Here is a 71,766-nt window from a genome sequence, read left to right on the forward strand (position 1 = left end):
CTCAACTGAGATTTAGGTTATTGTTTAAAACCATCTGTGGGAAAATTTTTACTCTGTTTCCCACATTTACTCTTTCATTGAGCAAACAAGATGTTTAGTTTGCCATAATGTAATTACATTGCATACCAGTTATTGTCATCTCTTAGTCTTAGTTTTAGATGACCAAAACCTTTGCACTTTTAATCAACCAGAAATATAATTGTTTTGTTTAATACATTACTTTTGTTGTTCTCACTCCAGACTTTATTATTTAAACAATTAAGTTGGATATAAAGTTTTCAACAGTTTTCTCACAACAGTGCTGTGACCACAGCACTTCTTTGATAAGCTGAATAAAAAACTAAAAAGATAAACTAAAGTGTTTTGTGATTAGTATATATTTTTTTACAGATTTTGTTAAGTACATTTGCTGTTCTCACTTTAGACTGTTACAATAAAATGGTAATTAAAGTGTTTTCAACTAGTTTCTCAAACAGTGCTGTTATGACCACAGCTCATCTTAGAGTAGCTTATTTCATGTAAAAAGAAATACCACTTTATAGACTCATGGCATGCAGCATGTCAATCAAATCAATTATAGGCTGAGCTCCATACTTGTGAACTGCATTCTGTTTTGAGCTAGTGACTCAAGGATACCTTTTTTAAATTGAATCCAACTTCAATCCATTTCATGTATTTATTGCAACAAATACCAAACAATTAAATACAAAAACCAACAACAATTTGGGGTAACAACAGGACTATGGAAATTGTATAAATGTGACCATGGCAGAGTAAGAACAGCTCAGTAAATTCAACTTGGGAATCCATTAAACGTGCTAAGGTAACCACACTGTTGATGTGTTCCACAATGGCAAGAGTAGACAAGCCTATAAGTAGAACTCTGTTAGAACCACAATATGAAGGTACAGATCACAAAGGCAACCTTTCTGCACATTTGGTCATCAACACTGATGTGTAGAGAAGGGATGCCTGCGAAACATTAGGCTAAAACAATTACAAACAGTCAAGCAGTTTCCTACTTTGCTCAGTCAGTGCAAACAAAGAAAGACCAAACAGGAAAGCCCAGCATGGCCACCAGGCTTTATAGGGGAGGGGCTAATCAGTGACTACTTAGACCTGGGTAATTGGGGGCATGGAGACAGAACTCTGCACCATGCATCTCACATGCCTTTGTGGCATAAACATAAAGACAAGGATTTATAAACCGAAAGTTGTAGGTTAAAAAATGTGTCACATGACAACTCAAACCCGGGCTTCCCCAGAGTTGGTGTCGAAGTGTCCTTGAGCAAGACACTGAGGTTTAAATCCAACATGAGCATTTTTCTTTGCATCTTCATCCAATCTATCACTGCAGAGCATGCAATAGCATCAATTCCACATGAGCTATGATGGTGCAATGGTTACAATTCAGGCCTTGCAAACAGAAGGTTCTGGGTTCAAGTCCAGCATGGGCATTTTCCTCTTTGCCTCTTTATCCAATCTTTCACTGTAGACTGTGCAATAGCATCAGTTCGGCATGATTTATGGTGGTGAACTGGTTAGGACACTGGCCCTGCAACCAGAAGGTTCCTGGTTCAAATACAGTGATGACCTTTTTCCAATTTTGTACTCTTGTAGAAGAACATTTTCAGTCGATCTAATTTCTGAAAGGTGGGTTAAGTAAGACGTTCGCCGATAGATCTGACATGTCAGTGTGGCGCAGAAGATAAACCTGGAACTTAGAAACCAGAGGGACAGGGTTCAAACCTAACATTTTCACTGTCCATCAAAATTCTCGAAAGTGGGTTAAGTATTACATTCCCGATTATAGCTTACAGCCCATCGTGGCTCAAAAGATACATCCAAGGTTTACAATCCAAAGGTTACTGGTTCAAAACTCAAACAAAACTAATAATCAACCAAAAACTCAAACAAATCTAAAAGAATCTCAAACAAAACTAAAAATCAACAAAAAACTCAAACAAAACTAAAAGAAACTCAAACAAAACTAATAATCAACAAAAAACTCAAAAATGAGTCAATATAAAAACTGAAACAACAAAACATGTCAAATAACAAAACAAAAGCAATAAACAAAAATCATCAACCACAACAATACAAATGCCTAACCTAAATGCGTTTCAAAGCAAACTTGTCATACAATCTCTAATCATTAGGGTTCATTATGACAACAAATGAGATTTAGGTTGGAACTACTTTATTCTGCACTCGCATTTAATATTTCAATGAGCAGTGTTTAGTATAAATATAAGTTCCCGATTGTACCTTACATGCCAGTGTGGCGCAGGTGATAAACCGGGGGTTTGTAAACAGGACATTTAGGGTTCAAGTCCCCTGAAGAACATTTTCAATGATCTAAATTCTAAAAGGATGGTTAAATATGAGTTCCCGATTGTACCTTACATGCCAGTGTGGCGCAGGTGATAAACCGTGGGTTTATAAACAGGACATTCAGTGTTCAAGTCTCCTGAAGAACATTTTCAATGTCCATCTAAATTCTAAAAGGCTGGTTAAATATGAGTTCCCGATTATATCTTACATGCCAGTGTGGCTCAATAGATAAAAACTAGGCTTCATAAACCAAACGTCATAGGTTCAAACCTCAAACAAAACTAATACTCAACCAAAAAGTCAAACAAAAACAAAAATCAACTGAAACCAAAAAGCTCAAATAAAGTGTCATAAAAAAACTCAAATAAAAACAAAACTCAAATATCTCAATAAAAACAAATAATAAAATGTTTCAATCAAATTAATCTGAAGAAGACAATACAATTAGTTAAATAAAATCACTTTGCTTAATATGTAAATTTCTTAAGCTCCACCCCCAGGAGGCAGGCTCATAAAAAAATCCCGCCCCAGAGGCGGGTTCCAAAAAAAGATCCTCCCCCTCCGACCGGAGCCAAAAGAGAGCGGGAGGAGGGAGGCCGGATTTCGGCACTCTTTGCCTTAAAAAGCCCAAAAATGAAGGTTTACCCTGAGCAAGATTCAAACCCACCACCTTCAGCTTGTGAGACCTATGCTTTCCTCTTGCACCACTAGGCAATTCACACTAATAAGAATTTGGAGGTTGTATTTAAGGTTGAAGGCAGAGGTGACAGGTCAAGGGATGAAAATCCACTTCTGACACCTCTACCCCTGCCAGAATGATTATTCTAAAGGTATATGAGATCAGGGTTCATGACGACTCAACTGAGATTTAGGTTATTGTTTAAAACCATCTGTGGGAAAATTTTTACTCTGTTTCCCACATTTACTCTTTCATTGAGCAAACAAGATGTTTAGTTTGCCATAATGTAATTACATTGCATACCAGTTATTGTCATCTCTTAGTCTTAGTTTTAGATGACCAAAACCTTTGCACTTTTAATCAACCAGAAATATAATTGTTTTGTTTAATACATTACTTTTGTTGTTCTCACTCCAGACTTTATTATTTAAACAATTAAGTTGGATATAAAGTTTTCAACAGTTTTCTCACAACAGTGCTGTGACCACAGCACTTCTTTGATAAGCTGAATAAAAAACTAAAAAGATAAACTAAAGTGTTTTGTGATTAGTATATATTTTTTTACAGATTTTGTTAAGTACATTTGCTGTTCTCACTTTAGACTGTTACAATAAAATGGTAATTAAAGTGTTTTCAACTAGTTTCTCAAACAGTGCTGTTATGACCACAGCTCATCTTAGAGTAGCTTATTTCATGTAAAAAGAAATACCACTTTATAGACTCATGGCATGCAGCATGTCAATCAAATCAATTATAGGCTGAGCTCCATACTTGTGAACTGCATTCTGTTTTGAGCTAGTGACTCAAGGATACCTTTTTTAAATTGAATCCAACTTCAATCCATTTCATGTATTTATTGCAACAAATACCAAACAATTAAATACAAAAACCAACAACAATTTGGGGTAACAACAGGACTATGGAAATTGTATAAATGTGACCATGGCAGAGTAAGAACAGCTCAGTAAATTCAACTTGGGAATCCATTAAACGTGCTAAGGTAACCACACTGTTGATGTGTTCCACAATGGCAAGAGTAGACAAGCCTATAAGTAGAACTCTGTTAGAACCACAATATGAAGGTACAGATCACAAAGGCAACCTTTCTGCACATTTGGTCATCAACACTGATGTGTAGAGAAGGGATGCCTGCGAAACATTAGGCTAAAACAATTACAAACAGTCAAGCAGTTTCCTACTTTGCTCAGTCAGTGCAAACAAAGAAAGACCAAACAGGAAAGCCCAGCATGGCCACCAGGCTTTATAGGGGAGGGGCTAATCAGTGACTACTTAGACCTGGGTAATTGGGGGCATGGAGACAGAACTCTGCACCATGCATCTCACATGCCTTTGTGGCATAAACATAAAGACAAGGATTTATAAACCGAAAGTTGTAGGTTAAAAAATGTGTCACATGACAACTCAAACCCGGGCTTCCCCAGAGTTGGTGTCGAAGTGTCCTTGAGCAAGACACTGAGGTTTAAATCCAACATGAGCATTTTTCTTTGCATCTTCATCCAATCTATCACTGCAGAGCATGCAATAGCATCAATTCCACATGAGCTATGATGGTGCAATGGTTACAATTCAGGCCTTGCAAACAGAAGGTTCTGGGTTCAAGTCCAGCATGGGCATTTTCCTCTTTGCCTCTTTATCCAATCTTTCACTGTAGACTGTGCAATAGCATCAGTTCGGCATGATTTATGGTGGTGAACTGGTTAGGACACTGGCCCTGCAACCAGAAGGTTCCTGGTTCAAATACAGTGATGACCTTTTTCCAATTTTGTACTCTTGTAGAAGAACATTTTCAGTCGATCTAATTTCTGAAAGGTGGGTTAAGTAAGACGTTCGCCGATAGATCTGACATGTCAGTGTGGCGCAGAAGATAAACCTGGAACTTAGAAACCAGAGGGACAGGGTTCAAACCTAACATTTTCACTGTCCATCAAAATTCTCGAAAGTGGGTTAAGTATTACATTCCCGATTATAGCTTACAGCCCATCGTGGCTCAAAAGATACATCCAAGGTTTACAATCCAAAGGTTACTGGTTCAAAACTCAAACAAAACTAATAATCAACCAAAAACTCAAACAAATCTAAAAGAATCTCAAACAAAACTAAAAATCAACAAAAAACTCAAACAAAACTAAAAGAAACTCAAACAAAACTAATAATCAACAAAAAACTCAAAAATGAGTCAATATAAAAACTGAAACAACAAAACATGTCAAATAACAAAACAAAAGCAATAAACAAAAATCATCAACCACAACAATACAAATGCCTAACCTAAATGCGTTTCAAAGCAAACTTGTCATACAATCTCTAATCATTAGGGTTCATTATGACAACAAATGAGATTTAGGTTGGAACTACTTTATTCTGCACTCGCATTTAATTTCAATGAGCAGTGTTTAGTATAAATATAAGTTCCCGATTGTACCTTACATGCCAGTGTGGCGCAGGTGATAAACCGGGGGTTTGTAAACAGGACATTTAGGGTTCAAGTCCCCTGAAGAACATTTTCAATGATCTAAATTCTAAAAGGATGGTTAAATATGAGTTCCCGATTGTACCTTACATGCCAGTGTGGCGCAGGTGATAAACCGTGGGTTTATAAACAGGACATTCAGTGTTCAAGTCTCCTGAAGAACATTTTCAATGTCCATCTAAATTCTAAAAGGCTGGTTAAATATGAGTTCCCGATTATATCTTACATGCCAGTGTGGCTCAATAGATAAAAACTAGGCTTCATAAACCAAACGTCATAGGTTCAAACCTCAAACAAAACTAATACTCAACCAAAAAGTCAAACAAAAACAAAAATCAACTGAAACCAAAAAGCTCAAATAAAGTGTCATAAAAAAACTCAAATAAAAACAAAACTCAAATATCTCAATAAAAACAAATAATAAAATGTTTCAATCAAATTAATCTGAAGAAGACAATACAATTAGTTAAATAAAATCACTTTGCTTAATATGTAAATTTCTTAAGCTCCACCCCCAGGAGGCAGGCTCATAAAAAAATCCCGCCCCAGAGGCGGGTTCCAAAAAAAGATCCTCCCCCTCCCACCGGAGCCAAAAGAGAGCGGGAGGAGGGAGGCCGGATTTCGGCACTCTTTGCCTTAAAAAGCCCAAAAATGAAGGTTTACCCTGAGCAAGATTCAAACCCACCACCTTCAGCTTGTGAGACCTATGCTTTCCTCTTGCACCACTAGGCAATTCACACTAATAAGAATTTGGAGGTTGTATTTAAGGTTGAAGGCAGAGGTGACAGGTCAAGGGATGAAAATCCACTTCTGACACCTCTACCCCTGCCAGAATGATTATTCTAAAGGTATATGAGATCAGGGTTCATGACGACTCAACTGAGATTTAGGTTATTGTTTAAAACCATCTGTGGGAACATTTTTACTCTGTTTCCCACATTTACTCTTTCATTGAGCAAACAAGATGTTTAGTTTGCCATAATGTAATTACATTGCATACCAGTTATTGTCATCTCTTAGTCTTAGTTTTAGATGACCAAAACCTTTGCACTTTTAATCAACCAGAAATATAATTGTTTTGTTTAATACTTACTTTTGCTGTTCTCACTCCAGACTTTATTATTTAAACAATTAAGTTGGATATAAAGTTTTCAACAGTTTTCTCACAACAGTGCTGTGACCACAGCACTTCTTTGATAAGCTGAATAAAAAACTAAAAAGATAAACTAAAGTGTTTTGTGATTAGTATATATTTTTTTACAGATTTTGTTAAGTACATTTGCTGTTCTCACTTTAGACTGTTACAATAAAATGGTAATTAAAGTGTTTTCAACTAGTTTCTCAAACAGTGCTGTTATGACCACAGCTCATCTTAGAGTAGCTTATTTCATGTAAAAAGAAATACCACTTTATAGACTCATGGCATGCAGCATGTCAATCAAATCAATTATAGGCTGAGCTCCATACTTGTGAACTGCATTCTGTTTTGAGCTAGTGACTCAAGGATACCTTTTTTAAATTGAATCCAACTTCAATCCATTTCATGTATTTATTGCAACAAATACCAAACAATTAAATACAAAAACCAACAACAATTTGGGGTAACAACAGGACTATGGAAATTGTATACATGTGACCATGGCAGAGTAAGAACAGCTCAGTAAATTCAACTTGGGAATCCATTAAAAGTGCTAAGGTAACCACACTGTTGATGTGTTCCACAATGGCAAGAGTAGACAAGCCTATAAGTAGAACTCTGTTAGAACCACAATATGAAGGTACAGATCACAAAGGCAACATTTCTGCACATTTGGTCATCTACACTGATGTGTAGAGAAGGGATACATACATTAGGACCACCAAGTCCAAAAAAATCAATGGCCTAAACTCAAAAAGTGCTAAAGCAATTACAAGCAGTTTCCTACTTTGCTCAGTCAGTGCAAACAAAGACCAAACAGGAAAGCTACCATGGCCACCAGGCTTTATAGGGGAGGGGCTAATCAGTGACTACTTACACCTGGGTAATTGGGGGCATGGAGACAGAACTCTGCACCATGCATCTCACATGCCTTTGTGGCATAAACATAAAGACAAGAATTTATAAACCGAATGTTGAAAATGAGTCAATATAAAAACTGAAACAACAAATCTCTCAGGTCTGCCTCCTCCCTCACCCTGAAAGGCGCAGTGAAATGAAAAATACGTTTTCACACTTTTAGACCATATCCGTGGTCATCATATGGGCATACCTAACAATGGATGCCAAAAAAATGGGAAAATTCTCATTTGTGTGTTTTTATATCAAAGGTCCATAAAAACGATTGTATTATTTATTTATTAAAACGAAAACGTGCTGCGTGATGACGTGTAGAGATACACATCGATAAAAGCCAATAAAAATGAAGCTCACCTGTTTAATTCCCCATATCTGCATCCATGCAACACAGCTGCTTCTGATTACAGATTACTCCGTTTTTATTTCCATTCAAGATAACATTCAGACAGTGTATTACTCGGTTTCAACGTAATCATCACGCTAAAATATGTTTCTGAAAACATTATAGGGTAGAAATAAGCCACGTAACAGTAAACTGGTTGTGCTGGCCGACCGTCTGATTTGTAAACAAACACACACCACGCTGTAGCGCATAGCAGAGCTACCGTCCCTAGCTACCGTCCCATCGCCTGAAGGGATGCGACACTCTGATTGGTTCAGAAACTTCAGACCGGTGTTTCATGTGGAAACACCATTTTCATGTTGTTCACCATTTCCGTTTCACTGCGCCTTGAAAGTCCTCCCAGCCCGTCTGTCCACCATGGGGTCAAGAGCCTTCAGCCGCTCTGCCCCTCACCTCTGTAACTCCCTCCCCCCTGACATCAGAAACATGGACTATCAGCATTTTCCAAACTCACCTCAAAACCCACCTGTTTAGGCAGGCCTATGACTCTGCATGACCTGTGTCTTCTGCTGCAAGCTGTGTTTTGTTCTGCTTTTAACTGTGTTTTTGTACTGTTTTTAACCTGTACAGCGACCTTGAGTGCCCTGAAAGGCGCCTTATAAATAAAATGTATTATTAGTATTATTAAATCAAACTAAACATGTTGAATAACAAAACAAAAGACCAACCAAAACAATCCAAATGCCTAACCAAAAAACCTAAATGCTTTTCAAAGCAAACTTATATCATATAACCTCTAATCATTAGGGTTCATTATGACAACAAATGAGATTTAGCTTGGAACTACTTTATTCTGTACTCACATTTAATATTTCAATGAGCAGTGTTTAGTGACCTTCATAATGTCACAAAAATGCATCTGTGCTTGAAACAAACATTTCTGAGCCTGCATGTTCTCAGCAGCACAAAACAATAGTTCCATCATGTGACAGAGGGGTCAAAGTTGAATGAAAGTTGCGCTATAAGGTAGAAATAGGTCAACAATACAAATTACGCTAGTTTAGTAGATTAATTTATTTTTAATGAGTGGCCCCAGTGATCCCATCAAAGAACTCAGGCAATCAATTAATACTTTTGCAACCACTATATTAAATGGCAAGTATTTCCTACAGCTTTAAGTCCAAAAACCTGAATTAAACTTTTATTATAATATAAGATACTTATTAACACACAATACATTGTGGAATTCCTGTATCAGCTACTGTGACTAAAAATGCCATTTTCAATTCAATAACCTTTCCATGCTCCCACACATTCAAGTAAAGTTGATTCATCAACACTTCAGAAGTTACTAGATGTTTAAAATTCAGCTAGAATTTATCCTTGGTCACGAGTGTCCCGTGAAGAAATTAGCTGATCTAAAAGCTTATACAACGCACCATGATGCGATGCATTGTAAGCTATAGATCTGCAATTTTCAACAGAGTAAAGATTATTCACAAGGGTCGTGTTGGATTTTGACAACATGTTTTAGAAAGGAGGGGGGTCTGAACAACATGGACAGCTGAGCTGCATGTTCGGTCACATTACTCGGTGGTGTCATGTATCCAAGAAACCTTCTTTTTTTATTTTCAGGCCAAAAATATGGTTCACAAAATGCAGCTTTAGGGAGATGTTCTTGTATCAAGTAACTATGTCATTTAATCCTGCAAGTGAACCGGTTCCACTGATGTTTTTTTTTTACATAGCTGTACATTGACACAGTCATATGCAATGCAAAGAAAATATAATGGGTGGTGTTATTTTATAACACTAAGGCCCTGTCATACAGTATGTCCCCTCCCTGTTGGCTGGTTATGTATTTATTACATTCGTCTGGTTAATGCATTTATTACAGAAGTCAACTGTTCTATGTTTTAAGCATTTCCATGTGTAGGCACTAGGCAGTAAGAACTGATGCCGTATACAGCATACTGTAAAATTGTGACAAAGATAACATTTGATTCTTAATGGAGCATACATTGACCATACAGTATTCATGTGGAAGCCCTTTTGTTCCTACATGAAGTATAAGGTAGGAGCTAAATGAAACAACGTGAGCTAACATCCAGTGTATAGGCAGTGTCTGTGTTGATTAAGGGGGGGAACCCCTTCTGGTGTTTTACCCCCCTCAGGCCTCATTTATCCATTTGTATCTACATGACTAGGCAGAGTTTTCGGACCTTCACAGCATTAACCGTTATTCTCCCCTTTCCAAAATCTTTGTTAAATTCCATTCAACGTTTGGCAACATTTGTACACTCTCAAGAGCCAAGTGAACACTGAAGATTTAATGGTGTATGCAGGATCTTTGACAATGGCCAAATGTTACTGACTCCAAGCTAATGTAAAGGCAACACAAAGATATTTCCTATGTAAAGTCAGATGCTGATCGAATAAGACAACACTGTGCACACAATCTACAAGTCCTAAGGGATGTTGTACACTCACTGTACAATGTACAGTATATATTTAAACAAAGTCTACTGTATGGTGTATTCACTGTCCCATACACAGCCTAGAACAGGGGTTCTCAACGTTTTTGACCCCCGGAAATGCTTTGGCCATGTCTCGCGACCCCCACCCCGCCTCCCCACCCCCAATACAAACTGACTCCAAATAACCCATTTAGGCCCGACGTCGAAATAAATTTAAAAGTCTTCTGAAAGAATATATATTCAAAGATTTGTGCCGCATTTTCAAAAATCTTCAAAAATAGAAGATCTACAAGCTACAAGATCTAGCGCGACACTGGCGCGCTATGAGCTTGTAGATCTGCTATTTTTCAATAGCTAAAGTATTACATAATGCTTAGTTAAAACAGCCCAGAATGGGTTAATAATAGAGAAAATATATCAAATGAATACTGAAACCAGATATAATCATTAACCCATTCTGGGTGGGAACGCCTTTTGGTGATCTAAACCCTTCTGGACGGGAACCCCTCTTGGGGTTTTGTACTGTACAGTATTAAAAAATAAAAAAACTTTGATGCCGCTATACATATTTGAAGTTTTTAGAAAGCTTAGGTCAGGATTCAGAGGGCTTTTTAGAATCGGCCTCAGTCCAAAATGGGATAAGGAAAGTTTATGCATGTACTATGTGTACTATGTAAACTTCCATTTTCCAGCCATTCAGTTGCAAAAACAAATTATAATAATAATTTGGGGACCACCCAAAATAAATTGGCGACCCCCCCCCCCCCCCCCCCGAGGTTGAGAACCCCTGGCAAGTTCATGATCATTGTGATTTGTCCACGCGATTTTGCACACAGCTCGTTTCAGGTCGGTAACACTGCTGGTAACATATTGCGTTCTGACCCACTTTCAAAGGGTGACTGAGTTGTCATTAGCTTGCGAAGTTGCGACACACCAGTGAACAAAAGCAGTGTGTGTGTGTGTGTGTGTGTGTGTGTGTGTGTGTGTGTGTGTGTGTGTTGGGTGGGTGGGGGAGTGTAACGCACCATACTTAAACCAATACCATGAACCTCTAAAAAGAAAACAGAATGGCCACTGGAAGAATGCATTTCCCACGGCCACAACCATTTCATAATGGTTCCTCTCTTCAATAAGAGATGACCGTTTGTTGCAAAAAATAAAAAAGTACAGTCTCTTACAAAAATGCCCAATACCGCCTAGAAAATTATGGTTCCACCTATAACACTTTTACACATTGATTAGCTCATTAGTCCTGCAGGGGAAATTTCAGTTTTCAGCAGTTTCAACTGATAGCTGATCAGATAGTTATGATGAGCAACGCCCATGTTTTAGCAGCTTTGTGGATTTGAACCTGATAACCTGAAGATCAAATAGATGGAAACGTTGTCAGATTTCTCAATAAAGAAAGTATTTTTGTACCTGTGGTGTGCGTGCCCCGTCCATCATCTACAGCTTTGTGGATTTAACATGTCATATTATGTAGATATTGTCGCACAGTTCAGACAAGAAATGCAATTTCTTCAAAAGGAGAAATTATTGGCAAGACTTGTAAACGTTGTAGTATAAATAACACCCTTAGGTCTTACTTTATGCCCGGTTTATGCACGGTTTAACTAGCAGACGTGGAATTGGACATGCCAAGCTTGCGCTTGCGCCATGTCACTTAGATCATGTGCAATAGATTGTTTAAAATAGGGCCCGGGTTGAGTTTTCAGTGACTTTCGACTGATTCCAGTAGGGAAAGTTTTAGAGAAACTGCAACCTCTTCTACAATCCAATGTGAACACAATTTGGACTGAAAGTTCTTTGCATTAGAAAAGTACTTGGCAAAGTACTTGGCAAAGTACTTGGCAAACTAAAGTACAAATATATATATAAAAAAACTAAACAAAAAAACATTGGTCCGAATTCAGTTGTGCAGGAAGAGGACACTTTAAAAATAGGTACCATATAAGGCACTCAAGTACTGTACAAGTATGTACTTGATTTAGGCTCTGTTAACAGATAAAAACACTCCATCTAAGGGTTGCATGTTCCCTTCTTGTTGACAGAAATCAAGGCATTTTAAGGTACAGTACTAGTTAGGGTCAATCCTTGCCTCTTTGTCCGTTTGAAAGCGGTTCTGCCTCAGAATTGATTGGCACAGGACTAAGCTCTGTGGGTGTGGCCTGGTCACCTCCTTCGGGTTGGTTTCTATAGTGCCGGACAATCACCACAGCAGCACAAACCAGGTATACGACGGTGAGCAGGGCAAAATAAACAAAGTAGACCAGGAACTGGAAAAGAAAAAGAATATACAAATTATAATGGTGTTAGTGAAGCATAAGGAATAATAATATTGCATTCTAATAATGTGTACAGTAGCATCTGGCTTAACTTCTATCATTTGATCTAAAATGATATTGCTTTCTTTCTTTGTTTATTTATTACATAATTGGATGATTAAATAAAATGTGTAATAACCTTGATTATCGCCAAATTTGCATTAACTGTAGTGTAAACTATTCATCTTCTAGCCTAAACACCTACAGACCTACAGACCAATTTATATTGAAATTACTTATTTATTTGTATGTTTGTGAAAATAACTTTAAAACAAATGGCCAGATTCTGATCTTTCCCATGAAGTTTTTAAAAATAATCTCTTCTGAACCTTGATTATGATCATGAACGGCTTAATCATGTTTATTTTAAATATAGTGAAATATAATCCCTTTAAATTAGTAGCATTGTTACCTGGGTGTGGACATCCAGGGCCAGGCCCCGCTTGTCAACAATGATGAGGGTGATGATGGTCTTCAGGATGGTTCCCAAAAAGGTGTTGATCCCAAACACCAAGGCACACAGCTCCTTGGTGAGAGACGAAGCTATCTGGAAGCTACAAAGTACAAATTGTACAAGATTTTCATGTTATGCACACTGTATATTTCAGTATTGTACTCATTGTCTCACTGGCGACACATGAAGACTCACGCTCCAAAATTAAACTTTAACCCTGAGTATAAGTAGACAGATACACATGGAATCCCACCCACCTAGTATAAAGAATGCTGGCTCTAATGATATGTCAAGTTTGTCAACTCGTAGGCAGATCTAGAGATAAAGGGCCCCTGGGCCACCAAAGGCTTGTTTTTGTATCATATGACCGGGGTTTTCAACAGGTCGTCCGTGGAGGTATTGCATGTGGTCCCTGACCATGCATTTAGTAATGTAGGATTTGTAGATTTTCTTTTACATTTTCTTTCCTACTAGTTGAGAAACTCGTATGCCGTACGATATGGGCTATAGCCCACGGTCCAAAATGATGTGAAACGAGGCTAACTTTTTTTTTCAAAATTTCAAAAAACATGGGCTATAACCCATCGTTTTTGTCATTTCGTCATTTTTTTCAAATCCTCAAAAATGATGAAAAACGGCGCGCTATAGTATGCCGTACGATATGGGCTATAGCCCATTGTCCAAAATGATGAGAAACGAGGCTAACTTTTTTTTTCAAAATTTCAAAAAACATGGGCTATAACCCGTTGTTTTTGTCATTTCGTCATTTTTTTCAAATCTTCAAAAATGATGAAAAACTGCGCGCTATAGTATGCCGTACGATATGGGCTATAGCCCACGGTCCAAAATGATGTGAAACGAGGCTAACTTTTTTTTTCAAAATTTAAAAAAACATGGGCTATAACCCATCGTTTTTGTCATTTCGTCATTTTTTTCAAATCTTCAAAAATGATGAAAAACTGCGCGCTATAGTATGCCGTACGATATGGGCTATAGCCCACGGTCCAAAATGATGAGAAACGAGGCTAACTTTTTTTTCCAAAATTTCAAAAAACATGGGCTATAACCCATCGTTTTTGTCATTTCGTCATTTTTTTCAAATCCTCAAAAATGATGAAAAACGGCGCGCTATAGTATGCCGTACGATATGGGCTATAGCCCATGGTCCAAAATGATGAGAAACGAGGCTAACTTTTTTTTTCAAAATTTCAAAAAACATGGGCTATAACCCGTCGTTTTTGTCATTTCGTCATTTTTTTCAAATCTTCAAAAATGATGAAAAACTGCGCGCTATAGTATGCCGTACGATATGGGCTATAGCCCACGGTCCAAAATGATGTGAAACGAGGCTAACTTTTTTTTTCAAAATTAAAAAAAACATGGGCTATAACCCATCGTTTTTGTCATTTCGTCATTTTTTTCAAATCTTCAAAAATGATGAAAAACTGCGCGCTATAGTATGCCGTACGATATGGGCTATAGCCCATGGTCCAAAATGATGAGAAACGAGGCTAACTTTTTTTTCCAAAATTTCAAAAAACATGGGCTATAACCCATCGTTTTTGTCATTTCGTCATTTTTTTCAAATCCTCAAAAATGATGAAAAACGGCGCGCTATAGTATGCCATACGATATGGGCTATAGCCCACGGTCCAAAATGATGTGAAACGAGGCTAACTTTTTTTTTCAAAATTTCAAAAAACATGGGCTATAACCCATCGTTTTTGTCATTTCGTCATTTTTTTCAAATCTTCAAAAATGATGAAAAACTGCGCGCTATAGTATGCCGTACGATATGGGCTATAGCCCACGGTCCAAAATGATGAGAAACGAGGCTAACTTTTTTTTTCAAAATTTCAAAAAACATGGGCTATAACCCATCGTTTTTGTCATTTCGTCATTTTTTTCAAATCCTCAAAAATGATGAAAAACGGCGCGCTATAGTATGCCGTACGATATGGGCTATAGCCCACGGTCCAAAATGATGAGAAACGAGGCTAACTTTTTTTTTCAAAATTTCAAAAAACATGGGCTATAACCCATCGTTTTTGTCATTTCGTCATTTTTTTTCAAATCTTCAAAAATGATGAAAAACTGCGCGCTATGGTATGCCGTACGATATGGGCTATAGCCCACGGTCCAAAATGATGAGAAACGAGGCTAACTTTTTTTTCCAAAATTTCAAAAAACATGGGCTATAACCCATCGTTTTTGTCATTTCGTCATTTTTTTAAAATCCTCAAAAATGATGAAAAACGGCGCGCTATAGTATGCCGTACGATATGGGCTATAGCCCACGGTTCAAAATGATGTGAATGACCTGGTGACATTGATGACCGTCCATGCAGTCATTTATTGACAAGTGGGAGGTCAAGAAAATCAACAGAAAAAGGGAGTTAAAATCTCAAGAGGGGGAAGTTCACCGGAATGTCTGATGAGTCATTATTAGGAAATTATTAGTCAATGGACCATTGGTTGAGAGTTGAGACACAGTGGGATGTTGTATACACATGGGATGCATAGCAAGTGACTAGCACTAATCTTAGCTCTTATCCCCAACCAACACAACAGTGGTCCCCAGCGGTCCCTCATTCACAATCAGTTGAAAACCACTGGTTTAGGACATTTGGGGCTTATGTTATTGCCCATTACTGGCAAAAAGTTCAAAGTTAATAACGGTTATTAACTTTTCACTTTTTGGGGGCTCCCAAACTTGAGCCTCCATTGTGATAGCAACGCGGCCACACGGAGGCCGAAGCTCAGGGGCTCCCCTAGCTCAGGGGCCCCCTTAGCTCAGAGGCTCCTGGGCCCAACAGGCCCATTGTATAATCCTCCCCTGCCTATCATTAATAAGAGAACAAATGTTGTTCTCAGATTGAATGTCACTCCACAATGTATCTAATTTGGGGCAATCCCAAAATACGTGGGTATGATCACCAATCTTCCTGCATTCTCTCCAGCAACAATTCGAGGCGTTGCTTTACTTTGCTAACATTTTAGTTTTCCATTTGAACTCTCTCCATTGTAAATGGTGCATTTATATAGCATACATTGTGCATTGCATTCACCCATTCATACACCGATGGCAGAGGAAACCATGCAATGCACCACCCTGCACATCAGGAGCAATTAGGGGTTCAGCGTCACGACGAGACATGGCCAAAGCATTCCCGGGGGTCCCCAGCCAGAAACTTTGAGACCCCCTGATCTAGGTGACCATTAAAATGTCATGATTGGCGACAGCCCTATGCACTTACATTGCAATAGGCACCAGGAACTGGTAAAAGCCCCGGAACAGCGCGTAGGACACATAGCAGACCCAGATGTCGTCTGTGGAGCCCATGAGGAGCAGCAGGCCGGCCTGCAGGGCCGTGATGACGCAGATGACCAGCTCCGACCAGATGTTCCACCGGATCTTCACGTAGCCCGCAGAGAACGACGAAATCGCACCTGTTGAGAGAGAACAACACACTGGTGGTCAGGGAATGGGAGAACACCGCCACAATGTGGAATTGACCTAGATATTCAAGTGTCTATGAATTGATTGCATAATAGGGCCTAAATGGAAACAAGACCGCAAGGACTTTTTGGAGTGTTTACTGTATTCTGTTGACGTTTATACATTCTGTCTAATAAACTAATCAATCAATCAATCAATCGATGGCCTGTGGGCTTTCTTGTGGCCCCTGGAGCACATTCCATACGTAGGTACTAGGTAGGTACCCATGATAAAAGATATATTTTTTTTTAAATCACTGTTGGATGGTTGGTTGTTTTGGTTTGTTTTGTACCCTTGTATCAACAAGGGTGATATGCAGGGCCTGTCACACTCATTTGTGGCTTTGCATCTGCCTCCATCACTTTAGTTTGGATGAAAAGTGCATTTGCACACAAAAATAAGAAAATAGCAGATCTACAAGCTCATAGCGTGGCTACCGTGTGGGGGTCCCTCTACCCTACTGTACTGTACTGGCACACCCAAAATCATCATATATACAGTTAATATGTGCGTGTGTGTGTGTGTGTGTGTGTGTGTGTGTGTGTGTGTTAGGTTGCGCACAGGTGGTGAAAAACAACCATGCTGTTTTCGTGCTCATACTCACCCAGGCACCCACCCAGCTACCCACCCATCCACACACAGCGCTCCGTATGGGAGTGGTTGCACCACAAAAAGAAATAAAAATAATAATACACATTTAACCGTTCTAACATGTATTAACAAATAGAAAATGGGGCTTCAATCATATAATTGAAATGATCAGCTGGCTGGCATGGCCAGGCTAATATCACTTAGTAGAGGGCTTTCCTTTTTTTCAGTCGTCTAGTTTCCAGGCTATTCATGACCTACCGTGTTCCTTGCCAGAACAAAACCGATTACTGCACGGGTCAAAGCAAAGCATGGGAGTTGCGGTATATCGGGTGCGATACCTCTCTGAAGTTGCACTTTTGATACCAGGACCACTTTGAGAGACTCTTAGGAGTGATGTGCGTATGAGTCCACCTGTGTTCATGGCAATGCCTCCTTATTTCTTATGTGTGGTCAATGCTGAAAGAGTCTAGATCTGTTTTTCAAAGGGGGAATGTCTTATTCTGGAAACCTTATTCTGCAAACCTTTGCCAATATGAAGAACTTACAAATTATGAGTTAAACTCTTCTTGAAACATCCCTCCTGATAGCGAGTTAAGAATTGCCTGTTTTTTTATGAAGTCACATTCTGCAGTGTTTGCAAGCAAGCATCTGTTTTAGATGGGCTGGCCAACATAGTCTTTATATAATAGCCATACAGTCTGTATGGCTATTATATAAAGTACAGTTCACCTGCCATCTGAAGACCTGACCTAATCACTCCAGATGAATGAGACTGACAGTGCTGTGTACCGTCAGACAGTGCACATGGCTATCTGTCAGCCTACATTAATTGGCAAATGGCAACTAACACGGATTTCAAATTAATTACCAAAGAGAATGTTACAAACCAATATGCAACTAACTAGTCTGCAGCTTGAAAGTTTCAATCTACTGTAACGTTATACCAAACAGCTGGCATCACATTCAGCAATAATCAAAGAGGCACTTCAATAGAAAAAATAAATCTTATTTTGGTTTTAAATGCTTAATCTTCTGAGTCATAAAAATGGTAAGAGCCGAGAGAAATTGATTATTTGTCTTCATTTTTTAAGCTAAAACATCTCATCTAATTCCCTGGACCGGGAAACAAAGGCCCTCTCAGCTCCAGGACATCTCACCGAGCAGCGTGGAGGCGGCCTCCACCCCTCCGTTGTAGACGTGCTTGTTCTCCGTGGCCGGGTAGACCTTGTTCCACAGGATGTGGACATAGAACAGCACCAGGTAGTAGCCCGTCGAGTTAAAGATCCACCACAGGCACCAGAGCCTCAGCCGCGGACTCCTCACCACGTTCTTCACCTCCACCAGCATCTGAACCAGGACAGAGTCTCTCCCCCAGGAGGAGGCGCCGGAACACAGGGAGGTGGGCGAGGACATCACAGGCGACGGCACGTCCTCGCCGCCGCCGGGCTTCATTTTGGTCAGTTCTGCCTGGCTGGCTGCCGCCAACGCGGCCTCCTGCCGGTGCTTCCGGTTGAAGAACAGGGAGCGTTTTGGCCACGGCAGGCAGAGGGAGAGGAACAGGCCGAAGCAGACGAAGCCCAGCGACACGGCGCTCAGCGTGGTGTGGCGCACGTTGCCCAGCGACATGCACAGCTGGCCGAGCACCGAGCTGCTGAACACCCCGATGAGGAGGGCGGAGCGGGAGTAGCCGGCCGCGCGCTGGTACAGCTCCGGCTTGACCAGGGAGAAGATGTAAGAGGAGTAGGCCACGCGGCACGCCATGGTGACGCCGTAGAAGAACTCCATGAACTGCATCTCCAGCAGGCTGGAGCCCAGGAACAGCAAGAGCCACACGGCCACCTGGCTGAGGCTCTGGAGGATCAGGATCGGCTTGTAGCGCAGGTAGTCCGTCAGCAAGAAGATGGGAACCTGCACGGCCATGTAGGAGTAGGACAGCACCGGGCTGATCTCGTTGGTTACCTGATAAAAAAAAACACGAGAGCATTGCAAGGGAATTAGAAAAAGATAACGCTTACACACCAGTTGTTTTAAGTAAGTATTCACCACTCATTATTCACTGACAAGTTGAAAGCATCCTGAACTGATAGTCTTTCTACAAAAGGATGAGTATTATACAGTGCTGCTGTTCAGGAGCCAGGAAACAGCATTGGATTGTGGCGATTTACAGATCCTTCTAAAAAAAGTAATTCAAAACGTGAAACTTTCATATATTCTCAATTCATTGCACATAAAGTGAAATATATAAAACCTTCTTGCATACAGCTCATGAAAATCGAAAAATCCTATCTAAAAATATTCAAATATTTTACAACCACACATTTTTTTAAATTCAGAAATGTCGACCGTCTGAAAAGTATGTAGACAGTCGATACTTGGTCTGGGCTACTTTTGAACAAATTATTTCATCAATGGTGCGTGGCAAGGAGGTGATCAGCCTGTGGCACTGTTCAGGTGTTTTGGAAGGCCAGGTTTGCTTTGATAACAGCCCTAAGTTATTTGTATTGTTGAGTCATATGACTCGCATGTCTTGGCACCACAGGGGGTTATTATAAAGATGTCTGGAGACGTCCTGGGCATATAACATACTGAAGCACAAAGTGATTCAGTAGCAGCGTCAAATAATTTTGTGGCCTTGGTAAATGGTTGAGACGAAGCAGTGAAAGGTCCTGAAAGATACATAACGTCAGTCTTACCCATACTAAGCATTTAAAGTATGAGGTATAAAGTACAGCAGCCTTGTGTTCATAAAACAGAAAGATTGGGTATTGGGTAAGACTGACGTTATGCATCTTTCACTGCTTCGTCTCAACCATTACTCAATGGCTCTGGTCTCAGCCACCGCTGTGGATATTTTGACATTCCGTTTATTTTTTTATGTTGCCACTAATGTTGGAGCAGCCATAAACTACACAGGTTCATCTCGATGTTCTGGGCATCTTTGTAATGTTAGTGTTAGTAAAATGCAGGTAAAAGAGTAAAGTTTGAGGCAGACTAACATCACTCACTCTACCGTTCACTGTAGTGGAAGAGATACGCCTGGTGAGGGTTTAAACCCCGCAGCTACGTCGAGTCCACCTACAGGAAATACGTAAGCTGCGACCATGAGACCCGTTCCTGGATTCGTCTATACATAGTGTGTATAGAGCGTCGCAGTCCCGCCCCCTCGAGAGACCCGGAAAAGAAATCCCCGGCCATTTTCCTCATAGACTTTTCAGAAAAGTATTTATTTAAAGACGTTTACGGCCCGGACAAAGCCAACTCTTGTCGTGACAAATCATGACAACAAACACAATTTTGGGCCTTCTATTCGTAGGATGTGAGCGTGATCATATTATGTCTGCGAAGTTGCCGTTTGGAAATAAATAATACTCAACAGCCCCAAAAACTCAGTTCTGTGTCGTTACTCATTTTAAAGTATGTCTTAATGTAGTTATTTATTGGACGTAAATAGAACCAACCTTCCAGTCAAAAAATATTACAGCCTATTTGTTCTTCATGTTCTCACTCAACGTAAGAACGTAACACTGACAAATCTTTTAATACCTTCACTTGAGCACTTTGTAGGAATGTGAACTCTGACCACACATAGCTCTGCAGTCTGCATGCTCATTCATTAAGTCTTCGTGGTAATGAGTGTGCAGTGCGCACACGCGCACGCACAATATGGCCAACCTCCTATTATGTATGGTAAAACAAAAGATTCAAATCCCTGCCAAACGTAGCCAAGAATAGAATCAATATCATATGTATGTCAATGTAGAGTCTACACATTGACATACATCTGGAATCTTCAAAGATTGTGCAGCATTTGTGCAGCACAGGAAATCAGGTACAAATATGGGGTCGAAAAGGGTTACAGTGTAGCTTTAATGCACTTTTGTTGTGCAACACTACCACACCGGTGCCTAATTATGTTTAATAAATGCATCAGCACTGGCTCTTTGGTACATCAGAGAAAGGCAAAGTTTACATTCATTATTTTTGCAACAAAAAGTAAAGAGTATCTAAGCCTTGACGAAGCCTTGTCATGGTTTGACACAAAGTCGAGTCGTAAAGAAAGAAATCACACCTGTGTGAAACGAGTGGTGGGTGGGTGGGTGGGTGTCTGTCTGTCCAGGAGGTGGAGAGAGGGAGTGAGGCAGAAAGGAGCAGGTGGGGTGGGGTGGTCTCTCTCTCTCGCAAAATTCATTAAAAAAATCATCAATCCAACCACGGCCCAATCAGCCACGGGGGGCACGCGTTAAAACTGATCTAGACGGGATTATCAAGACATTATTGCAATTTGCTTCAAGGAAATCTACTGCTTTTGAGTAACATCCGAGTGCTTTATAAATGTGTCAATTCTCTCTTCTCTGAAGTGGGAAAGGCCTCTCTCTCTCTGGCTCTCTCTCTCTCTCTCTCTCAAAGTATCGGGCCGGTTCCGAGTACCGAGTACGAGTACTTGAGGGTGGTATCGGCCCGTGTAACAAATACCAGTATTGGTATCGGAACAACTCTAATTAAATTAAATGTATGCATTTATTGTGCATTATTGAACATAGCCACAGAATGTCACTGCACTGAGAGACACACAGTTGCTGTATACTCTCCAACAGCTGCCGTTTAACCAGATTTGTGTATGTTAAATAACACCATAAAACCATCATAAAACCGTGTGAAATACCAATAGTATAATTTATAAAAAGGTTTTCATATAGCCTGCTCTTAGGCTACACTTCGGGGTGTTAATTTCAATTAGTTATACCTGCAAATTGAAAGCCAAAATAAACATGAATTAATTAGGCACAGGGCCTCGCATTTTTTCCCAGACGCCTCTGAGCACACCCCCCTGGACATGACACTAGTATGTCGCAAGGTCTTACCCCCAACCCAACCCTGGATGCGGAGTGCCAAGCAGGGAGGCACTGGGTCCCATTTCTTTCTTTGGTATGACTCGGCCGGAGATCGAACCCCGACCCTCCAGTCCCAGGGTGGAAAATGACTGTAGAGGGGTTCCCAAACTGTGGTGCATGCACCCCTTGTAGCTCTAGTAGGTACAACAGTGACATGAAAAGGGTAATAAGTTAATAACTGTTTTATGGTGTTATTTAACAACAAAATGTGGTAAAAACAATCTTTAAAAAAAAAACACACCCTTCAGCCGGGGATGGGGGGGGGGGGGGGGGTTCCAGACCCACAGGAACGCGCCCAGGGTGCTGGCCCGGTTCCAGCGAGCCGCCCCACGTCCGAAACGGTTGAGAAATGACAGAGTTACCGTGCGGCGGTCCCTCTAATGTACTGTACAGTACTGTCACTGTACTGTACTGGCACACCCGAAAGCATACAGTTAATATGTGCGTTTGTGTGTGCATTAGGTGGTGAAAAACAACCATGTTGTTTTCGTGCTCATACCCAGACACCCACCCAGCCAGCTACCCAGCCACACACACACACACACACACACATCTCCCTAAGAGAGTGGTTGCACCACTCAAAAAAAGAGCAGCTGTGGAGAGTATACAGCAGCTGCGTGTCTCTCAGTGCAGTGACATTCCGTGGCCATGTTCAATAATACAGAAACTATAGTAAAATACGCACATCACTTCGTGGAGGTGCTGGGTTCAAAAAGTGACATAGGAAAAGAGAAGGTAACCCGCACACTCATATGCTCAAAAAGATACATTTATTGACAACGTTTCGAGCCAAGGCTCTTCATCTGGTCAAACTCAAGATGTCAGTGATCCACCCACTTAAATACACCCACGGGTCACGTTACTAGTCAGACTCAGTGGGTGGAACAAACACAACATGGTCATTGGATCAATTAATGAAATATCATTAAATACAGTGTTACACATTTCTCAAATCCACAACAGTGGAATAAGCAAAAGGACATCATGATTATTATAGAATCTAAGACAGTGATTCACATAAGCAGGTATTATTACTTAGGCAACAATTAAAATATATTCCAATAAAGAAATGATAAAAATAAATCGCTGATGGGAACCGGCCCGATACTTTGAGAGAGAGAGAGAGAGAGAGAGAGAGAGAGAGAGAGAGAGAGAGAGAGAGAGAGAGAGAGATTAACATGACTGACATCTTGAGTTTGACCAGATGAAGAGCCTTGGCTCGAAACGTTGTCAATAAATGTATCTTTATGAGCATATGAGTGTGCGGGTTCCCTTCTCTTTTCCTATGCCACTTTTTGAACCCAGCACCTCCACGAAGTGATGTGCGTATTTTACTATAGTTTCTGTATGATTTTTGCACAATACGGCACTCCTACCAAGACTCCACTGAACCCATAAAAATGGCAACATCAGCAAAGACACAAGAATAAATCGAGCCTGTACGCTCGCAGCTGAAAGATCTATTCACCGACAAGGAAATGCTGGCAAAAGTGGAAAACGAATTGTCACAGTACAAGCTGGAGGCAGAGAAAAAAGCGAAGACCGAAAAACGAAAGAAGTTTGACCGCGACAACAAACACTACAAGAACGGCACGGTATACAAGTGGAGAGGTGTCCCCCAGCAGGACGCGCCTCCCGTGGCACAGCAGAGGAATGCCGATGACGTCAGAGCGGCGGCCGCACCAAGATACAGCGCTCACTTCTCTCCCAGCCTATATAAGAGACTCCATGGACATGGACACCCTAAAGAATGTGGGGGAAATTGAGGAAGTTATCATGGCCACTTTGGATGTTGAGAGCTTATACACCTGTATACCACACACAGGGGGATTGCAAACCCTCTCACCTAGTACAAACTGCATGAGAGAGCTGGCCGAATAGTTTTAACAAGGAATTTTTGTATGTTTGAGAATGACTATTGTCTCCAAACACGTGGCACCGCAATGGGAAGCCGTATGGCCGCTAATTACGGAGGCCTCTATATGGGCCTTTTTGAACAAGATTCAGTCTTTGGGCCCAATAATCCCTTCCTAACCCACATAAAACTTTGGCGACGCTTTGTGGATGGCATTTTTCTATTATGGAACGGCAGTGAACATGATCTAAAATGTTTTTTGACTATATCAACTCCTGTAATGAATCACTTAAATTCACTATCACCTTTGACAAAAGGGAAATCAGTTTTCTGGACATGCGCAACGGCAAAGTGAAGACGCGGACTACAAAACACAGGCAGATCTCCTAGATGCGTGCTTCAGAAGCAGAGGCTATCCCGATGAATGGCTAAAAAAGGCACGCGTAAGATTCAGCGACTGTACACAGGAGGAAGTTCTTCAAACGGGACGCCCCCTCAAGTAACGGTCCTCTATGCATTGTGCAATATTCAGCCCTGGGAAAATAATTTGAATGTGCTATAATAAAAAAAAACATTAGTACATCCTCAGCAGCGACCCCAAACTGGCCAATACTTTTAAAGAAATACCTAGGGTTGTTTATAAACGTCCTCCTAATATTCGACAAACTGTTGTCAAATCAGATCTCACTCCTATCTCGCCAGAATCTTCCTTTTTGACTCAAATCCCTGATCCCTGCAATTATAATTGCGGCCGTTGCGCACAATGCAACTTCACCACTAAGAGCCACACTTTTACGCACCCACTCACAGGTAAATACTTTGACATCAAGGGCACTATAACATGCACAACCAAAAATGTGATATACTTGCTCAAATGCCCATGTGGTCTAGGATATGTTGGCAAGACCAACAGGGCTTTAAAGACATGCATGTCCATAGAAGCAGCATCCGCAACCAAGATCCTAAAAGCCCGGTTGCAATGCACTTTCTGTCCGCTAAACACACTGTGGCCACTCTTAGATATCAGGGGATTGAACATGTAAAATGCCCAAGGCGAGGAGGGGATCTGAATAGATTGTTGCTACAACGTGAATCATACAGCATGAGCATACAGTATGAGTGTGCGGGTTCCCTTCTCTTTTCCTATGTTCAATAATGCACAATAAATGCATACATGTTTTAATTACAGTCGTTCCGATACCAATACTGGTATTGGTTACTCGGGCCAATACCACCCTCAAGTACTCGTACTCAATACTCGGAACTGGCCCGATACTTTGACCCGAGTACCAAAACATCCAATTGACACTAGGCTGAAGGATCAATGCAACGGCAGAAAGTCTGACCCAACACTGCAGAAATTCCTCCAAAACAGCCGATCTACAAGCATAAATGACAATTGACAAGTGTAGATCGGACATCAGAGATCCATCTGCATCTATGAGAAAAAGGGGGTAAAATAAGTGGTTCACTGGTTACTCAACTAAAATAAAGTACTCGTACCGGTACTCGGTATCGGCGAGTACTGAAAATGAAGTACTTCAGGACAACTCTATAGTTTTAATTGAATTAACTGATCTCAATATGGACCCATTATAGTGAATATATAGTGAACCGCTAACACTGCAACAAACCACCATTAAAAAGCCAAGACCTCACATTTCATAAATCTGGATTATATTTGGATAGAAAAAAGAAAAACTGGAATAAAATATATTGGCTTGGTTTTCAAAATCAGCATGGATGAGGCTAATCTAAAAGTGTAGTCAAAAACAAGGCAACACAAAATGTGCACAAAACATTGACAAACCCCATGTTGAGAATGACATACACTCTCTCCCATTGGGTTATATCACCGACCTCCTCTCTGGTGAAGTTCTTCTCTGGACTGAGCAGGTTTGGCGTTATGAAGGGCTCCCCGGGCTTGATGGACGCCATGAACCCATAGAAGCACAGGAACAGCACCGTCCAGTGTGACGTCCAGGGAGACGTGGACTTCTCCCCCGGAGAGACGCCGGCGGTCTCTGGGTCTCCGCCGTGCTCTCCTCCCGGGTGGTCCACGTGCGTAGGCTCCTTCAGACCCGTCTCCGTTTCCTCCTCGTCCCCTGGCCTGTCCCCACTCTCTGGGCTCTCACTTTCACCCTCCGCCATTGTTGTCGGCCGGAGTTTGTTTTCAAGTCCCTTTGAGCTGACAAATTAACATGTGAAATTATGTTACGGGTGTCGGGTTTTTCTGGCTCCCGGATTGGAAGTGTATTAATTAATGAGTCACAAGAAAAAGGTTTGGGCTTTGTTCAATCTCTGATGCCATGACTATCTGGTGTCATACATGCACTGTTAATATGGAGGCAGAGTGATCATGTCATAATGCCATGAAAGGGAAGTCTAACTGCTACATGGGGCTGTTGGTTGACCTTTGCTCCATTCCACGCCGGGACAACAATGATTGCAAGCAAGCTAGCCATCAGCTGGTGCCCGGTGGGGGTCTCATGTCATTGTGACCCTGTAAAAGAAAACAAAAATGTCGATTAGTCAGTCATATGATGGCCAACATGGTTACTCTGCGCTATGAATGTTCTGTTTTTACACTTTTAAAACGTCTGCCACATGCCGCCACTATAGCATTTAGCTCTCTCTCTCTCCCCCCATTACTGTTGCACCGTCATCACTTATGTTACGTATGTACTGTTACTGTATACACTTACATGTTTTAAATTAACATCTACTGGCAAGTGATATATATCTTACTTGCACAAGAGATAGTTGCCTCATTTGTATTTCCTTTTTGAGCATGCTTCTGTTTTCTTATGATCTACTCTCATATTACTATGTTCTGTAGCTGCAAATCATCCTAGCTTGTACAGGCAGTTCATTTCACTCTCTCTTTTACACCTGTGTAAACTTATGGGACTGTGACAATAATCTTGAAGTGGAAGTTCAAGTAGCAGTTCACAGAGCAAAGCGCACCCCCTGCAAGTCGTCGGTATGTCACACTGAAAGTGTATGCACACCTGTTATGATGCAACCCTCGTCTATTCCCAACTTTGACTAAGAAGAACATGCTCACACATCCTTCAATACAATTGGTTGACCCCAAAGGAGCAATATGAATATCCATGAACCACTGAATGGACTCATTCAACAAAAGGTTGTTGAACACAAAAGTTATCAAATATTGTGATATTGCAATTCATACAATTCTTTGAAATCACACCTGTGTGAAGTGAGGGGCGCTCTTATCATCATACATAATCTCAATCACAATGTGCGTCCTCACTTTAGTCTTCAATGTTTGTGTTTACACACTTGTTTTCAATGTTTGTGTTCACACACACTTGTGTCTTCAATGTTTGTGTTCACACACACTTTTGTCTTCAATGTTTGCGTTTACACAGACCCTCAAAGATGGACATAGGACGGGATAGTGCCCCTCAAAAACAACAGTGACTTGCAAGCTTTGGATTAAGGGAGACGATGCATGGATTAAGGCAAATCAACTTCAATACTAACTCAATTCATATGTGCATTTTCATATGGGTATAAAGTAATCCGTTTCTTTATTGTAACATCTTGCATGGACAGTGATGTACTGTATTATCACAGGTTGGTTGTTCCGTTATTGTTGTACCCCTGCCCAGAAATACAGAAAAGCTAAACACTGCAGATGAAAATGAGCATGAATGCATCACTTTCTATTATTACTTAAATGTAAGTATAATTAATTAATTATATATACCGGTGTATATATATATGTGTGTGTGTGTGTGTGTGTGTGTGTGTGTGTGGGTGTAGATATTAGTCAATTAAACGGAACAAACTAAAGACAGGTATGCAATACAAAGACATACTAATAACTATACATGCATTAAATACACATATAGTAATAAATAACGAATATGCATTTGCATAATATGTTACAACACATTAGTAGCATTACACATTAACATAGTTGTAACTAGCCTAAGCTTTAGACTCTCGTAGATCATGTATTGTAGAATCTAGTAGATGTATTTATCGATTCTGACATAGATTGAAAATACATTACTAGATTCTACGAGAGTCTAAATGTTAGGCTAAATTGTAACCAGTGCTGAATCTATACTGACAAACACAACGGGGTTACACAAGTTGAGTTGACACACGTGATTTAGCTTGCTGACTAACACATTGGTCGGCATGCAAAACAAAGAATAGAATAGGTGTTTGTTTCGTTTAATTTTGTTGGTATGTTGACAACAGCTTCTTCTACTACTACTGGATCGCAAGTCCAGCTTTGTGATCCAGGTTTAAAAACAAACTGTAGTTAGTTATTGGCAAAGCTAGTAGTGCTGCTAACTCATGTCAGATGAGTTAAATTAAACAGCATTTTCACTGTTTAAGTGCCTTTACACGCAAATTTGCAGCATGCCACCCAGTGAGGTGAGCTCGCTCGCATTGTTTTTGTTTTGATATTACTTTACGAAAAGACCAAGGAATGAAGTTGGATCCTTACCTCGGAGCAGTACCAGCGTTGCTGCAAACCGTGCATTACTCCATTCAGACGGAGCACAGACAGAAGCAGCCGAGAGAGCAAGCGCTGATCCGCGGCGTTGCATTCTGGGATATGTAGTGCAGTGGTTCTCAAAGTGGGGTCCGGAGACCCCCAGGGGTCCTTGAGAGTTCCAGGGGGTCCTCAGCTAAATGATAGATAGGAATCAAATGGACCTTGGCTAGTTGGCTTATGGGTGATAATAGGTCTGTAACTATAACTCAGAGTTAAATTAACATTGAATTGTACCAGTAAACAGGTCTTAGAGATAGAAATGGGAATCTAATCCATGTCAAACTGGGAGGGGGGGGTCCTTGAAATTAAAATGGTTGAGATTGAGAATCACTGCTAGAACCGTACAAATCTTCTTATTGGGTTCCACCGGCATCTCTTTTCAAATGGGGGTCCGTGGGCTAATTAGTGTCAATTGGGGGTCCTTGACATGAAAAGGTTTGTTTGAGAACCACTGTGTGTCTGGCATACCTGTATGGTAGTTACTTACTAGCCTATCAGTGAAAGAAATGAAGCAGTGCACTTCTCCCACTGGTGCCCTCTGTTGGACGTTTTGAGCTAAATTAGCTACAAATCCAGATGGTTGAATACTAGATACACAGTAGTAAATAAATACTATACTATTCATTCATCCTTCCTCATCCGGAGGGGAAATTAAGAAATATAGATTTGGGGCCCTAAAGATTAATACAAAATGAATATCAACATCCTAATACTGTCCAATCTTATCTGGAGGGGGGTGAAATTATGACAGGCAGTTTCTGCTGTCAAAATATGACCCCCCCAGGGCCACAGTCAAAAAATACCTTGTTTGAAATACACTCATGCTTTCTAAGGTGTGACAGACGGCCACACGTCTAAGAAGTTCAAGCCCAAAAGTGCGTTTGTTCCTCCTGTATTTAACCCTTCTGTAAATACTTTTTGTAGGTTAGTTGACCAAGATGTGACTTCTATGTTTTCCCCTAATGAGACCATTGCCATTCTAATCTATCTTTCCAAGAGAGAAATGCTTTGCAAGAATTGTCTAATGATCCGTCTATAGTTATCCGTAGAGCTGATAAAGGCGGTGCTATAGTCCTGTACAGGACAAAAAATCCTACACAGTAGAAATAAAAATAGTTTGGCAATGGAGATTATTATACCATGTTGACATGTGACCCTATTAAATTCTCTGATGAAATTAAAAGTACATTAGACAAAGCTTTGTCTGATCAATTTATATCTAAAGATGAGTACAAATTTATGGTAATAACACCCTATCCTTTATGGGCTATACTCTAAATCCACAAGAGTTGTACAACACCTGTTCCAGGGCGCCCCATAGTGGCGGGTAATGGTTCTCTAACTGAACCTCTCTCTCAGTTTGTTGATTCTCATATTAATAGCCTGGTATTTAAACTGCCCTCCTATTTGAGAGACACCACCGATTTTCTGAATAAGTTAAATTCTATCAAAGACATAACAGACTCAGATATTTTATGCACTATGACTACTAGTCTGTACACAAATGTACCTCACAAAGAGGTATGTTGAGCTGGTCGGCAGGCAGGCGGCGTAGATTAGAACACCGAGGGCACAAGGAGACGAGGAATTAGAATAATATTTGATTGCAAGCAAAAAAACGTAGAGCTCAGAGGCAAGTGGCAAGAGCTGGAGTGAAGAGCCAGGTTTTATATCAGCTGGGCTTGATGAGGAGATGACCCCAAGGTGTGTAGTTCCACAGGAGGTAGATACCAGTCACAGCCCAGGAAGCCAGTCACACGCCCATGCCAGACCATATAGGGAAAAGGAAAAAAACAGAAACACAACAGAAAAACAGCCAGCCCAAACTACTTGAAAATGAAAATGCAATGCGATTTGCTTTTTCATTCGGTCATAGAATGAGCACACTTGGAGATGAGGCAAAAGCAAATCACATTGCATTTTCATTTCGAATTGGCGTGTACGATTTGAAAAGGAAAATGCAATGTGATTTGCATTATGTTATAGAATGAGCACACCTGGAGATGAAATGTAAATGCTATTACATTATATTTTCACTTAAATGCGTTCATTATCTGAAGGTTAAAAAGCATTTCTCTTATTTCATTTGAATTCTCTAAATTGCATTTTCATTTTAATATTGGCCACTAATTTGCTGGCATTTTTTGAAATTCAAATTATATTTTATTTATAGTTTGAATTGTGTCATAGATTGAGCACATCTGTATATTAAATGTAAATGCTATTGCATTTTAGATTACATTTTGTACCAAGAAATGCGTTAATGACTTGAAAATGAAATAGCATTTCTCTTATTTCAATTTACTTTTCGTATTTGCCATTTCATTTTATGCTTCCATAAGTGAGAGGGGTGCGTTCGGAAATGCGCCCTGAATGCACTGGTGTGCTCTATTGTCGTTCGTTTATACAGTGCACTCGGTGCGTTGTCGTTCGAAAATCCAGTGCGCTGCGCACCGGGTGTGCTGAGTGCCCACACTGAGTGACCCTACCCTGAAGCTAGCCCAAAATTTTAGATTCTCGTAGAATCTAAAATTTTGGGCTACCCTGAAGCTGGGGTTGTCCAGTGTGAATGTGTCACAGCTGTGGTCGTTTGTAAATAAGGCACACTGAACGCACTCTGTGACATCATCGCCCACCACACTCAACAAACTGACCACATTCCCGGTGCACATTTCCGAACGAACCCTAGGCTCTTGCAGTAGGTCACGTGACGTCACATATTGACCTCCCATATACTAATCTGATTTCATCCACTTTTCTAGTTTTCTTGAATTGGTGTAGGCTACATTTCAACCTTTTACTTCTACATCCAAATATTCCCCATGGTTCTCTATCAAAGTAGGCTATGTCATATAGGCCTATATGGCTTATGTGGTTAAATGTTTCATTTGGTATTAGGTGAGTGATAACAGTGTCTGTATGTGGTGAATAAAGCACTTTTTGGTTGTGCTTTACAAAGCACCAAAGAAGCTTGGTTTGGCTTCAAAACCAAATTTACATCAGTAGCCTACTGAACAACATGGCTCCTTTGAGAACCATCAGGGTCAAAACCCGCTCGCATGGATGAATTCGGACATACTGACTGCAATGAAAGCCAGAGACAAAAAATGCTCTAAATTTCTAAAATGCAAGTCAAAGCTTGCCAAGTGCTTCGACAGTGATCTCCAAGCTCAGTTGGACAACCTAAAAACCCAACGAAACAAGCTACAGTAAGAAACATTGTAACTACCATGACTAAATCATCTAAAAGTAACTTTATCAATGATAAAGCAGAGGTAAACAAAAACAATCCTCGTGAGCTCTGGAAGGTACTAAACAATCAACTAGGCTGCGGTCAGAAACTAAAAACCAGGTTTTCAAACATAAACATCAAATCGAACGACACACTGACAAGCTTGATGTGGCCAACTACTTGAATATCTTCTTTACAAACATAGCAACAATTCTGATTAACGAACTGCCCTCCCACTCTGGGCTCTTTGGTGTAGAGCACATTCAAACCTTCTACAGAAACCTAGCCGTGTTTGTAAAGACAATTTTAAATTAGTTATGGTAACAACTGATGTGCCCTCCAACCCCACAAGGCCACTGGCCACGACAATATTCCCTCCAAACCACCAAAAATGCTCATTTATCTCTCCTATGGTACCAACATCAATACAGCATGGAACTGTGGGCAGATTCTTTAGTTTGGGGTCTGAGAGGCCTAACCTAAAGATGATCGCTAGGTGGCAGTATTATCCCACAGTCCCATTTCCACTCCCTGCATGAAAAAAGGTGAGGCAACTTGGCAAGGTATCAGTAGTGTCTGTTATCTATCCAAATATAAACAGTGAAAGAAAAGAAGCTAAACTGTCAAGATCAAATCATTGTAGTCACAAAAATATATTTATATATTATTAAAAGGTTATGTTAGATCTAACTACTAGGCCTATATTTATCTATTAAAAATATAGGCGTATTTAAGTCTTGCTATAGGCAATTGAAATTACTTACAAATTAAATTGTTTACAGTGTCCCTGTTTGATTCACCCATAATAATCATCATCATAATCTCAATAATAATATAATATTAATCGTCATAATGAATAATAATAAGTCAGACATTTTGCAAGTGTTTAATGGCCTAGTATTACTAGCATTGTATTGACATTGTACAATACACTGTACAAAAAAGGAAAAAATATCAGATGCAGATGCATGACTCCTGGTAAATTATAGTGAAAGTTCACTGTAATAAAGGTGGTGAGAAAACTGATTTGTTGGGGACAAAAGTAAGTCGTGACACATTTGAAAATGTTCACTTTAAACTTTTTCAGCCATGCTATGCCAATTAACTTTAAAAAATAAGTGACCATGGTGCAAATTGAATTATTGAAAAAAAGGAATAAAGATGTAAAGTTTAATATAACTCATAAACCAAATAAATGGAAAAAGCGGCACTCCAAAATAAAATATGCAAGACTGGCTCAGTTGCAATTTCTCATGTTTATTTGAGAACGCTGACGCGTTTCGGCAGTAACATTCTTCAGAGTCTGCTCTGAAGAAGGCTACTGCCAAAAAGGGCAGTTTCCAGAGGAAGTGCACCTGTTTTTTCTTTTTGAGTGGTGCAACCACTCCAAGGAATAGCAATGTCCCAACCTATGTCCCCATGTCCCGATATTTAGAGTACCAATAGGGGGTGCTGTTGCACCACTCACTTCAGACTGGTCTGATTTCTATGTAAAGTTTAATACTCAAGGAACCCTGAGGGTCCCTGGGCTGGACCCCACGTTGAGAGGGGCTAGAGTAGCTAGAGTAGTAGAGTAGTTTCAGAAGATAGCCCCTTTGCCGTCAGAGGTTTGTGATGTAGACCTGCTACTGCTATACCTGGATCCTCTGGAGAGCCTCTCTGTTCTGCGAGTCCTCTGCGAGTCCTCTGAATAAACTAATTTCTTCCTGAACTTCTCTCCAACGAAGGCATACAACACAGGGTTGATGCAGCTGTGAAACAGGGCCAGGCTGTGGCTTACGAACAGAGCCACGTCAACAGAGTTCCTTGTGGCGCAGGTGAACTGCACCACGTCCGCCCTCAGGAGCGTGTCCAAGATCACAGTCAAGTGGTACGGCGTCCAGCATAACAGGAATGCGATCACCACGGCCACTATCACCCGCATTGCACGGTGCTTGTGGAAGCCGCGTGTGTGCAGCAGCCGTGCAACGGTGATGCCATAGCACGTCACCATGACAACCAGCGGGATAAAGAAGCCAAGGATGTGGCGGAGCCACCGAGTGGCAAGTCTCCAGGAGACTGCGCTGGCGACGTCGAAGTGTTCAGCACAGATGAGCTTATCCGAGCCCTCCGGTTTGAAAGCATTGTTAAAAAGCGCTGGAAGTGCCAGTGTGCAACCAAATACCCATACCACTGCACAGGCCACCCGACTGCAAATCCAGTGGCGATCCTTTCCGAACTCTGCGGCATGCACAATGACCAGGTAGCGGTCGATGCTGATGCAGACCAGGAAGAGGATGCTGGTGTAGAAATTTGCTTCCATGACAATGCTGAGGAACTTGCAGAGGAAGTCTCCAAAGACCCAGCTTTGAAGCGCCGCCGTGGCCCAGAATGGCAGCGTTAGAGCAAGGAGGCCATCTGCCACGGTCAGGTGAAACAGGTACACATCGGATGGGGTCAGAGACTGACGATTGGAGCCAATCACCAACGCCACAATTACATTTCCTGGTATGGCTAAAAGGAAGATGCAGACGAGGACCGCAAACACGGCCACAGTTGCTACAGAATCCACAGCTCCGGCCTCACAGATTAAAGTCCTAGGGTCTACAATGAAGGTGGTGTTGGTGCCATTTGGTCCATAGTAATCATAGTCATAGTCAAAGGTAAAGGTGATGGACATGGCTGGGAACAGAAGAGAGGTATACGATTATATGGTTTTATGGTCATCACATCAAATCAAAACTTGTAAACTGTAAATACAGGGCCAGGCTGTGGCTTACGAACAACAATGACAATAGAAATGAAGAAGTTGTGGTCCAGGTGCATGCCACATATAGGCTCTGGCCTGACAGCGTGTCACATGTTCGAGTCCTGTTCATGACGACCTTTGCTGCATGTCTCTCCCCTTCTCTCTCTCCCTCTTTCTTGTCTACCTTCACTTGTAACTATCAATAAAGGCAAAAAGCCAAAAACAAATCTTTAAAAAAGAAAATAAATGAAGAAGTTTAGTCTGTTTATTGTTCTTGCAATGCAAAGCTTACATCGATGTGTTTGCGCTTGTTAGCTGAAGGAGTGTTGGAAGGAGTTACCCTCCTTCAGTTCAATTTATAACACAGATGAACGTCACCAGGCAGCTCTGTCAGTTATGGGCTGGCCATATGGCTTATCTAACGTCTAACCAATCATGCACAGCGTATTCTTAGATAATTAAACTGTCTTGCTGTGGATGTCCTGATGTGCTGCCGGCTGGCATCACGTTACAGAGAGAGAGACAAAGGGACCCTAGTCAAAAAGTCCTATAGGATCTTCGAAATGTCCAATAGGATCCTACAGGATTTTGAAATCATATAGGAATCCTATTGGACTTTTTTTATAGGATTATAATCCTATAAGAAAATATCCAATAGGATTTGTTCCAAATTCTTATAGGATAGTTTAATTGGAGTCTCCTATAGTGACTTGCACAGTTTAACTGTAAACTCAAAAACACATGAATATATATAATATGTTTAATCTTAAAGAAAGTTACATGGATAATAAATATCTAATATATATACTAATATATATCATTTAGTCACAAGCTCTTCTTAATACTTTTCATTGGTTAAATATCTCACAACCTGTCGCAGCATCGTTTTTTCACTACTTTACTATTATAATGTATAATATTATAGGTATAAAATGACCAATAGAAATGTGGGACGATGAATGAAACCCACCAATACATTTTTGCATATAAATTCTAATTTGAACAACTTACAAAAAACAATGAGTTGGTGACTAACCTTTCGTAGGGTAAGGTTGGATTTGAGACGAGAAGAAGAGTCTTCACGTGAAGAGAGATGCTATTCAAATGGGCTGTTTTTTATAGGCATCATTTTAAGCATCAACACCGGTTGCCACAATTTAACTTCCCCAATATCGCTCCATCTATTCATGCGTCATCAACTTTCTCCATCAAATATTTCAATATCATTCTCCACACTTCAGTATTGATCTCATCTCAAAAGCTTGGGACATTATTTTTATCATTTCATTTGTATTAATTTGATCAATAAAATCACAAATTAGGAGATAACTTTTAAATATATATATATATATTATTTTTTTCTCCAATGTGCTTAGCTATAGCCTGAGAAGCATGCTGTTGTGATGGATATAAGCATACAAACATACATACTCAACATATATAATCTAAGTTATTAAAACCAGTTTCCCCTTAATGATGAATGCATGTGTTGCGTCACATCTACAGAACAGTATAGGTCACATGGACCTACAGTACAGTAAGATGCATAGGCCTACTATACAGAAGATTACATGAGCCTACTGTAGGTCAATACATACTATAAGACTAATGAGAATAAAAACCTTATAGTAGATTGGATGGGCTTATAACACACTAGGTTGCATCTCACAACATGAACAATAAGGTATTATTGTTCCTGAGAAGTAATTCTTGCAGCAAACAAGCGGAACCAATCATGACCAAGACAGAGTACAGCACAGTGATTTCCCCATGTTGCAAACCATTTGGCAATCGATTGATGCTTTACAAAACCCCAGGTTCCTACACTTCAGGATGTCACCGTGGCATTTGTGGAACATGGCACGTTTCTCGTTTTGGTGTTGTAATCTATACAATACAGCAATTTGAGTTGCGTCTGTTACTTAATTGTCCCGTGGAAGCCCAAAACATGTGTATTTTAGCATTTATTTTGCTAAACAAACATTTAAATAAGGAATGAATTACTCATTTGAAGGTTTTGGGGAGAATACATAGTGTCTTGTTATGCTGTCCAAGGCAGAAACAAAATCACACCCGTGTGAAGTGAGTGTTGCAACTCCGTGTGTGTGTGTGTGGGGGGGGGGGGGGGGGGGAGGGGGGTGGAAGTTCCAGACCCACAGGAACGCACCCAGGGTGCCGGCCCGATTCCGGGAGCCGCCCGAAACGGTTGAGAGATGACAGAGTTACCGTGTGGGGGTCCCTCTACTGTACCCTCTACTCAGTCTACTGTACTGTACTGGACTGTCACTGTACTGTACTGGCACAACCGAATTCAACATATATACAGTTTTTTTTATTTTTTATCCCACGATTTTGTAACTCAGTTTTCTTTTCACCCAGTGCCAATTATCTAATGTAATCCTGGGCGCTACACTTCTTCTGCCAACCTGGGGGGGCAGCGGACTGGCTGGCCAGGGGGAGGTAGTTTTAGAGACCAGGATTACTGCATGTTTTTATGGTATTTTATGGTATCTACCCTAGGGGACACGGGGAGAACATGCAAACTCCACACAGAAAGGCACTTTCGCCAACCCCCGCCTCGGGTATGGGCACTGATGTGTGTGTTAGCCTGTTAGGTGGTAAAAAACAACCATGCTGTTTTCGTGCTCAGACGCACCCAGCCACTCAAAAATTGAGAAGTCATTGCGAACAACAAACAATGTTTGACGTATGTTTGATTTGCACTGCAGCATGCGTTAGGACATGCTGGTGTGCAAGACTCTCCTAAAGAGATTGCACAGAATGTGAGATTAAGTAATAACTAGATTTTGACCATACATCTGTGAACAAGATCACAGCAGACATGGATGTGATCTGATCAAAAGGGAATACACAATGGAGAAACATCTAAATACTAAATACATCTTACCGGTAATTCATTGACAATAGAGGACACAGTCAGTTAAGTCCAGTGCTAGAAAAAATACTCAAATGTTTTACTTGAGTAAAAGTATCAATACTGCAAGTCTGCAATGTAGAAATACTCTGTTACAAAGTAAAAGTCCGGAATTTAAAATGAACATGAGTAAAAGTACAAGAGTATTGGCATCAAAATGTACTTAAAGTACCAAAAGTAAAGGTTCTCATTATGCAGAATGTCCCATTTCACAAGTTTTCAAATGTATACAAATCTTTTGAAAATAGCAGATCTACAATCTCACAATGCGTTGCATCGCGAGTAGTTCTGCTATTTTCAAATGGCCTAAATGTACCGTATAGGGCTGAAGTGGTTAATGTATGCTTTGTAATAAAAATCACAATCTACAAAGTACCTAGTAACTAAAAATATCATATAAATGTAGTGGAATAAAAGCACAATATTTGGATCCAAGATAGTAGTGGAGTAGAAGTAAAAGTATTGGAAATTGGAAATACGGCGCCCTCTTTTCCATTGAGTCAACAGTGTTATTGCTTCTGTCGATGAATCCTCAATTACAATTACTATTGAGCTAAGGAATACAGTGACACTTCATGCTAGAATGCATTTCATGCATTCTATTTCATAGATTGTTGATTTCTTTTTTGGTTGCTTATTACATAATGCACCATATACATGTTCATCAAAAAAACATTCTGTAATAACCACATCATTATGCAATGATGTATTACATAATGTATTGTTACACGCGGTTTAGGCACTTGACGGGAAAAAAGAAAATGGAGCAACTGCACTGTCATCCACTTGACCTGTGAGATCAACATTGCATCACATAGAAAAGAACAATGTGTGTGTGAAATTACAAGCAAGACACATGTTTGCTTGCATTCAGCCATAAATTGGAAGAATGGCTATTACTCCACACAACCTGAATTACAACTACATGGTTGTGCTTTGCTCACTTGAACATTCCTTGTTACTGGCGTGAGAAACATTCAAGCACAGAGAGAGAATGATAACCTCACATCAGTAGTATCAGTAATGATAGGGGACCAAGAAGACTTGCCATAGCCTAGAGACAATGAAGAGAGACGACCTTCCTCTCCGCGCCGCCCGGCCGGGGTAGGTGGCGACGCCTAACAGTCCGTTACCATAGTTTGTATTTTGTTGAGCAGGTAATAATCCCACGCATACCCATAAAACACATAGTTGTGCTCTCATGCCAATGTGTTGCATCACTAGTACGGCCATCCCATAGGTGTTTATGTAATTACAGGCCAACGCTGAGTAATTCATAGTCTTGTCTGTTTCCATCCTCCTGCCAAACTTGATAATCGCAGAATCCAACCAGAATGGCTTGTTCGTGGACACTGTGATCAGCTGTGTGTGTGTGTGTGTGTGTGTGTGTGTGTGTGTGTGTGTGTGTGTGTGTGTGTGTGTGTGTGTGTGTGTGTGTGTGTGTGTGTGTGTGTGTCAGTCAGTCAGAACCAGTAATTATATACCTATCCTAATACCTATCCACTCATTCACAGTGACAAGATCTTGATTTATCGTTTTAAACTAGGTATTGGCACAGACCTAATATAGTCATAATTCAAAGAAACCAATGCATACTCCAGCAACTCAAATCAAGTGAATCAGTTGAGTGGCTGATGATTCACCAAATGTCACCACAAATCGATCTGTAAATGCACAGGATCGCTTTGCACTGACCGGATGACTTCTGAGATCCCTGATGTCATCAATATGATGTACTACTGACGTCATAGACAGGCCTCCTAGTATAGTTACAGATAATGGGTACTGCAATAAGTACTATGATAACAGCTACAACAGGTGTTGCATAACCAGAGGGGCATTCATTCCCAACGGGCATTGCTCAGTTACAATTACATACAGTAATATAAATATTAAAAAATAAATATAGTCAAATGATTTGTGGTTTGCCAGAAAGGGTCTTTCCAAGTTCCCTTTATTCACTTTCACTGCATAGTTATTAGTTGTACTATATGTATTTTGTGTCATGCCGTCTGTTCCCAAACTCATTTAACTGATGTCCTGTTTCATTAGTAGTCAACAGGTCAATCCTGTGTTAATTCAAAAAACTAAACTAGTTTAGTTACTGGGAAGTTGGATGTCAAGAACTTCCACAGAGAAGGGAGTTTGAATTTCAAGGGAAAGCGTACCGGATTGACTGATTAAAGGACAACTTTAGTTTTTTTCAACCAAGGTTCATGTTCTAGGACCTCTAGGAGTCTAGGTTGTTATTAGAGAAACTAAAAGATGAGTGTTGTTGTTTTTTTTTTCATTTGCTGCTTTCTTTCGTTTTAGGGATTTTAGCTGTTTTTGACAGGGGGGCGGGGGCATTCGAGCATGGGGCTAAATATGTATTTTTTTACAACATTTTATAGCGATTTCTTTTTTAATTATTTACGATAGTCCTATTAAACCCCAGGAAATTACATCTGGCCACAAAAGATCACGAGTTCTACTGAATGTGTCAAACTGACATTGAGCCTATGACACACAGTGTGGCTTCCTCCCAGTAGGCCTCCTTCACATTCAGTAGATCCTGTGATTTTTGTGTGGCCAGATGTAATTTCCTGGGGTTTATTAGGACTATAGTAAATAAGAAAAAAATTAATCGCCATAATATTTTGTAAAAAAATACATATTTAGCCCCATGTTCGAATGCCCCCGAAAAACAGCTAAAATCCCTAAAACTAAAGAAAGCAGCAAAAATAACACTTTGAAAAAAACTAAAGTTGTCCTTTAAGGTCACTGTTATTATAGGAAATGTGCCCATATTATCATTGCAGTGTCTGCTCACTCATATACATAAATTGCAATGAACCATTTAATTATGGAATGTTAAGAGAAAATAATAACTACCGGTATAGCTCAGTCTGACTCTGGACCACTAGCATATGTTAGGTAAATAATGACTGTTAAGGGCTTAATTTAATTTGTTAATTTGAGGTGAATTAAGGCCTGAATGATTATAGTATCATGAATGTGTGTTGGAAATTGGAACGCATTGTGCTTGTGCACAAGTGGCCATGATGGGTCACTAGAACATTTTGGTATGTAGGCCTACATTCAGAGTGAATTGGTGGTGTTTGTATGGAATAATGGAATGGAACACCCATATGAGCTCTGTTCAAAGAGGGTTTGGGTAAATCCTGAGGTCTGGGCCATGTTTGTTGTTTCAGAATTTAGAAAAGACAATTGTTTTGTAGGCTATTGTTGTGATATACCACATGCTGTGTACTGATAATTGGCACTTGTACACCACATGCTGTGTACTGATAATTGGCACTTGTACATGAAGATGTATTGTGCACTGCCTGAACTGTAACATACTTTAGTGTTAGAGCACGCTGAAGGCCGTGTGCTGGCAGGCAGTGATTTGTGATGTCTAGTCAGTGACGTCATTAGGACATGAAGTATCCAAGCTATATGCTGCTGTATGAGTAATAAACCTGGTGAACGTTTTAATGTGACCATGTCTCCGTGTCATGTTGATATCTTCTCCAGGGCTAGACGGTCTGTCTGTCCGCATGGAAATGTCAACCGGGTCGTCACACACCAGAACCAGACGAGGGTCCAATACTTAGAACAGAGTTTCATAACAACTACGATGACTTTATATTGTTGTTGTGACCTTGACTTGACCCAATTCAGCTCAGTACAAAACTACACACTACACAGTGACAGTCACGGTTGGACTCACCATTTAGTTGAACTCGCACACCTCCCAGTCCCAGCTGGTCTTTGGTTGGCATCAAGACCAGCAGCACTTGTTTTGTACAACACTGCCCATGCAACCTCACACGTGTGTGTCAATTATTAGTTTAAATTTAATATTACTATGAACTTAATTTTGTTTGTGCTTGCGTAAACACGGTGTCTTAATCAGTGATTGGTGATGTGGGCCTAACCTCACGTCATTCCACCTAGATAGATATGAGTATTTCTGGACCAAAGTAGCTATAGTCCCACGTCCCACGCATAGTTGGCAGCGTCTAGTGAACAGATCTAATGAACAGATTTAAGACTTCCGGTGGACGATCTCTTCAAAATAAGAATACCCTCTAGAGTATGCACATTTGCACATTAAAACTACAAATTAAGCATTTAAATGATGCTAAATAGTTATGGTTCCAGTTCCACCACCAACACGCCACCAACTGCCCTCTTGTGGCCAGTAATAATAAAGGAAGACAAATTATGACCACCTTCATTGTGACTTGTGTAAATTTAATTTACACATTTGTTACATCATTTACACTTACACAATATATGGTATGACACAATGTCATTCTTTTTGCTGATGGTTGACCAAATTGGAAGACAGTTGAAATGGTTGGAATGTCCTGCAGTGGCTTAATTATCTTGTCCCCTCTGGGTGCTTCAGGGTTTTGCTAGACCATAATCAATGAATCATCAGTTTTACACAAGTTTGTTGTTGATTCATATCATATTTGTGTTTGTACATTCAATTCACACTACATATATGTAGTGTGAATTGCATTCTTAAAACCACTGCAAATAGGGCTTCCCTCTATCGATTATTCAAGTTTAAATGATTGAACGAATGAATGAAAAAAGTACCAAAACAAACTATATCATTTCTGTATTTTATATTATTTGTATTATTTATAATGCCTTAAAGAGGCTGTGCCATTTATGCCTTATATAAAGCACTTTGAAATGCATATGCCCAGTTGAAGGTAAAAACAGTCACAATTAAATCATGTTTGTTGAGGTTATCCAGACCTATAGCCTACTGTGAATCTTTCACACAGTATAGGTAACACACTACCACCACCACTAAGAAAAGGGAAAAAATGAAAGATTCAGGGTATACAATTTCCCTCTGTATTGGGAAATTAGTACACACTATTACTGAAATAGAAAATTAAAAGATAATTCATAACATTTTGTATAGTTGTGTATATTGCAATGTGTGGTTGTCAAAAAATTCCAATGCACACCAGGACTTGTCTCGTGGCACATCGTTTGGAAACCACTGATCCAGACCATACCTGATGCGGGTTCTGCTGAGGTTGCCGTTGCATTTTGGTTAAGGAACCGGAATGCGTTTTAGTCTTTAAGTGCATGCCGACCTGACAGGATAGGAAGACGGTATGACCCCAGAACAGGGGCATGTCCCACGGTTAAAACTATTTGATCTGTCCCAAACCATAATGATGAACATGGGCATGGCCATGACATCCACATAAGAGAATTGGAAGGATGTAAATGCACACATACATGGGTCTGTTGATTAGCAGCTGCCATGCTGTTCAGACATACAAGGACAGACTAGAACCCACCCAGGCTAACCAGAACCATCAGACAGAAGACACGAAAGAGATGCATACCATGTACACCAAGAAATATCCATGTGTGCCTGAACTGCAGCGCTTGTATTTGCGTGATGTGATAAATAGATAAATAGAAATATATATTTCTTCTGGTATGTGTGCCAAATAATCGAGATTATACTATGGTTATTCAAAAACAATTATAGCTCAGGAGATTATATGAAACACAAAGTGTGCCATTTTGCCAATGAAAGAAGTGCTTCTTTTTACAAGATCGATTTATTAATTTTCTTTCCAATGACAATGGTACAGACAACATCAAAGCACAGAGAGCGAGAGAGATTGACGGAGAGGGAAAATAGGGGATGTTGACTTCAGCAAAATGCATGGTTACTACTGATGGATGGGGTGGGGGGGATAAGGAACACCAAGGGTTGGGTCACAGTACATGATGGAGGAAGAACAGGCAAGGCAAGAGTACCAAATGGAGTAAAAGATATCGTATCAAAAAATTCTTTTTTTTTGTTCTTTCATATATATATATATATTTATATAGGACTAATAATTCTCTTTTTTAACTACCGTATGCAAAGCAAAGGAATGCCCTTTTTCATTTTTTCCTCAAGCCTCGGCCTTCCCTAAGTAGAGCCAACTTTAGTTTTTTAAAGAAGAGCCAACTTTATCATTATTTTAGCTTGGAAATAAAACAAAACAAACAAAAACAGACTGGACACGATTTGGGGACGGGGGCATAAGAGCATCCTGGAATCCTGTCCGATGTGGCGTCGAGTCTCAGCGTGGGGGGGGGGTCGCTTTTAGGCGTGTCCAGGTGCGGGTCCGATTGCGCGTCATGGAGGGGGCCATGGCCTCAGCGGCAGAATGTCTTGCCCCTGTAAAAATGATAACAGTATAATATAGCATTAACCGTAAAGGACAACTTTCTATTCAATCTACTGAATTGGATACCATACAGTGTGTCGCAAGCCTCAATGACAGTTTGTCACCTCCCCCTTCACATTCAATAGATCCCATGATCTTTTGTGGCCAGATTTCCTGGGCTCTAGGACTATAGTAAATAACCAACAAGAAATCGCCATAACATTTTGTAAGAATAAAAATGAAAGGAAGCAGCAAATGGAAAACTTTTACTTTCTCTAATAACCTAAACATGAACCTTGTGATCTGCGCGAGTATAAATGAAATGGCAGAGAGACAACAAAGGGACTTGTATGATCTAATATTATATGATAGACCATTTTAATAATCTTATGATGAAGTATGACTGGCACTGTTTGACGTCATTTAAAAGCCAACACTTCACCGTCTATATACATCAGTGTTTTCAGTGGTTTACGAAAGAGGGCACTCTTACGCAACCTGTGAGTTCATAGGGCTTCCAGATCAGAGGACAACGGGGAAAAAATGTGATCAAAACCAAACCGGAAAAGTTAAAGGATTATCGGATTTCACAAAAAAGCACTTTTAATCATTTTAGAATGACTTTGAGAGACTTTTACAGAATCCTTTGTATAGTGGTTCTTTTAGTTGGTCATTTACAGTGGTTAATGGTTTCAATGCCATTTCATGGCAGATGACACATTTTATGTAAGAAGCGTCCAGTAAAGTTTTATGGAGATATAAGAAGAAGAATATAAGAAAAACACCACTGAAATGCATGTCTGGATGACATGCCAGTGCAAGTTTAACAAAAGGCATCAAAACTCAACAATGAGGAAATAAGAGTTCTAATTGCATACTGTGAGTACACTGTGCCAAGCAACTGTCAAAGCAGATCCTTTCATTCCTAGTGGCCATAAGTCATGAGCAGAGATGGAGTTGCACGTCAAAGTCAAACACATGCGACGACAGATGAGGCTTAAATTAATGTATAAACCCGATAGCATCTAGCATCAAAACATGTCATAATGTCATCTTTTATAGCTAAGCAAAAATACAGCCAAAACAAAGTCCCCCAGGAACATAATTCCTTGGATTGAATTATTTCAACCTGAAACCTAGGCATTCTATTGGTTACTACTGTAGTAGAATCGTTTTACTCTATAAACAGTCCTCTCCCAGAACAGGAACCAAGCTACTGCTAGGTGATACTGTTCTGGTTAAACATTGACATCTGAGCAAAGGGATTGCAATGTTCTCAGTCACCACGGGCTGGATACATCGATTGTTTTGAACTCGTAAGGATTAGATGGCGAATGTGTGTGTGTGGGCGACCCGACTCGCACCGTGTCTCAGCTTTGCATGTCTTCTGTGCAAAGTGCCTATAAAAATTCCAATCAGCCCCACTTCAAACAGTGCAACACGTCATGCCTATCTATAAACATCTAAAACCCCACACACCTCCAAAGCACACAGAAAGATTGCTCCCAAGACCGCAGCTGGGTTCAGAGAAACCTAAATATGTAGCTGCACTGACTTTACTGACAAAGCACCCGACTGTACGTTATCAGTGAGGTTATCTGAAAATAAAAATCAAGCTTGCGGTTTACTTACAGTACAGCTGAAACTGAAGTCAGATGTTTACGAAGATATTATGAAGCAATAACTTGAAATAACAAACAAGTGGTAGTATAAAAATAGAGGTAAGCATTTGAGTAATGGAGACAGACTGGAACCCATACCACACACTCGCACCCTCTACCTTTGTTCGGTGGTTGGTTGGAGTTTGTTCTGAACTACAAACCATGGCAAACGCTGAAGATGTGACTTGCAATTGTTTTGGAAAATAACCTTTATGCACAAAAGTTTAGAACTTAACCAAATTAATAAAATCACCCATACACAAGCTTAGAAATTCTGAGCTTGTACATCTTCCGTTCTTTCTTTTATAAAATAATCGTGATATTGATTTCAAGTCTGTCGCACAACCCTATTACACATTTCTTTTTAAACGAGGTCCCAAGTGTAAATGAGTTCCTAATTTTGATGGACAGAACAACATGGCAGGGTGCGTTCAGCGGCTACTTACGACATTGTCTTCATCTCCTTCTTCTCTGCGTCGGGCCGGGCTCGGTTCAGAACCTTAAGGAAATCTGAAGTCTTGGCCCTCATACGTGTGTGAATGTAGGCCTGTGGAAGCATGGAATAAAGCAAAATAAAATTACAAGACTGAAAATGTATTGATAATGTTTTAGGCGGAACCAGCTGCAGAAACAGATTTGAGGCATTGCTTTCATGACATTTCTGAGACCATTCATGTTTCTGGAAGATCTAAAACTTGTATTCTATTGCTAGTTTGACGATAGTGATGAATTACTCTTTCACCTTAAAATAACTATGCTAGTGGCTTGTGAGCTGGTAGATCTGCTATTTTCGGTGCGCAGCATGCTTTCAAAGAAGACACGCTGACTTCTATGGAATCCAAATTACTGAGAACTTTAATCATGGACATGCAAACCAAACAAGTTTTAAATGATGCGTGTGTGTGGGAGAGGGGGTGGGTGAATAGTTTACGGAGTAAAAGGCACACTCAAACATAGCCTAAACAGTAAACACACACGCCCCAATTGTTCCTTCCTTGACATTTTCATTCATCCGATAATTGTGCATGCGACCACACGCACGCACACAAGTCAGACAAAAACAAACAAAAAGCCAGCATGTACACACCCAGTCGGATAATTTTCTTGTACATTCAATACATGACAGTAGTGAGTGATACGTTGATTTATGTGTAGGAGTAGGCCTACAGTATATATGCAAATTAATGTAACAGGTAAACTTACATTTAAGGCATGATAAATGTAAAAACACATGAATAATGTTCCTCCTTCTCCAGTCCTCACAGCTTCTTACTTTTAACCCATTTAGACCTGACTGACACTAGATTCTAAAAATGTCTTCAAAATTCTGACAGTTTTCAGAAAACCCTATGTTTCTATGTCAGTGGTGCTCAACCTTTTTCATGTCAAGGAAATATGTTGTTTCAGAGACCCCCCCCAGAAGCAAAGATTTGAGTTAAAAACGTTCGCTCTGAAAGAATATATTTTGAAAGATTTGCGCCACATTTTCAGAGCTACATCTGCTATTTTTCAATGGCTAAAGTATAACATAATGCTATAAACACTAAGGTCGCATTCTCACCAGAGAGCTTTGCTGCGATTAAAACGAATCCTGCTGCGCATTTTCAGAAAGTGCGCTTCGTTTGGCAGGTGTGAAGGCTCTTTCGAATCCTAATGCGCAACAAAGAACCGCATTTTACTCCGAGCAAAAACGGGGGTTTCGCTTCGCTTCCAATCGCGCTTGACTACGATTCGGTGCAGGTGTGAATGCAATCCGCAGCAAATACAGGAAATGAAGCAAACATACGTCAGGCGGGTGAGGAGCTGAACACAGTTGGAGACGGAGAAGGCATATTTTACGCAGCGCAAAGATGTCCCGTTACCGTGGATAGACGTGGTCGAATGAGGAGAGTGGAGACTGAAGCCCTGATCGAAATGAGGACGAGTACATTAATCAATTGCTTAAGAAAACACAAACACTGCAGTGCAGTGTAATAGTATTATAGCCTACAGAATATTCTGTCTGTCTGTGCGTGCCGTAAACATGGAGTGCTGTCACTGCGTGGGGACTAGTGGGGAGTAGGAACTTTCATCTCGATAAACTTGTAAACATTTTGCGCTGCTGTCTGTTATATCAGTGCGCTCAGCGCTGTGCCTCCATGCCCAAAAGAACAGTGCGTGCGTGGCTGCGTGCTTATAGTGAGAGAGCGAGAGAGGGGGGGGCAGTCCCAGACCGTCGGCACGACACATAATGCACGTTATGAGTATAATTATCACCATAGATTTATCATTTCACTGTGTAGGCTAGTTTATGAATGTAACACATTGATAAAGGTCCCCCCTGCTGCGTTTCCAATTGCTGCGGATCATGACAGTGTGAAGGCAAACCGTAGCCAATTAAATATGCAAGAATCCCATTTCTCCTCCCATACGCATTCGAGTCTACCGAAGTATTAGGTGAGAATGCGACCTAAAAGGGGTTCCCGTTCAGAATGGGTTAAACCACATATACCATCCCTGATACTACAAAACCACAAACGGCGAAAATAGCACATCTACATCTATAAGTGAAAATAACAAACTAAACGTTGTGATCTTGCAGATCTGCCATTTACAGTGTTTTTAAAAGAAAATTGCCAGAAACAGGGATGCCAGGATTAATATAGTGAAAGCCTTTCATTGAAGATGATTTGTTTTCAGTGTTGTGTCGTAACATATTTTACATACTAGATTCCTACTGACATATCTGCCTCTGAAATGTCAACCATGTGAGGGAACAGGTATAATTAGAGGTTATGGTCAATTGGAAGCTACAGTACACCCATTCCCCCCAATCTCACCTGGACTTTCTATTGTGCAAAAGTTTCAGTAACGTTATATTTAGACAAGAATGGAGGCCAGCAACTCTTTTACAAGAGGAGGAGGGGGTCAGTAATGATAAACACCTGTTTGCACTTTGCTGAAGCATTCACTTCACCATCTTTGGTGAAGACAATTAGGTACCTCTCACATACCGTACACCTTGGGAAAATAGTACAAACGCCTACACACTTTCACGCCGCTCTGCTTTGAACGCGGTAATTTTGTTAATGGTTATAGAACATATGACATTTTTTTATTATGATTAATAGTAATATTGTGAACAATATCACTGGGACCCCCAGTTGAATAGTTATGGGTCTCTGTAACTCTGTGCACGAATGGGTCCATTGCATTCGTACACACAGAGTTAATAGGGACAGAACATTTTAATCAAAGGGGCTATTTGGCCGCATGCATATCAAACTGGGGGGCGGTCGCTTGTTATCTTTTACGTTAGAGAAGTGCTGAAACAAGCATTAACCCATTTTTGGCGGGAACCCCTTTTGGTGTTTTAAACATTATGTTATAATTTAGCTATTGAAAAATAGCAGATCTACAAGCTCATAGCTTGTACGTCTGCTATTTTTTTTAAATCGAAGAACGACTGACATAGAAACATATCTTTTTCAAAAACTGTCAGGATGTAGAAAACATTTTAAAATCTGATCTCAGGTCAGAATGGGTTAAGCAGCCTCACCTTGGAGCACTTTATGTGGTAGTGCAGGTAGTCCCTGAAGGTATGGATGAGGTTGATGGTGTTGTCTCTGGCATTGGCATTGGTGTGACGAGGGAATAGCACTGCATGAACAGAACAGTGAGAACTTAAAAGCTTTAGAAAACAAATCTGGTATAAAGGAAAAAAGAATCTGGTAGTATAAAATAAATTAAGACAAAACCATTTCACATATCTATACAAAATAAAACTATAGGACTCGGGTTATCAACTGGGTTAAGTTGCCTTTTAACGGCGGGTAATTGTTTAATCCAGGGTTGCACCGCGTGCAATACGCTAAACCCAGACCTGGTGACGAGGCCTTCACGTTATGATGACAAAACCGGAAATCAATCCATGCTCTGGGCTGATCCCTAGCAGCCCAGAGCATGGGTTCTGGGAAATAAAGGCCCAATGCAAGTGAACGAGGGGGTAGGGACAATCTTGGCTCGCTTTGCTCTTTGTCTGTGACCCGGATCAAGGAAGTGGCTTTTTTGTCGGCTCAATAACAAATGCTGGGAGTGTTTACTAGCGGTTTTTCATGGATCAAAAGCGCAAATACTTCGGCTGCAAAGGTAATAAAACAATCTAGGCAGCGTAGAATATTTGATTAAATAGCGGGGAATGCGGGTTATGCCGGCAACATGTTAATGCCGATGATTCTAACACTTATGTAAAGCATGGGTTCCCAACGTTTCTATTACCATGGAACGGCTGACAGTTCATAAAATGTTCGTGGACCGGCATGGCTAGGGGGTTGGGGGCGCATCATCGTACCAAAACACAGAAGACAGTTGACTGGCTGACTAACCGCTGCTATATTAGTATATCACAACATAATGTTATATCATTGACCATATCATTGATCCTGGTGACGCACGGTTATAGATTCACGGTCAGAAACTTGGGATCCCCTTCTCGCGTACCAATGGGATATGTCCCCGAGTACCAGAACACATACCTGGTTGGGACTCTCTGGTTATCTATGTTATCTCTTAAAGGTTGGTGGCTCTAACAGTAAAGTAAAGGACTGACCGAATGTGATGTATCCGATGTTATCTCCCACAGCAGCGTCTGTGTCTTTGAGCTCCAAAGGGGGCTCCCGGTGACTGAACAGCACCTGTGGGGCTGTGTGGCTGGCTCTCCGACCCTCCTTGAACTCCTAAACACACACATACACACAAACGTGTGAAAAGATACGAGTACTGTTTGACATAGAGAGAAGAATCCCTCACACCCCTGTCCCGAAATAAAATTGACCTTTATCTTGCGGAAGAAAACCTCAAAAGCCTCATTTCGTGATAGTACACAAGTTCCCAGTCCACCCGCTACACCTGTACAAACTTAGTAGTGTACTTAAACATAGACTAAGCTTGGACAAATAAGGTGCGGTCGGGGTTTCGCTCCCGTCTCGCCAAGCTGACCGCTGAGACGACCCACTGACCTGCATGAAAACCTTGCCGATGATGACATCATCGTCGTCTTTGAACACCGTGCTGAACACCACCGTCACTCTGTCTTTCTTGGCCTCCACATACCTGAGGACAAACAATATGACCTCCGTTTAGAAAAGGATTAAGGCAAGAATGAAAATAAGGGGCAAGGGTTTTTGTTTAAGGTCACACTGCAATCTGGTCTGGTGAGAGACTTTTAAGCAGGTTGGCCAAAATCCTTAACTGCACTTTACTTAAGTTGGTCATGAATGTTTAGACAAAATTAGACGATAATTTGGCAATTAAGATGTCATCCTGAGTTGTCATTATCAACTCAACAAAAGAAGAAGAAACTAGAAAGATTGTCTATGATGTTATCTATGATGTAAGACTCCATATTTGGGCATGGTACAATCTGTCCACAATTCACGTCCGTTATAAAATTCAAAGCTAAATAGTTCAAAAAATATACACATAAGGTGAAAACAACAAAAACATGTATGACTACTTCCTTGGCAACGCGCAGAAGTAATTTGGTGGTGATCAGTAGACAGACAAAAGTGCCAAGACAAAATCGCTCCCGTGTCCAACCATCTCAAATTTGTTGTCTCCACCAGGCCGAATAGGGGAGAGTATGTTTTGCACTCCGTCCATGCGTGCGTACGTGCAGCTAATCTCCGGCACCGTTAACCCAGTCGATGCCAAATTTTGCACACACACACTCCCTGGATGCCAACGATGAACCTCTGCCCCAAATCATCCAGAACGGCCTGTTATAGTGCCGTTCTGGAACGGTGCTTTTGTTACAAACTCCCACAAATCGTTACACACCATGGCATCTCTATAGTAATGTGTTCAAGCCAGATCTGTCCAATATTTCATATTCCATCCCGATTGGCAAAAGAAAAGCCTCAGATCATGAACGCAGTGTGCAATTTACATGAAATCTTCATTCTGGGCGGGAACCCCTTTTGGTGTTAGCATTATGTTATGCTTTAGCTATTGAAAAATAGCAGATCTACAAGCCACTCTGTGGCACGCTACGAGCTTGTAGGTCTGCTATTTTTGAAAAATCGAAGAACGACTGACATAGAAACAGCTTTTTCAGAAAACTGTCAGGATGTAGAAGACATTTTTAGAATCTGATCTCAGGTCAGAATGGGCTAGTTTGCTCTCTTTTTAACCTACATGGACTCGTCGTCTCTGTAGTGGACCACAGCTCTGGACTCGCCCTCCTTGCCTTCTTCCTGGAACTTGAAGTATTTCTCGAAGACCGAAGCGAAACAGTTCCTCTTGAGCATGCCCGCTTGGTGGATGACGTCCTCCTTGTTTTCTGGCACGTTGTCCAGGTCGAACAGCAGGGACACATTGTAGCCTGGGACACAACCAGTTAAAAGATGATGAGGACACATTGTAGCCTGGTACACAACCAGTTAAAAGATGATGACACATTGTAGCCTGGTACACAACCAGTTAAAAGATGATGACACATTGTAGCCTGGGACACAACCAGTTAAAAGATGATGAGGACACATTGTAGCCTGGTACACAACCAGTTAAAAGATGATGAGGACACATTGTAGCCTGGGAAAACAACCACTTTTCCCAGGAAAACCTAAGATGTGTTGTGTAAGTAGTGACCACCGCGGCATGACGAAAACTGGACAATGAATAGGGGTTAAGACGTGTATACACGTTACCGATCAGTGCAGTCATTACCTTTGCTGACCTTTCTTATTGTATGTTTTTCTCGTTTAATTTGTTAGATGTGTACAACTATAGCAGCCACTAGCTGCTGTAATACATTCGTGTTGTACTATAAACAGCGCGTGCTACCGCCATGGCAGTTGCTTACAGAACTCTCCACAGTGCAACGCTATGTGATGTAGATTCCCACCAGGGTAATTATGTAAAGATAACATTATGTTAAAATCACATTGTTATATGGCTCATTACCAAAAATTAAAGATTGATTTAGCGGCGCCACGTAAGCAAATGACACAATATTGACATTGGTTGCAGTAGGCTATTTGTTATTTGCCAGCACGTCTTGTAATGTGCACATGTTCGGTCGATCCTCATAACATCAAACTGGTTTAAGCTCGTACACCGGACTGGGTAAACCGGAAATCAAAAATGCATGTCTTTGATCATCAGTGACAAAAGGCTTCATTAGCTGAACTCACAGGCACCAACTATGACAGGCTGTCAATCACCCAATTAAGCCATGAATGTAGTCATGTTCCGCTTATTGCCTTTGATGACAAAAGCTTCAATGGATGAATGTCAGGTCCAATGCTGTGTTCTGGGAGGGGTCAACTTACTTGACTCTGGAGAAACAAGGTATGTCCCATAGACCCTTTTCAGCAGCTGAAATGATAGGAACACAATTTATTTAGAGTTTACACAAGAACAATGAAACGTGAAATCAAGGGAAAATTGGAAAACATGCCGAAAACATTAAAGGAGTAGTTACGCTACGAGACTCAAGTCTTAAATGAGTCATCTATTTAATGACCCAGTCATCAAAGTATTGGCTCAGGATTGTCAGGAATGCAACAAAAAGTAAAACAATCTCCATGAATTCATGGTGTGATTAATAGAACATAGGTGATTTCTTTAGGTGAACTACTAAAAAAGGAAGGTGATTTTTAAAGTGAACTACTTCACAAATAAAAAATAAAGGAACGTTAAAAGGGAAACTTTGCCTATTTCCAACCAGAATCTTCTGTATGTTTGTGAAGCCTTATTCTTCAATTTGCATACACCACACACACACCATACTTACGCACTCACACACAGACTCACCCACACATTCATCATACCTTATGTTTGATTACTTTGTCTAAGTTTATATTTATGGGTTTCTTTTCTCACATGCACTTATTTTACTCTTTGAATAATGTTACCTTTTTGTACTGTTTTTATTGTGCGGATAAATACTGTTTTTATTGTGCGGATAAATATAACTAAAATAAAACTCCTGCTACTGTGAGGAGAACATATGAAAATTCGACACATTTCCCAAAGCCTTTGTATCTTGAGAGCTCGCTTAATGTTGATGTGTAGGCTGGTGGAGTTTAGTCTGTAGAAGTCCGTTTTGCAGGACAAAACTGAAAACTGAATAATCTATGTAAAAGAATAAAACGAATCCAACCAACAGCGAGCAGTACAAACATTAACGGTTCATGGTTACATTTGTTAAATTATCACTGAGGATTTTACAGTGTAGATTGGGATCGCTGAGGCAAACAAATGTCAAGCTTTTTAATTTAAAAAGATGAACTAGGCTAACTAGGTATTAAAAGAAAACCATACATATACTACGGTAGGCCAAGTAAGGGAGACTGTCTACTTTCACATAAAATGGGTTATTGAAAGGATTAGGACTAGAGACATGATGCATACAGGAGTCATCTATCAGCATCTTAAAAAGCCAAAAAGACAAACTTGCCCTACCACAATAGGCTCGTCTATTAGTGAAAAACCAGAGACGGGTTGTGTTGAGCAGATAATTGCAGCTTGGCTAGGATGAAAATAGACACATGGCTCCAGTCTGAAATCGCTACCTGTCACTGTGGAATGGACAGCACTAAGCTAGGTGGCATCATGCAAATCAGGCGGCGGTACGGAAGACATGCAGCTCTTTTCAGGTGAAAAATTATTCACTCTTGCTCCAGCCTGCCCAAGAACAACACTGGCCAGCATTCAATTCCAAAGAAAGCAGTGGCTGTGTGCGTGTTTCCCCAACACACACCTTGATATGCATCAGTTCCAAGATTAGCCTCATTGGAAACATGCTAGATGCATAATGCATATGGCTGCACTAAGTGCAGCATGTGCGTGTGTGTGTGTGTTGCATACAAGGCCGCTGGGTCGCGAGACAAATTTCAGTGCAAACTGACAATAAAGTACTAGATCATTTCAAATAAGAGTACGCACACAGGTGACAGTGACGCAATGCTTGATAGGTATCAGTTTCAAGATTAGCCTCATTGGAAACATGCTCTAAGCTTATGGCTGCAGTGTTTGATAAGAATACACACACACAGATGACTGTGACAATGCTTGATAGGTATCAATCAGTTGTAAGATTAGTCTCAATGGAAGGATGGAACACTTAAAACATTTGGATTGCACTATCCCATAACTCAGTGGTGGACAGTAAACATACCTTTACAGTTACTTTACACTAGTATTTAAGAAAGACAAGTATACTGTACTTACTCCAAGTACATTTTTGAACATCTATACTTAAACTAGTATTTGTGGATACTTATGCCTTTCACTCCACTACATTTTCAAGGCAAATGTTGTATTTTGACTCGACTAAAAATCCCCTTTTTTCCTGCATTTCAATACAGTAATGCATTCATATATTCTTTTTTAATGCACTTAGTTTGTACTTTTGAATACTTTTGACTGAGCATCTTTTCTTTCATTTGTAGTGGAGTGATATTTGACCGTCCAGGAGTATCTATACTTTGACTTGTACTGGGCTTGAGCAGCCTACTTGTCCACCACTGCCTACTCTGCATCCTGTCATGGTCAACGGCTTCCTTTTCACGCAGGCTTCTTGGTCCTGCTGAGCCCCATGCATCTCCCCGTCTGCCCTCGTAGACCGAGCCAACGAGGAGGGCAGTGGTCCACTGGAAGGCAGCCAAGGCACTTCATTCAGCAGCGGCGCGTGTCGCTCCGGCACAGTCAGCGCTTCCTCATTTTGGCTGACTCACAGGGCATACATCCTGTTTTTAGCAGAGTCTTCATTTCCATACAAGGAGAAGGAGTGTGTGCGTGTGTGTGCTGACATATTCAGCTCTTCTGTAGCTTTACTCATGTTGAGGGGTCTGAATTTAGATCGGTTTGAGCAGCAAAAACGCAACTACATTCCCTCATGTGTCAGACGGATTTGAACCACATTGGTTGATGTACAGGAAACAGGACTGTAAGCCTGTATGTGTGAAGAAAAAAAGAGCACGTGCACACACGTATGTGTGAGTGTGTGAGAGATTTACACAGAAAATCTGTGTGTGTGTGTGTGTGTGTGTGTGTGTGTGTGTAATGACTTCCGAGTCCCGACAAGATTAATCTGTGTGACACTTTCTCTCTCTCACACACACACACACACACACACACACACACACACACACACACACACACACACACACCTTGAGGGAAGTGACTGCAAGAGCAGCCTGGCTTAAACCATGTCTGCTTCCGTCTTAACTTGTAAAATAAAAACCATGTCTATGAGGAACAAGACCCGACAGATATAGCCCATTTGGTAAATAGACCTCAGGGTATATAAAAAAAAAATTAAAGACAGCATGTCACCCATTTACCCTTGTATGTGCGTGCGTGCGTGCGTGAGTGTGTGCTCCTCTCACCTCGTCAGCCCCGTGCTCCTGCAGCTCCTTGTAGAATTTTAGGGAGATGCTGACCATCACCTTGGTCTTTTCCCCATTGGGGTTAGAGATGTGGTACAGCACGCCATCGAAATCTATGGCCATCAGAGAAATGCTTAGGGTCTACTCTGTCAAACAAGGCCTAAATGATCACCTATAAGGGTCTAGTGGTCATCTATGAGGCTGGACCAAGGGCAGTCCCCCAGGAGTCTATACTAGGCTCCGTCGTCGTTTCCTCGTTATACACAAACAGTCTCTTTGCCAAAATAGCCGATCGAAAAAGCTCACAACGCGTCAAACAGACTCAACACCTTATGAGCTTGTAGATCTTCTATTTTCACAGACCACACAATAGGGATGCAAGGTTTCAAAAGGTTAAATATCACAGTGCTTCTGAAAATCTCTTATCGTTTGGGTTAATTTCATAATATTCTATTAGTAGGCATATTTCTATTATTAAGCCCTTCACCTAATTTAAGTAAAAGAATTACCCACAAGGATACATTCTGACACTTGAGTTAAATTAACTCTAGATTTTACCGTGCTGATAATAATCCCAACATGGATGTAAACGGCTAATGACAATGCCTGAATGCCACTAGATGCTTTATTGTAATACGATGAAAAGAGACAGACATGATATGACCTCACCTGCAAAGGTCACCTCCACAGCCTCTGGTTTGGTTCTGCCAACAAGAAAACAGTTTGACGTAAACAACAATGAAATACAGAAAACAGTTTCAAGGAAACTGATGCGCACACACACACACACACACACACACACACACACACACACACACACTGTAGTATTTGAATATACTTGAATGCACAATGTCTGTACTTGTTTTTTGTGGTTTTACTGCACTATAATTGTACAGTACGTATTTTTATGTGGCAGCTGGCATGTCCACGAAAAATTTCCCTAAGGGGTAAATAAAGCAACCTTGCCTTCAACCCTCAAGAACTCCACTGTTATTTTTGAAGGAATGAAAACTTATTGAGCTATTACTTAACCACTTCCCCAACGTGGCATCCCTGTTTGGGCACATAATAATTATAATATAGATGAAAATTTCCCCAAATTTTCTAAAATAGGCTTAGCACATCTACAACAAGCTTCATGCCATGCCCATGTGCTTTGTAGCTTGGCTATTTGTGTTACCTTGTTGCATGACAAGACATAATAAAACTACTAGCCTGGCAATGGCATCCTGTGACATATGCAATTAAATATTTAACTAAACTTACATGTGTATGCGCAGTATTTATTTATATATATATACATACACACACACACATATATACACACACACATACACACACACACAAAGTTATTAATTTCCATAATCTGCTAAACTGGTGCAGGTGGTAAAGTACTGTTGAGACTTGCCCAGGTTGCAGTAATACAAGTAGAGCTACAGTATTAGCCTTGGCTTGTATTGACTTGACCCAGGAATGCGGAAGGACGCCGCAGAGGAAAGGGCGATGTCTTGGGCTACGTTATAGTGTGGCCACTGTGGCACGCACAAACACACACTGGTGCATGTACAGTACAGCAAGGTGCTTTGACGTTAAACGGACGAATGGCACTTAATTCATTATCACCGTGCACACAGCTGAGAGAGATATGACATGTTTTGTAGTCAGTCTGCAGGTAACCACTAACCAGAGGCAGTTTTTCTCTGCTCACATCGTACAGTTCACCTGGCAGTGGGAGAACCACCACCATCTCATTCATTGTGGAATAAACCCGAGCAACCGAGTTGTTTAAACGTGGATTTGATTGATTTTAAATCGGATCCTGGCAACAGAGACAGACACCATACACAACTAACTGATCATCACCCAGTACAACACACCGCTAGCCTGCTAGCTCGCTAGCTAGCCTGTTAGCATCAGCAGACACACCCCACCTAGGTGTGTCTCTATGTGTTGGCTAGTCGTGCCTGTCTACCAGTCAGTCTCTTTTAACATGATCAATTATAAACTGCAGCAAACATGCAGCCCCTCATGCACGGCTATAACAACCACCCAGCCGGGGTTCTGCTATTTATCTGTCATCCCCCGTTGGTCGTCAGGCGGCTCGGCTAGCCACGCTAGCTGACGTTAGCATCGATGCTAACGCCGTCTGGAACAAAACCCCTGTGTCTCACCCGTTGGATGCGGCGTCAAACTTTAGCGTCAGCGTCTCTTCTATGATCCGGTTGTTGATTTCTAACAGAATCATCGCAGCGGACGCCCGGTCGGAAGGAGACGAGTGAATGGGTTTAGGGTCGTATTATTATTTCGCTTGGTTATTATTGTAGCTTCTTTTGTGTCAAATTTCTTGCCAAAGATTTTTTCCTTCCTTGACAGACCCGCTGCTTCCGCCAAGGCTTCCTCCTGTCACTTCCGCGTGTCTCGCCGGGGCACGTGACCAGCACGTCACCAAAACTGGAATTAAGAGCTAAAATGCTTAAATGACAATTAAATTATAATATGGCTGTAATATTTTTGTATAACTGTCTACTGAAGGATAAGGAAATAACAGTGGAGAGTGAAATATATGATTTGAAGTCATTCTTATACATTCTCTCATTGGAATAACTTGAAAATAAACTTAGAATTTAATTTAAAATATATGTTAAAAGAGATTATATCTTGTCATTAACTGTGCACTTCTTGTCCAATGAAACTCAACTTGTTGATGAATAGATAGATAATAAATAATTGTCTATTATAAAATATCACAGACATGCTTGGGGGATGTTCACTCACACCTGCGTTTTATGGGACCAAGTGAAGTAACCACTCTCTGCTGACCCTCATAAACAAAACAGACAGGTACTTTAAAGATTACATTTCTAAAATGACAGAATGTGTCGCTATGAATGAGTTAAATGTATGTATGGTGCACAGAATGTGCATATTGTATAACATAGTTTTCATAGATTTCATAGACTTGTTTGACAGCACTGTCAACAGTGTTGGACTGATGTTAATGTACAGTATGTGACATCTAGGACTACAGTAACCATTTAATTAGGTCAATACTTAGTAAACTTGATCTCTCACTCTGTACTTTCCCCCCTGTACACAAAACCTCTTTGCCATAGTAATAGTTGTCCTCAGATATAGGTGCGCTACGTTTCAAGTGGTTAATGTAAACAAAAAATCACACCCGTGTGAAGTGAGGGGCGCTCATATCATCGTACAGACGTAAAATAGACACTATACCTATATTTGCTCATGACGTAAAATTCTCCATTCATTGTCAATGAGAATTTAATGTTTGTTTAAGAAGAAGTTTGTGGACGGTAACTAAAAGCTAGGAAATCCTATCACACAATGATTTGACAGCCCCCTCACATAGGTGACCCTGTACCTGTAGTAACTCTCAGAACCTCCCTAGGGGTCCTGAACCCCCTGTTGAAGACCCCTCATATAGGCTAATTTGAGAAAATTAAGTTTGAGAAATTAAGAAATTAAGGAGTGTCTTGTCCAAGCAATTGTAATGTCATGAAACGTATACGTATAATGAGAGCTACAGTATAACTTACTTACTTTACTTACGCCTATAGCCCAACTTTGGGCATAGGCCACGAACAAGAGCTCTCCAGACATCACGGTCCTGGGCCATCTTCTCCAGCTGTCCCCATGTGTGGCCAGATCTCTTCACATCTGCATCCAGGTCACGGCGCCAGGTGTTTCGTGGTCTACAGTATAACCTATGTGTAAATATTATAGTATACAGAAACTTTATGTAACTGCTATTTGCATGACAAACAGGACAAAGACATTCCACGACATGTGGTAACCTCTATGGTGGGAACATGCCAGACATTGGAATATGAGGAGGAATGTAAGGTCAAGTTGTAGCGTTAGTGAGCAGCCTAAACCTCTTCTGACCCTGCATTATTGTCTTCTCCAAAGCAGCTCAGGCAATGGATGTTACAGCATAATTGCATCGTGCGTGTGTGCGTGCGTGTATGCATGCATGCGTGCGTGCCAATCATGGATGCCTGAATCCGCAATTCTCCATCTTATCTTTATATTTATATAATTATTATTATTTTGTATTTCTTTTGGGTTTTTTTTTTGGGGGGGGGGGGGGGGGGGGGGCGTTCTTAGTCCATCAGCCAGAGCCCCAAAATTGGAATGTTAATTATGAATTGAGTGGGCAAATCCATACCTATATTAAATTGTCTATAGGGTTAAGTAAATTAATATATGATAACCCTTCCACAGTATAGTAGATTTATCACACATTTCGTTATTTTCACCTTTCATGTATATGTGAAATGGTGAACAGGATGTGTGTGTGTGTGTGTGTGTGTGTGTGTGTGTGTGTGTGTGTGTGTGTGTGTGTGTGTGTGTGTGTGTGTGTGTGTGTGTGTGTGTGTGTGTGTGTGTGTGTGTGTGTGTGTGTGTGTGTGTGTGTGTGTGTGTGTGTGTCAATCATCATGAAACTTCCCCATGCATGCAGATGCAGTTGATTACTTACACACATACTGGGGCCATGTGTGTTGGTCTTGTTATCATCTGTTAGGCTTCTCCTGGTATGTCAACAATATTAGATAGCAGGTTAACCTTGGAGAAGCTTAAAATGACACAATAACCCTGGTTGCCCAGAACTATGCAAGTCGTGATGGCTGACGTGATGATGACAGGCGTAACTAATTGTGGCTGTAGGTCGCTGTCAGTCAGCCCGTCCGTCACGCCACCATATATGGCCGTCAGTCCGTCATGCCTTGTGACACGCTCCATACATGTGGCCGTCTCCATATATGAAGATCACAACACTGACCTCATCAAACCCAGGATAGTCATACAGTACATGGAGAATACTGGATCATCACCTAGATCGTATATGGAGCCGGCCAGCAACTCTACATCTGACCACAAATCTCAAACCCTTAGATCTCCATACTATACTGTATGGAGCTGACCTGTTCTGACATTCCAGATGTTGATCCTTCCCCGTCCTTCCTCTTCGATGTCTCCCTTTTGACTGATACCTGTCCATTCAAACTCTAGACGGGCCCACCCCAATTAGCGCGAAAACAAGAGTTCTCAACATGGCCCGAAAATGAAGGCTACCTGGACCCTAAGTGGGCTGGCCCGACTCCCGAGGCCCCGCTTGGCCTTACTAATTGGCCAATTTCTTTGCCCTAAAAACGTTTAAAAAAAGTAGGAAAAAAAGTCCATATATGGGCATTCCCAGACCTGTAGTTTCAGCGCGGCCTCGCCCTCAGCACGACCTTTCCTTGCCCTTTAGGACGAGGTCACTTCTTGCCCTCAGGGAGCTCTTACTGGTTTATATACTGTCAGATAGATATGGACCGGGACTTACAAGGTTAAAATAAATTAATTAATCAATGATGACTGCAACCAAAGTCTGAAAAAGAGGTATACATAGCATTTCAGATACAACTAACTACGAGTAAGACGCGCAAACGCGGGAAGCGAACGCAGCTCGTACATATTTGGGTTTTGGACGTATAGCTGCTTTGGGGACTCCTTATATGGTGCCCCTTTTGTGACCATATATGGAGCTGAGTGGACCAACTATCTGACCGCAGAGATGATGAGGAAGATTACCTCTTCCTGTTTTTGCTTTTGGCTTTCTTTGTGGTAGCTCCATCGGTCATTGCCTTCATCGCCTTAGAATGGCCTGTGTTTAAGGTGCCAGGAAGATGCCCTGGTTGGACTAAACGTGGGCTCTTTCTTTTACAGTACCACCTCCTCCAAAATGGGTACTCTTTCTTTAGCCATAAGAAACATGAAAGAGCACCTACGGGCCAGCCGCACATAGTGGCTAGGTGCTCTTTCTTGTTTCTCCATTTCTAAACTGGCCCCTGTAAAAAAAAAAGTCAAAGTCCCCCCCCCTATTTTTTCTCCTTTCCATACTGTACATGTCTTTTCCCTTTTTTCCATTTTAACTGTAGGCCTAGTACAGTATGATGATTTCCTGTTTCATAGAAGTGTATATTTGTATGTCATTAAATGTTCTGATGAATTGAAAATGGAGTAGCCGTAAACAAGTGGCCTGTGCTTTTTCTGGTTCTATCCTCAAGTAACAGTTTTTGTATTGACCTGTACTTTCGTTTGAAATGTACCCATTCTGCATACTGTGGAATAACAATTTTAATCAATCAATCAATTAATCAACAAATCATTGGTGATCTACTCTCCACATGTGTGTTCTGTTCATGTGCGGTGGTGATTAGTTATACATAGTGATGATTCCCATTCATATAGGCTACTCTGTTAAGGTCATAATTGAATGCAGTTTTAAGCTGCAACACATTAAGGCAGGGGTTTTCAACTGATTGTGAACCAGGGACCACCACGCTGACTAAGAATCAAGCTAGGGACGACTGTTGTGTTACCACTGTTTCTTAACAGATGGTCCACAGACTGCTAGTAGTCCATGGCATAATAGGCCTGCAGGTGGTCCATGGGAAAATGTTTTAAAATATAAATAAAATGTCTTTGTTAGATGTATTAAAATATGTTTAAATAAAACAGTATTTCAAAAGTCCATCAAATGTAAGAAAATATTTGAATCGCTAGCTAATAAAAATATTGAAATTAAACATCAAATGTAAAAAAATATTTGAATTGATAGCTAATAAAAATATTGAAATTAAACATCAAATGTAAGAAAAATATTTGAATCGATAGCTAACAAAAAGATTGAAATTAAACATCAAATGTAAAAAAATATTTGAATTGATAGCTAATAAAAAGCCAAAAGATATATCTTTTGAGAACCACTGATCTATTCCTATCCCACGGTTACACTTCTCTTACTTTATCTATCCTCCCAATAGACTCAGGTTACCTGATACAGTACTGATTTCATTCAATCAGGTAAGCTGGTAGACTGCACCCTTCTTGAGAACTCCCTTTTCTGTGGAATTTCTTAACCTCAGACTTCCCAGTAACTGATAACATTTATGCACTTCCACCGCATGTCATGCACGTCCGCCAAAAGTAGTGCATTGTTCCGTGGAAGAAAATACAAAATCTTCACTTTGCTACAATACTAAATGCATGGTCAGGGACCACATGCAATACCTTCACGGACCACCAGTGGTCCACGGACCACCTGTTGAAAATCCCTGCATTAAGGTATAGAATGCAGTGATTCTATTGTAATGTAATGTAAGTCAAAACTTTGAATCTTTAATAAAATACTACTGGGAGCATTAAGAACGGTGTGCGGACATACCTTCTTTTTCTGTAGCACCCGTCAACCTTTTGAGATGTGCGTGTTTCCACTTATCTCATTCTATTGTAAGATTTGTACATGCCCGTCGGCCACCCGCTTACTTCAGAACGATGCAACTCGTTAACCTAATATAAAAATATTGTCAACTTGTCATAGCACCCGTTTTAAATATCTGCCTGTGTCCCACATGGAGATCTCTGTATCTGCCAGTCTGCCTGTGTCTGAACTCTGAAGAGTTCAAACTGACTGTGAAAAGTGGAGTGGTTAAGTAATCAATTTGCAGGTGTGGGGTTGCCATGGCAATCAATTGGCTGAGGCTGGAAATTGCACATGTGAGGGGACTTTGGCTCATTAGGCCCAGTGGCAGAGCCTGACCAGAGCCTTTTGTGGTGGTTCTGGAGAACCGTGGGTCCGACCGATTCGATACCAGGCACTTGGTTCTCGAGTTACGTGCATTACAACCGTATACACAAGTAGACAGACACACACAGAGACACACCCACCCACACACACCCACACACACACACACACACACACACACACACACACACACACACACACACACACACACACACACACACACACACACACACACACACACACACACACACACACACACACACACACACAGAAACGTGGCGCATTTATAGTTAGATGTCCCAGGCTATTAGTGGTTGAGGAAGGATTCCCAGCATGCATGTGTGACAACCCTTCAAGAGGAAAAGTGCCGGGTTATTGTTAGAATCATCAGATGTGATTATTTAATTGATAAGAAGCATGAGAATGCATTTAATTGTCACCAGCATAATAGCCACTAAACGTCGCTCACGCAAGGCTGGACTCAAAGACGAATAATAAAGGAGTGAGTGAAAGAAAGAAAGAAAGAAAGAAAGAAAGAAAGAAAGAAAGAAAGAAAGAAAGAAAGAAAGAAAGAAAGAAAGAAAGAAAGGTATACCGTAACATAACAAAGTGCAAGTACAATATGTGCAAGTAGGCCTATGTGCATGTGCACATTTTACAGTGGGGTTTGTTTTTGTACTTCTGTATTGTGTCCCGGCCCTCCGGGCTATTAGTGGTTGAAGAAGGATTCCCAGCATGCATGGGTGTTAACCATTAATAAAGTAATAAGCCAAATCCTCGTAAATGTGGTTATTCAATTATTGGTAAAGATCTATAATGAGAAAACATTTCACTGCCACCACCTGCAACATCAAAGCTAATAAACATGGTTCAACAACATATTCAAAGAAAAAAGAAAGAAAGGGGGAGGAGGCTTTTGAACTATAGTCAGATGAGGAAGAGTGTACAACGAAATTAATCTGTTGGCATCAATCCAATGCAATACAAAAGGGTAGTCATATAGTACTGCAAAAGTCGTTAGTATTGGCAAGAGTAAAAACAGTAAGAAAAATACAGTTTATGTACATTGGCATGGCCAGACTAATATCACTGTGTAGATATTAATCTGCAATCTCCCCAGGGAATTATTTGTCCTGTGGCAGATTCGTCTGGTTTCTATGCCAATGGTGATGACCCCTGATCATTACCGTTTATATAATTTGTGTTACCTGGTTCTCTCCATCTGGGAAGAAGAACCAGATGGAGATGAAGAGATTGTCCACATCAGATGACCCTCACGCCACACAGGGGCATCAGAGCCCCTGGAGAAGCGAGGGAGGTGTCTGGGAGGTGTCTGCAGTCTCCGGGACTTTGTGTTGGGTTAGTGGATTACCACCCGGGGACAGGTGTGTAACCCCTCAGGTCAGCACAGGGCTGTGTGACGTTCTGGGCTACCAGTGGTGTGGTTGAGATAGTGTTGTGTTATTATGAAGTTATTGGGATTTGAGAATGTGTTACTGTATGTGTTTATGGAGATGAGTGAAAAGTCAATCCTAGTTGTGCAGTGTAAAATGCATAATTATGTTGGCATTGAGTTGTTTTGGTGTTATTATAAATACAAGTATTCCTATTGAAAGCTGTTGTCTGGCTCTTCCTTCAGCATAAATCCACCACTTGACCATTTTGCATACATATTGATTCTCTGATTTGTTTAATTTGCAAATGTTTGTTTGTATGTTCTTTGCAAGGAATGATAAGAGTGGATATTTTGCATATGGAAACACTTTAATGGTGAATGTGACTGAAGTTCTGTCATGTGAATGTATGTAATGTTTTATGAAGGCTGGAGGAGATTCTCCAGCTCCAAGAGAGAAAACCTTCATCACATGCATTGGAAATTGTCAGGTTTTCATGTCCTCACACTATAATGCTAGGATTCAGGTAAATGTGTGACGTTGCCCTTTAACTTATAGAGTAGCAGTAGCCATATAAAAGATAAAGCTGCTTTTGTGAGATTTTGGATGTGAGCAGAATATGTATTGAGGGCAATGATAGTATAGCCTTAGTAGCCTAGTAGGCACTTGTGCTGACAAGATGGTACTGATAGACATCAACCACATTTTCTAAAGATGAAGCAATGAAATATTTCATTACTATGTCGACAGGCTTTCATGATGCGTTTGCCACAGTGATGGATGTTTATAATTTAACCACGTAATGAAAACATACCTTGTGGCTTGTTCAATGCTTAAGACTACTGAGCCAACCACATTTTTACTTTTGAATCAGCACGCAATGACAGTAGTGCAATAATGCTATGCATGCATCTCAATGCATGGGTGGTAACCAAGAGACAAATAACCATATTCTTGGTGATAATCATTAAACAGACAAAAAGCTAATTATAGTCAGAATCGTTTATTTATTCAACCAATAAAGATGAAAATACAGTCCACTGCCACCAACTCCAAAGCTAAACATGGTTCACGGCATGCAATGCCGGGCTCAAAAGATCCTTCAAAGAGACAGAAATAAAAGAGGCAGGACAAGAAGCCTTTGGATTGGCTGAGCTACTTGTCCTTCTGCTCGGACTCGGAGTCAGAAGATGAGGATGAGGAAGATGAGGAAGAAGATGACCCCTCCTTCTTGGTTTTGTCCTTCTTGACCTTCTTGGTCTTTGGTGCTTTCTCTCCAGGGGGTCCGTTGTTCGCAGCCTTCAGCTCCTTAGCAGGGTCTGCGACTCCGAGTTGTGGAGGTGCAGCTTGGTTGGACTTAACGCTTTGGGGTTTTATAAGGGCTTCTTCCTTCACCTCCTTCTCCTTGGCGGGGGCCGCTCCTTTAGACTTTTGGGGACTTTTGACTTTAGGAAGAAACGAGGTGTTCAGAGGTTTTTGATCAAATCAAGAGTGTTCTGTGCACACTGTGCTATATATGCCTGCTCTCCAAATGTTTGATTTACAGTTATGCACTAGATTTTAATGTAGTGATAAAATTTGGACTTAAACTGTTATTCGTCTATAGTGCTCAATTATCATTCATTAAAAAAAAAGCATACGTGTGTAGTTGCATGCAGTTTTAAGGTGCACATGACGAGCACTACTCTAAGGTGAAGTTCAGTGATGTTATTAGAAAATGAGAGCATAGAGTGTATTGCAGAACTCAGAAGAATGGAGATTGGTTTAAGCAGTATGGCTATGGCTGTATTCTGCTCATTTATTCAGTGTCGAATGCCAGCCTTATTGCTTACACCATTCCAAGCCTTTCACACCTACAAGAACACCGTACAGGCAGGCTTGAGTCAAGTTACTATTCAAACTGGAATCAATAACTATTTTAATAGGACACATTCATCCTATGTTGTCCCAAAATGACTCTCTTAATAGTCATTATCGAACTAAAGTACATTGTCAAAGTAACTGAAAACATTTGAATTGGTAATTGACCCAGCTCTGTAGACGGTTAGTTTGGACACAGACATAAAGTGCATGGAAAGGCAGTGCATGCATGCTGCAGAGTGCAGACAGCTATAAGGTCCTACTGGTTGGGTTATTTTGTCCTAAAACTTACCGCTCTGCAGTGCATTTTCTAAAGAGAACTCCAAGCTGTCAGGGGAGAAAAGAGGACAAGATCCTGCTGATACTAACACCAACACTTAAACCAAGACCACGTGACCAATAATGCTCACCCCCTCACCCTATAGTTTGACACTTTCACCTTTGTATGAATGATACAGCTGCTATTTTTTTTTTCTTTTTTAAGAAATCCATGCACACTTTAATAACCACTTGCAAGCCCAGCATCCATATCCTTTGAGCTCATATAGAGGGTTTAAATTGTTAAGTCATTAAAATGTAACTCTGAGAGTTCATTGACCATATGCACACAGAGGCCATCTTGCCCTTAAGTTAATGGCAGGGTGGCAACTAGCCGCAATTTGCCATTGACAGCCCATACACCCAAACAGAAAAGTCCTATCTGATTGTATTAAACAACGTCAAACTCAGCTGTACGAAAAGCTTATATTATCTGACTGTAGACATGTTTATGAGCTACTCTCTGTCAAGAAATATCACTCAACGGCCCATTCGTACCACCTCCACCTGTTCTGAAATTGCACATAATACATTAGGCAGCAGTACGTTGCTTTACTGAAAGCTTAATAGCAAGATAGCCACCGTGTGCATATGGTCTATTTTCTTTTCTCTCTCCTCCAATGCCAGCAGCAGCAGTGATAATGTACAGAGACTATAGTACGGCCTCCTCACCTATCCTCGTCGGCGGTGATGCCGTGGATCAGACGGCGGTAGTCCGCGATCTCGGCCTCCAGCTTCATCTTGACGTGTAGCAGCTCCTGATAGTCTTCCACCTGACTGGCCACCTGCGACCTCACCTTAAGAAATTAAGCCATTAAGAAATGTGAATCCCCAGACTCCTTCAAAACCACTCTCAAAGAACACCTACAGACAGCTGCAATTCAAAACTGGACCCTGTAAAAAAGGCCAAGGTCCCCCCCCCCATATATACTCTACATGTTTTCCCCTTTTTTACTTTCTTTAACTGTATATATGATTATTTCCTGTTTTTCATAGAAGCGTATATTTGTACGTATTTAAATGTTCTGATGAATTGAAAATGGAGGACCCTGATGTAAACAAGTCTTAGTGCTTATTGACTTTTTTCTTGTTTACGTTTCAGATGTACCCATTCTACTAACTGTGAATACAATTTTCAATCAATCAATCAATCAACCTTGCCCAGCTCCTCCTCCAAGCCCAGCAGGATCTGGTTGAGGCGGTTCAGCTCACGGTTGTAGCGGTTCTCTGTCTCCTGCTGTGTGCCCTCCAGCGAGTGGATCTGACACCGGACAGACAGGGAGAAGCCAAAGTCAAAACATAAAAGAGTAATATATTCAATACAATTGTGTTACATATTAGACAAACATTATTGTATATTCAATGGCACGCTCCGTGTCAGAGATGATGGAAGCATGATTGTGTAGGCTCTCGGTTGTAATGATAGAGTATCACTTGGCTATTTTCCAGAAATCCTATCAAACACAACCTTAAAATATATATAAATTATTTTCATGAAGGGCTACTGCTTTCACAGTGCTATTCTGCCTTTGACCTTGTCAAACCCTATCCCCCACAAACCAGGCCACCCCAGGACACTTTTAAAGTGTTGACATTTTGACCCCTACACTTTTCAGTCCAAGGTGTCCCTGTAGGCGAAAGGGAACCTGTTTAGTATGAACTAACCGTCTTGCTATTTAATGACAGGGCAGTCTGGAATGCTGGTTTACAGACAGGCACAGGAGGTATCTCCAGGTCGCTCTTCTTTTGTTTTGCACGGAAGAATGCAGACGATAGCAGACAGGAAAAATCAAATAAGTTGGCTGCCATGGGTGCCATGATAGTTTGTATGGCTAACACCCAAGTGCTATACGGGCTGCATGCATTGTTGACAGCATCCGTTTGATGCGGAGAGGCTTTGTGTCACTCACCGCTGGGCATTTCAGGACATGTTGGGTATAGTATGATGTTACTGAAGCTCCCTCTGTTGTTTGCTTTACTCTGCTGTCACCTCGGGGGATACTTATGAACGTGTTGTTCAACACAGATGTGTGCATAGGTTCCAGGATCCAGGGTGGCTTATTTGCTGTGTGTGTGCGTGTGTGTGTGTGTGTGTGTGTGTGTGTGTGTGTGTGTGTGTGTGTGTGTGTGCGTACCATGCTGATCATAGCCTGGACGTCGATCTCAGCCTGCTGCTTCTGCCTAAGCAGATCATTGCGTTCGGAATGGCCCGTTTGCAGTGTCTCCGTGTTCTGGCGCACCTCCACCTTGATGTTGTCAAACTGACAATACAACAGACAGAGGGTGGGGGGGGGGGGGGGGGAGAGAGAGAGAGAGAGGGACGGAGGGAGGGAGGCAGGGAGGGAGAGAGGGGGGAGCAAAGACGATGATTGACAGGGAGGAGGGTGGATGGAAAAGTAAAGTGAAAGGGGGAAAGAGAGAGAGGGAGAAGTAAAATATGTAAAGGATGCAAGTTAAAATAACACACAACAAGTAGCCATTTCACAACTCCAGGACATTATTCAGCCATAATATTCAGGTTTAGTGTTGATTTCATATATGGTAGAAACTAGAAACCCAGAATTGTGACACAAAGAAAAGAAAAAGATCCCAAATAACCATGATGGCATAAGGGAACTAAACTGAAACCAGATGATGAGGTGATGAGGGCGACGTACCTTGTCTTGGTACCAGTTCTCGGCCTCAGCGCGGTTCTTCTTGGCCAGCTTCTCGTACTGGCCGCGGATCTTGTTGAGGGTCTCGGCCAGGTTGGAGTCCTGGGAGTCCATCTCCACAGTCACTACAGAGTCCTTGATCCTCTTACGGAGGTCCTCTACCTCCTGCAAACAGCAACATGCAGATGATTTGTCATTAGTAGTCACTATATAGTCACCGTCACCATGTACTTCAATAGATTATATAGCAAGTAGCTATTTTTTTGTCAGTCAGCGAGGCCCTCACATCTTTGTGGTCCTTCTTAAGGAGGTCCAGCTCGTCTTTCACAGACTCTATCTGGTTCTCCAGTTGGCTGCGGTTCAAACTAGTGTCGTCGATGATTTTCTTCAGGCCGACCAGGTCCTGCTCCACTGCATGCCTCGCATCTTTCTCAGCATCCAGTCTGCAGAAGTAACAACAGTTCAGTTGCAAATATGTCAACACTTTTTCACCAATGGAAGGCACCCATCATTTCCCCTCTTTTGTAACAGTGGTGGATTGATGCAGCAATGATACAATATTTTTCTGAAAAAACGTAAATGTTGTGTCCCTTACTTATTCTTGAAGTCATCATTGGCCAGTTTTGCATTGTCAATCTGAAGCAGGAGCTTGGCATTTTCCATGGTCTTTTCCTTCAGCTGTGGAGATGTGTGATATATTATAAAAACTCATAATTTATAAACTAATTTTGATTGGAGAACTATTTCAATTACTTTGCATACATGTATTGCATTCTAATAAAACAATTAAAAGAAGAAATTATAAGTTGGCTTTGGACGCCTTGTGCATATAAACCGTGCGTAACGGTGCGTAAAGGTGCATGGGAATGGGAAAACAATGAAACAATGAAACACAAACCTTCTTCCTGAGGTGATCCAGGGGTTTCTCGGTCTCATCCCAGTTGCGTCCGTCGGGCGCTGCCCTCTTGGCGAGGATGTCCTTGATCTGATCCTCCAGCTCCTTGTTGCATTTCTCCAGCTCGCGCACACGGCCCAGGTAGCCGGACAGTCGCTCGTTCAGACCCCGCATGGTCTTCTTGTCGTCCGCGGGGCCGACGGGGGCGGCGGGCGGCGCGGCCGCCCTGGTGGGAGCCGCCGATCTGGGAACGACGGCTTTCTCCGAAGGCTCGTTGCGCATCACGTTCCGCAACCCGTCCAGGGTCGCCACGGACGCCCTGGTGCCTCTCCCTCCGGCTCCGCCGAACACGCTGGCGCTGCTTCCATGGGCATTCCTAGGCATGATGGTGCTGGATGGATGGATAGATGGAAGGATGGTTGGGTGGATGAGATTTCAGGCTGCACGTATAACCAAGACCAAGTTGGGGGAGGTCACCTGTTCTGGTGTTGTTGGAAAGAGTCCGCTGGTGATTTTATACCGCTATTTTACGCACGTAACAGCCCACCGGGTGCCCCATTGGCTCGCCGTGTCCAGCACACCCCCGGACAAACAGGTTCACGGTGGAAATTCAAGAATTTCGTCTGTACTTATCGACTTTGTCTCCGCCAAATGGCACTTGTCTTCACTTGATTGGACGAAAGCGAATACCTGAGAGGTGAGGGTGGTCCTTGCACACCTTAAAAGCAGGTGACTCCTTGGTTGTAAGGTAGCTATCTCATGCTCTCTCTCCCTTTGCAGTTCTTCTTTTTCTATACTATTTGGGTAAATCTCACTATAGTGTAATAATGTCTAAACCTAGTGGAGGATACAGCAGCCAGTCCTATAATCCGGCTAGCAAAAAGCCCAAAAGCTATCCGAAGGTAGCGACCAACCCCGCCTTGCTCAAACCAATGGACCCAAAAGTGGACCCCAAGGACCAGACTGCCAAGAGCCAGGAGAAGGAGCAGATGGTTGGACTCAACGACAAATTTGTTGCTTTCATCGAAAAGGTATGCAGAACGAATCATACTAGTTTGATTAATTATAAACCACTGTGCATATAGTTCCAAATCAATTGACAACTTTAATGTCTAGCGGAATATATTTTAATCTGCTTTTGGTTTGTTTGCTTGTTTGTTTGTTTGTTTATACCTATGCGCATTCACACTAATCATTTATTAATGCAGTTATTTATTTATGTAACGTTTGTTAATTTGTATTATTCACATTGTCCTAAAGGCTTATTGTATTAGGCAACTAGCGTAGTGATAATTAAACTAATTAAATTAAATAAACAATTTATGGTTGTTTTTGTTTTCTTGACAATAAACCATAGGCCCGCGGCCCGCCGCCTATTTGTAATTTGACAACG

The 71,766-nt window shown here is 41.0% G+C and overlaps 5 protein-coding genes across 6 annotated transcripts in view; 1 reads left to right on the top strand and 4 right to left on the bottom strand.

Annotated features, from left to right (window-relative positions):
* Positions 1-11,267: 11,267 nt before the first annotated feature.
* Positions 11,268-28,569, bottom strand: slc19a1 (solute carrier family 19 member 1). Of its 2 annotated transcripts, XM_080758042.1 has the most exons (6): positions 28,488-28,569; positions 25,856-26,498; positions 18,406-19,207; positions 16,416-16,608; positions 13,117-13,258; positions 11,268-12,656 (listed from the first exon to the last, which is right to left on the bottom strand). In XM_080758042.1, the coding sequence occupies exons 2-6, from the start codon at positions 26,144-26,146 to the stop codon at positions 12,468-12,470; spliced, it is 1,617 nt and encodes a 538-aa protein (XP_080614168.1). In that variant the 5' UTR covers positions 26,147-26,498; positions 28,488-28,569; the 3' UTR covers positions 11,268-12,467. The 2 variants fall into 2 exon arrangements, with proteins under 2 accessions (XP_080614168.1, XP_080614169.1); XM_080758043.1 differs by lacking the exons at positions 25,856-26,498; positions 28,488-28,569 and adding an exon at positions 21,318-21,458.
* A 4,122-nt stretch (positions 28,570-32,691) lies between these two features.
* LOC308311497 (C-X-C chemokine receptor type 2-like) lies at positions 32,692-35,555 on the bottom strand. The gene is made up of 2 exons (XM_080758190.1): positions 35,535-35,555; positions 32,692-34,431 (listed from the first exon to the last, which is right to left on the bottom strand). Exon 2 carries the CDS (start codon positions 34,427-34,429, stop codon positions 33,350-33,352), a length of 1,080 nt encoding a protein of 359 aa, XP_080614316.1. The 5' UTR covers positions 34,430-34,431; positions 35,535-35,555; the 3' UTR covers positions 32,692-33,349.
* A 7,999-nt stretch (positions 35,556-43,554) lies between these two features.
* Positions 43,555-58,067, bottom strand: arpc2 (actin related protein 2/3 complex, subunit 2). The gene is made up of 10 exons (XM_080758281.1): positions 57,830-58,067; positions 56,328-56,362; positions 55,659-55,771; positions 52,596-52,641; positions 51,460-51,646; positions 50,283-50,376; positions 49,874-50,000; positions 48,824-48,924; positions 45,732-45,832; positions 43,555-43,635 (listed from the first exon to the last, which is right to left on the bottom strand). Exons 1-10 carry the CDS (start codon positions 57,901-57,903, stop codon positions 43,614-43,616), a joined length of 900 nt encoding a protein of 299 aa, XP_080614407.1. The 5' UTR covers positions 57,904-58,067; the 3' UTR covers positions 43,555-43,613.
* A 7,580-nt stretch (positions 58,068-65,647) lies between these two features.
* On the bottom strand, positions 65,648-70,953 carry LOC308311978 (keratin, type I cytoskeletal 18). The gene is made up of 9 exons (XM_080758809.1): positions 70,377-70,953; positions 70,074-70,156; positions 69,765-69,921; positions 69,482-69,643; positions 68,960-69,085; positions 67,981-68,085; positions 67,497-67,621; positions 66,799-66,833; positions 65,648-66,091 (listed from the first exon to the last, which is right to left on the bottom strand). Exons 1-9 carry the CDS (start codon positions 70,755-70,757, stop codon positions 65,802-65,804), a joined length of 1,464 nt encoding a protein of 487 aa, XP_080614935.1. The 5' UTR covers positions 70,758-70,953; the 3' UTR covers positions 65,648-65,801.
* Positions 70,954-71,109: 156 nt separating this feature from the next.
* LOC308311798 (intermediate filament protein ON3-like) overlaps positions 71,110-71,766 on the top strand; it is a gene marked incomplete at its 3' end in the record, with an annotated part of 6,758 nt that continues 6,101 nt past the window's right edge. Inside the window, exon 1 of the mRNA XM_080758575.1 lies at positions 71,110-71,404. Coding sequence (XP_080614701.1) covers positions 71,201-71,404 — 204 coding nt within the window. The 5' untranslated portion in view covers positions 71,110-71,200. The remainder of the gene's footprint in view (positions 71,405-71,766) is intronic.

The sequence above is a fragment of the Protomyctophum bolini genome (assembly GCF_963924005.1).
Source record: "Protomyctophum bolini genome assembly, chromosome: 24".
NCBI lineage: Eukaryota > Metazoa > Chordata > Actinopteri > Myctophiformes > Myctophidae > Protomyctophum > Protomyctophum bolini.

Excerpts from the sequence above, each read along its gene's own strand:
- arpc2 (XM_080758281.1), bottom strand. The coding sequence starts at position 57,903 with ATGATTCTGTTAGAAATCAACAACCGGATCATAGAAGAGACGCTGACG. Across the intron at positions 52,642-55,658 it reads AGGAGCACGGGGCTGACGAG|CTGCTGAAAAGGGTCTATGG; the intron begins GTGAGAGGAGCA and ends CTATCATTTCAG. Across the intron at positions 43,636-45,731 it reads AAGGAGATGAAGACAATGTC|GGGCAAGACATTCTGCCGCT; the intron begins GTAAGTAGCCGC and ends TCATTTTTACAG.
- slc19a1 (XM_080758042.1), bottom strand. The coding sequence starts at position 26,146 with ATGGCGGAGGGTGAAAGTGAGAGCCCAGAGAGTGGGGACAGGCCAGGG. Across the intron at positions 19,208-25,855 it reads AGAACTTCACCAGAGAGGAG|GTAACCAACGAGATCAGCCC; the intron begins GTCGGTGATATA and ends TTTTTTTATCAG. Across the intron at positions 12,657-13,116 it reads CCCTGGATGTCCACACCCAG|TTCCTGGTCTACTTTGTTTA; the intron begins GTAACAATGCTA and ends TTTCTTTTCCAG.
- LOC308311497 (XM_080758190.1), bottom strand. The coding sequence starts at position 34,429 with ATGTCCATCACCTTTACCTTTGACTATGACTATGATTACTATGGACCA.
- LOC308311978 (XM_080758809.1), bottom strand. The coding sequence starts at position 70,757 with ATGCCTAGGAATGCCCATGGAAGCAGCGCCAGCGTGTTCGGCGGAGCC. Across the intron at positions 70,157-70,376 it reads TGGATCACCTCAGGAAGAAG|CTGAAGGAAAAGACCATGGA; the intron begins GTTTGTGTTTCA and ends ACATCTCCACAG. Across the intron at positions 68,086-68,959 it reads TCCAGGCTATGATCAGCATG|ATCCACTCGCTGGAGGGCAC; the intron begins GTACGCACACAC and ends GTCCGGTGTCAG.